Genomic DNA, 72,089 nt, shown 5'->3' with positions numbered 1-72,089 from the left:
CAAGCACCGTTTTCGAAATACAGCGTTCAAATGGTGTTCCAGGTAAAATTAAGAATATTCATTGTATCCTTACCCGTTAAGTATTTCAGTTCCCATTATTTCTAAGATCCCTGAATTGGGCATGGGGAGCATCCAAGAATCATTGTCATTGATCACTCATCATCACCAGCATCCCTTAAGTGTGCTGTTTATGTTTATGCGTGGTCTTTTACGACGCTTAAATCTGATTGTCTTAAGGATTTCTCAGGCCTGTTTGAGACTTTTTTGAGCCAGATCCAATGTCGATTCTCCACTTTTGACGTAATTAATTTTACACTTATGCACTTCTTATTATTGTATTAAGAGTTGAGGTTTTGGAAGGTTCTTCTGGGAAATAATATTAAATTCTTTGTATTATATTTATTTTCAGTCTACCATTTTACAAGATTACATCACGGAATCTTCTTTGCAGTCTAAAAGATCTAGAGCAAATAAGCGAGTCAAAAAACCTTCACAACAAGGCATCGCATCTTCATCTGGCGATAGCAGCACGGAGGTGCCAATCGTAAAGAAACTATTCAAATGCGAGCAATGTGACTACAAGTGTGCCAAAGCCTGGTACTTGAAGGTACATCAAATCGTCCACAGCAGCGACAAGCCCTTCAAATGTACCGAATGTGAGTTTGTATGCAAACGCTTGGCACACCTCAAGGAACATCTTTTAATTCACAAAAACGAAAAACTATTCAAATGCAACGAATGCAGTTATAAATGCATACAACTAAGCAATTTAAAAAGACATAAATTAGTACATAGCGGTGAAAAACCATGCAAATGCAACTTATGCGAGTATCAATGCATCAGTAAAAATGATTTAAAAATACATTTAATGAATCATAACGGTGTCAAACCGTTTAAATGTAATTTATGTGAATATGAATGTACACGTCAATCTCAGTTGAAAAGGCATAATATGATTCACATTGACTTAAAACCATTTAATTGTAAAGAATGCAGTTACCAATGTAAAGAAGCCAGCAAGCTAAAGAGACATCAAATGGTTCATAGTGGGGAAAAACTCTTTGAATGTGATCTATGCGCATATAAATGTACGCAGTCCAGTGCATTGCGTTCTCACAAAATGGTACACTTCGGTGAAAAGCCCTTCAAATGTAACTTATGTGAATACAGATGTACAGAATCAAGTAATTTAAAAAAGCACAATATGATCCATAGTGGTGAAAAGCCCTACGCGTGCGATTTATGCGACTACAAATGTACGCAATCTAGTTCTTTGAAGAGACACAGACTAGGTTTGCATATTTTAAACAAAGCTAAAAACGGTACAGAACAATGTAACTCGGAAATTCCACCTAATATTTTGGAACCGGAGCTTTTGATTCCGGAATTTGATAATACTGAGCCGGTAACTTGGAATCATGAAAGCAACATAAATATTTTGGAACCCGTGGTTCCCAAAGTCGAGAATCCTGAACCGGAACCGTGAGAATTGCCTACATTTTATAAAAAAACGGAATTCTTGATTCCGAAACGTGAAAATCTCTTATCGAAAGCTGTTTTGTTTTTGACCATGTCCGAACGTAAAAGTCCCATATGGGTCTACCCAGAGTGGAGGTTTGTATTAACATTTTTTTTGTTTTTACGAAAAATAAATGTTAGCTACTTGTTCAACCTATTATTAAGTCCATACTCTGACTCTAAACACATATTGAAAAACAATATGTGTATTTTCCAGACCCAGAATTCGAACATGGGACCCACAAGATTATACGCCGCCCTGCCATTGTGGGTGTACTTTCGGAAACTTTGTATATCCGTAAAATTTTTGTCATTAATTTATTTATATTAATTTTGAATGTAAGTAAAGTTTTCATCGATGAAAGGTTTTTAGGGAAATGATAAAAATTTTTAATTATTGTTTTATAGTACCTAATATTTAGAGTACATCAAATACTTTTACTATATAATGTTTGAGGCTTTCACGGTTGTTTTTTTATCATAGTAGATTTTTGGGTTTACACCGTGTGTCCTTCCTTCTTTACTCGACGTTTCGGGCTCGTTGCAGAGGCCATTATCAAGAGATGACATGTTTTATGATGAAAATGTAGTGTAGGTATGTGAATGTAAACATTGCTCTAAGAATGTCAAAAGGAATCCGATTAGCTAAGAGCAAACGTTGCTCAGAGTAATCTGTCAATCGTCACGACTAGTGATACCGGCTCGAATATTTTGCTGATAGTGCCGGAAACCATGACGTCTTTAACCGTAATCCATCATCCCTATTATTATTTTCAGGGTTTCTATGGATTTAATTGGCCTGCTTTTACTATATTAGCAAACAGTTTGACGTATATTATATACCTTTTAATATTATTTTTTAAAACCATAACACTTTTATTGAAAATCTGTTTTAAAGCCGACACACCGTGGTGTCCAAATTATATAATATGTCTAAGAAATGTATGATAAACTATTTTCTTTAGTATACGTCCGCACATTATTATGGTTTTTGGTTTAATATTAAAATAATAAGTACATATTTATAATGTATAAGTAGATAAATGTATATTATCATATTTTATCTGGGTATGCTATCAATGCAATCCCTGTCCACCCGAAGAGTGATTGCTCTTTTAAAGCATTTCTTTTTACTTCTTCGTGGGTTCATTTACAATCCGTATATACTGCCAAATATTAATTTTCATGTTCCTACCAATATCACTCGTAACTCTACGGTCTTCAAGATACCTCGTCGCAGGATAGATGTTATGTTTCATGATGCTGTGTATCGTGCGATTAACTTATTTGAGTGCACCATAAAGGTTGATTTAATTTTTATTAACTATTTAATGTTTGTGGACGTGTTAAATAGTTTAAATTTATAATTGTATATATTATCATGTTTCTTTAATATCGTCACTGTTCAGGCAGAAGAAACTAATTCGAAAAAATGACATATTGAGTTAGTTATACCAAAATGTTCCTTATTTCAAACTTTTTTACGATTACTTAATAAACTCACATGATAGACCATTTTAACAACTTCAAAGTCAAATTACTCAAAACTAGTATTCTCCAGTTAGTGTGTTTGCCAGAACAGAGACGATATTTAGATAAACACATGCTGTCTTTTCTACTTTCTTGTTATATTAGTTGTTATTTATGATTAAGATATTTTTATAATTTTGTATTTATTATGTATTATGGCGCATTGGCCAAGCGCTGTAATGCCGTAATACTCTTTTTCTAAATAAATAAATAACCATGTAACCAAAATTTGTAATCGGAATACCTCTGTTGAGGCTTTCAAACAATACATAGTATGAAATTTGTGTATTAATTACTCTATTTGTCAATTTGTTTTTTTCATATTTGATGCGTCTAATTGCAAAAACGGATAATTTCACATTTCAATTTTAAGGGTAATAATTGATGTTTTTGTCCATCAGACTTGCCTGATTTGTTTTCATCAATTGAGTCAACATTTACCTTCGGTAATTCGGTATTTCGGTTATAACACCATTATCAATACTACAAAAATAAACGACTCGTTTACGCTTAGATATAAAACACACAGAATAAGAAAAAAATGATCTCTCTCCCTTACCATTCAAGAATAATCCTACTTACTTGAAAATAATAATTTTAAATAATTTATTTACTTTCCTGCATGTCATTGTATATGGTGATTCCGGGAACCTGAGTCTTCCTACGTCCCATTATAAATAATACAATTGACCATTGCCCACTGAAGAAGGAAGCCGATACATTACACGACTGGTCCTACTTTTCGCCCCTCCTGTTGTCTGTGGATGACCTATCATTGTCTATAGAGTGCTCATACTGACGCGTCTGTCGTGTTCTCTTGTCGGAGTATTCTTAGTTTCAGATTTCTTTCAGATTACTTTAACGTATCTTGGAGACCTTGGAGTTCATCTCATTTAGTGGTTATGTGTTATTAATAATTTTATGTGACGATCAAAATAAGTAAACTTCTTCTGTGTATAATAATATCATAATACACTAGGACGTTTGTCAATGTGACAGTCGATTCTAAACGACAATAACTAATAACTTATTTATACTCTTCAGTCATTATAGAATACTAAACTCTGCTTGCAAGTACGTTATCAATAAATAGTATGGCAGTGGACCACTCGTTGCTTGAGCAAAAAGTTATGCTCGGGTTTTATTAATCTAAAGATGGCGGTGCTTAAATACAGTGCCTTCCGAATGCCCTGAAATATTTTTAATGTTGCCCTACGTTACTCAACACAATATTGTAAATTATATGTTTATTAACACTATGTGTACGTTTACATGGTCAAAATGTAGCTAATTTTACTTATGTTTGTGTTCCCTGATATACCTACTACATATATCTTATCTTAGTGTAACATATACCAGTGGCAAAGACTCCATACTAGGCGATTATTCAAAGCCTACCTTCTCAAGAAAAACATTTTTTAATTGCTTATTGACATATTTATATACTTAATCACTTATGTTCTATAAAAAATAATTTATTTTGACAACGAGAGATGTCGTATATGTATGAATGTATTACAGTATTACACAGTTTACAAAACAATCTGCAAAGGTAATAAAAATATACCACAGCGCGCCATCTATCTTGGACACAAATAAATTTCCGATTATGTGTGTATTCTGAATTTTTTTCGTATGGACTTTACGTCTCGTAACCTCAGTAAGTCTGTTGATTTGTATGAAATAAAATAAGCTCCTATCGCAGAGCCTAAAACATTTGCGCACAATATTGTTGTCACGACTGCGCACTTTGTCCAAAATCATTAATAATTAGATAATCAAAAAATAATTTCAACAACGTTTAATTGAATATTAATAAATAAGCAAATAAGTATAGATTGTTAATAAAAATAAATTTTATCTAATGATTTTTGTTGGGTATAAATGTTTTGAAAAATACGTAATTTAAATACATCGCTCATTTTTATGTCGTCAACGAGTTTTTGAAATTTCGTTGAATTAGCGTGTCGTTGTGATTTATTAGTGTGTACCTATTCATTAGTCGTAAATATCGTACTATTCTGGTAAGTATACCTGACAAGTGTGCTCTTTTTATCAGATCTCCATAGCCTACCTCTTTCCAAAAATCACCCTCCGCCACTGTCATATACTATGTTTATAATTATTGTAAGAATTTAAATATGCATGCGAAATAGAGAATAAGTTATCAATGAAATACTATGTGAATGAAAATCTTTCCAGCGGTATACCGGTTAACCGGTATAAAGCTTTATTTGGCAATATGTAAATAGCTCTTTCAGAGCTTCTGGTGTTTCGAATAATAGGGGTCTCGGATGATAAAGCTACCAGGGACCTAACTCGTTTTACAAAGTGGTTCTCAAATTCGATCTTAGTTTTAACTTCTAGGACCCTGATATTTAGAATGTCAACACTATTTAAAGCTTACTAGATAAATTTATATAAAAATAGATATAATAATAAATTATTAGTTTTAATTGTAAATACCTATACTTATCTCGGCTAAATACTCCTAGATTATTAAAATGGCAACACGCTCTCCATTAGGTAATCATTAAATGTTGCATTGATTAAATGCTTGTAAATTATTTATGTTTGTATTTGTGTAGATAATCGGTAGGTACTCGACACAGACTTAGTTTTTCAAAACATAATGTGATAACGATTTTCTGCTTTGTTTCAACGTTTACCGTTTTGTGGCTTCATCTAAATTATTACTACTGTGGTAAGGGCCACAGATATAATTGAAGACACAAGTGGATGAAGGTGTTATGTTACATTTTATTACAAAGTCTTTTTATTGCATGGCTGAAGGTAATATGTACCCATCTTTCATATAGATGTATCAAACATCTTAAATGTTCATTGGTCTGGCATTACGGCAAGGGATGAAGGGACTATGTTACTTTATTTTTTTTTGTTTTATTTTGTTATTTTCTTTAGTGGATGAAGGTGTCATGTACACGTTTTTATAAATAAATTACACATTTGAAGATTTTAACAAACTATTTATGACGTTAGTAAAATTCTGTGATCCTTAGTTACCACTGGAATACATCTCCAGTTAAATTATCCTCATCTGAAAAAAATACATCAAAAAAATTTGACCTCAATTTACTCAAAACTTTGATTTTGTAACATATCTCCTTCATCCACTTGTGTTTTCAATTATAAAGATTTTTGACTGGACTTTCTTATTAATAATTTTTGTAGAAAATACTATATTATAATAACTTCTAACTTAAGTGATTGCACCTGTAGAAAAGTAGTTGTAAAATACCTGTCCATGAAGCCGTATGTTGCTTGTTCTAATACCGTACCCTTAGATTATAGTAAAATATAGATAGAGCTATTGCATGTGTTTGTCCTTCAAAACATGACGAACTTTTTCAGGCACGTGCCTCGCCCCCTTCACGCTTCCACCGCGACCCTTTCCTGGGTTATTAGAAAATATGTGTGACAGTGTGCGTGTCGTAGTGTTGCCAGATATCGAATATTTATTCCAATGTTATAATTTTACAAGCGATGTTTTTATAAATTATATCATGGCAACACTGGCGTGTTGGCTATGCACTTGGTAAAACATTACTCTCTAAAATCGGCTCATGCGGAGGGTTTGACCGTACCTATCTGGCTCAAATCGACGATTGTGTGATTGTGTTCCAGAGGATACTTACACTGAGTTAATTAGATGGTTAACAACCGATACTTGTCCAAAGTTTGTTAAGATAAGCTTACTCATTTATAATACATATTATTACACATGTTTTTACAACAATAAGTCTGCATATTTGTGTATTAGTTTAAAATATCTTTTAAGTATATGTTAGGTTTTAGGGATATCTTCTTTTTTGTCTCCCTGTATATTATTAGTGCAGAAAGCATACATAAACCGGCTTGTCAAGAGAATAGAGTTTGCTCGACTCCCTTTTCATCCTAACAATCTATGAGGAATAATCAATTATTAAAGATTTCCGATCGGTAGTGTTAAATAACATTTTATTTTTGCAAAACACTACTAACGATACAGAACAACACACGAGCAACGGCGAGGGTTAGAGGTAGGCTGTTAAAATTCTACATAAATAGTGCACACTAAACTTTGTCAGTCATACATATTTGTTTTCATTGAACTAAGAAAACAAATATTTGTAGATTGTGCTGGTTACTTTTCTAAATTCAATTAAACAATGCCTAAGCCAAACCATAATAATATTAAATGGAATAGTACAAAACTTAAATCCATTACAATATTCAAATCGTAATAGTTCAGGTATACTATGGGCGATTGCACAATATATCGCACGATATGAATAAAAAGGATTTCAAGTTGTACACATTTATATTTTTTATAAAAATAGATATTTAAACTATGAATTAGTCAAAAATCTCTTAGGTGATGCTTAGAAAACTTAATAAACTAAATTTTTATAATAAATATGACCATAAAATATATGTAATAATAGGGTGCGGTCCGATTCAACAAATTCACATTTTATTACATTTTTTACAATTGTAAGTTTATCTTTGACTAAAAAAAAAATATTTTTCTTTTTAATGTTTTCAGATACACATCTATTCATTAATACAGTTGAAATTGTAAATTATAAAAAAAATGTCTCAAATTGCAAGCTTCGTATTTTTCCGCTAGGTACCTCTTTAAAAAAGGCTCAGTAATGGCATAATTTTAGATAAATGAGTATTTTTTGATTATTATCTACTATGGCTTGGATTAGGCAGGGTTTAACTGAATTTTAAAAACTATCAAACACTATCCACACATTGTAGTTGTAGTTTAATGAAAACAAATACGTTTGACTGATAAAGTTTAGTGTGCATTAATTATGTTAGATCTTTACAGCCTAACTCTACCCTTCGTCACTGCCCCATATAGTCCGGAATCATCTTAGAGAAAAATATTGTTCAATTTACCTAAATATAAGTAGTTATTTATTTGCTTTTTGGTGCCTAGAACAACAATCATTCTTTCTGTTCTTTATGTATGCATATTGTAATTATTATCAGTATTAAAAAAATATTATAATGCATTTCATTTATTCAATATTATATGTACCTTGTCGTGTCCTTGCATTCATGATCTGCGAGTCTATTCTATACACAAGGCTGCTTCGGTCCGCTACGGCAGCTTAATAGGATAGGAAAGTATTGAATTATTAACACTTATTGTGACAATTACAATAATTTAGTTATAATTGTTACAATAAGTACTATGTTTTAACAGCACCTCTCTTGGTTGTGATAACTTTTAGACCGAGACAGTTTTCACAGTTCAGACTGTTAACTTATTGTAATTGTTACAATAAGTGTTAATTATTCGATACTTTCCTACCTTATTTAGCTGCAGTAGCGGACCGAAAGCAGGCTTGTGTATAGAATAGAACCGCTGATATCAGTGGGTCTATTCTATACTTATCGATCGATAAAGTGATTAAGTGATAAATATTATCAAACTTAGAGTAGGTTTGTATCAAAGTCATGGCCCCCACAAGGTGAGGCTGAGAGGGCTCTAGCCTGGGGGCCCGGTGAGGTGAGTCGACCAGATAAGTGAGATAAACACACATCACAAATTTGCATTAATAGTAAAAAAAGTCGCCTGCTATTTTCCTTCCAATAATATTATTATTTAATGTATGGTAATATGTGGTTGTACGGTACAACTCCATAATTCAAATTGATATATTAAGATATACAAAAAAAAAACACAAAATATGGGTAGGTACACATTAATTTTAGCACGCACCTACACGATTTGGAATACGCTACTGTAGAGCGTGACACTGCCTTTATCCTCAGCGATGGGTCGGGGGGGGGGGGAGGGTGCGCCAAAGATCCTAGTCTGGGGGCCCGCTTCAGGATGTGGGGGCCACTATCAAAGTATTCGCACTTATTGTATCAATTACAATAAGTTTTTTGTAATTGTTGCAATAAGTGCTACATTTTAACAGCACCTCTCTTGCTGCTAATGCTATTGTAACAATAATTTTATTATAATACCTCAATACATAAATATCATAAACTACCTTCGATAGCAGCCTTGTGAATAGAATAAATGCGAAGGTGTAGTTCTGTTATATTTTTAATAATCGGCGGGGTACATAATTTGTCATACACTTAAATAATTTGTGAAATTTAGGTAAAAAAAAAGTGTTTTATTTAAAAATATTTTATTTAGTAAAAATCAGTACGCAGATAAATTAGTTTAAAGTATAAAATGAATAAATTTATGCCTAATAAAAAGCGTATAAGTAATGTAACTCACTACCACTAAAAACATTACAATCACTATTATGCTTCATGACGATTATTGTCACAGTGAGAGTATTGTTGCAAAAACGGTGACGCCTTATGTCTAATGTGATAAAGTTTAACGAATTGGTCATTTAGGAAATCAAAATAATATCCACTAAATACTAGAAAAAATCTAATTTATCCTATTATATCCATAACGAGTATAGGCAAATCGAGCCAATTATTTGTTACTAATCATGATTATCAAAAATCTAATGTATATATTATTATGAACAAAGAATAATTAGGCGAACTGGTAAAATGTTAATCGGTGCCGTTGTTTTTAATTCTATGATAAATATAAAAATCTAATATACATAACATTAAAAAACTAAAAATAGTTTCTAGATTATCTATACTAATATTTATATAATCAAATAGTTGAGTATATATACATAATGTTGTCTATCATATATTATTTGATAATTCATTATGTGTTTTGAACGTCAACATGTATAAATACACAACGGGTCAGCCCGTCACGACTTCGTGTTTCACTGTATTTTTTACTAAAGGTCTACTACACCACCAGTACCGCAGATTCAACGATCTTCGATTTTAAACAGCAATTATACGGAACGATTCAGCCACCAACCCGATCGTGTTAACCTAAAATATATATTAGCTTGGTGGCAACACTAAACAGTCTTTTCCCAATATGTTTTCACTTTAAATGCCTATTGTAGACGAGATTTAGACAAGTTATTGATTTTATTTACTATATTATATAGATATTATTTTTGTTTAGAATTATTATGTTTAAAATAGCGAGTAAAGGTCAAACACAAGACAGGACACGTCACTGCGGTGACACTTGGAAGCTCAAGGCTAATTCGGATATTATCGTAGGTTCTCGGTAATTATCAATACAACCGTGCCCAAAAATAGGAATGGTTCCAATTCGATCACTACTTCAGGGAACGACTCAAATGTGACTTTATACAATCGGGGGCGATTGTGACTAAGGTATTTGCCAATCTAATTTTAGCGTAATGGATGTTCGCTGAAATCGATAATGATGCTTTAAATTTTTTGGCTAATTTAAATGCTAGTCTAATTGAGCAATAAATAGCTGAGATATTCAGGGGTACTTTTTCAACAGTGTAAAAACACCCTTACAAAATTGGAAAAGTATCTAGATTCTAGACAAAGTTAGTTAACAGAAAACGCTTCATAATGCATCGTTATAATTGAAAATACAATGAGCAGTGTTTTAGAGACGATATACATGAGGTTCTGATTAGTTTTGAGCCCCCCACGATAAAAAAATCCGAATAAAAACTAGAGGCTTTAACTCTCACAGTAGGTACCATAATCTCAATAAATAACAAAAGCTAATAATATAAAAATGCTGTTAAATTTAAGATATTCTCGTTGGCAATATAACGTAAATGCAACACAATTACTCTATGGGATGACCGGGTCGGACAGTCCAATGGACCCAACAGCTTGATGGACCGATTTTAGCTATACAATATCTTTGCACTCCATCAATATTACCTATAAAACAGATGTAAGAAATATTTTATAATCGTCTGCAAGCATTAAATACTATTTGTTTTTGGTTTTGGATTTAGTGTAAATTTTTCTACTTATTATTATTATACTCTGGCCACACTAGATTTGTGGAACTAAAAATGCCAGAATGCAGATATCTCGTCCGTATACATCGATACTACGATTAATTTTAGCATTCGTTTGGTACATTTTACCCACAACTAAAAAAAAAATTACTGAATACACTTTAGTGATAAGTAGTGACATATCTTTGAGTCTTTGATAGTAACGTCCCTAGACAAAATGTCGCCCCATTTTTTTTATACAGTATTTTTCATTACCTTCTGACTAAGATATCTAAGAAATGTCTTGTATAGATCATAATCGACAAAATATATACTAGATACAAAGTAGTAATAGAGATATTGTGAGTCCACAGTTTCAGATACATTTAAAAAACACTTGTCAAATTCCAAAACTCGCGACTGGCAAAAATATTTAAATAAATTTTATTTTAAATTAGGCAATATGGTACCTACATATAATTCAAAAATCTGCTCGTGACATTGCTGGTCATCAAGGAAGTGACCTCCATGGATAACGGAAGTAAACTAGACATCGCGAACCCGACAAAAATACAGTCCAGTTACATTATGTTAACAAATACATTTTGTTTCCAACCAGTGAGCTGTTTTTTTTTTAATGGAAATATAATATTTCCGTTATTACTAATTTTATGTAGCTATGTCTATATCGTCGGTGTTTTGTAAAAAGGGCGAATCAACCATTTTGGCGAAATCAAGATTTTAATGAAAATACAATATGTACCCCACTAGCTTTGTTGTGTAAATATGGCGAATTTTTATCTCCACAGGAAAGTACTTAAAAACGATAATCGACTAAAATTAAATTAATTAAAATTACGAAATAAAAAGCAAATGTGACATATTAGGCCTTTGAAAATATTATATAATACTACCTATTATAATGACAGTATTCTTTCTAAGCTTTATTATAAACTTGTTAGCTACAGGTAAAAAACAAATAAATGTCAAAAGTTAAAAATCCTCTTCCTGTAAAATAGCATTTTGGTTAATTCGCCCTTTTTACAAAACACCGACGATATATACCTAATGATTCTCCTAGATTTGCCACCCTTCGAGTAACTGCCGCCCCCAAGCTACGCTCAATCTGCCTACACCCACGGGACGTCACTGGTCTTTGATAGAGTATCAAATTGCTACTTTGTATAATTCATTCATCCTTTAACGTGATTTATTATAATATATGAGTACTTTTAAACGTAATTTGCTTTCTTATAGTTTTTAACTAATTCTTATAATATGATACACATTTAATTATCTAGTTAATTTTATATACTATTAATTATTGTAGGTATATTTTAAAAATCATATCGCATATAATAATATATTGTATAATATGTAGTGACGATTCTTTTGTACTTGGGTTATCACGATAATATAATTATTATGCTATATTATTCTCCTTTTAAAATCGACGCTTCTAAATTAATACAGATACCATTTTCAATTTACACGTAGAAAATATGGATGTCATTGATTATGGACAAACTATGTTACGATACAGGATACAAAATCCCGAATGAAGCACTATGACTGGTTGCGCAACGGAAGCGCAAGTCTACTTCAACGAAGTATATTAAAACTCAACCGGTAGTGTCGACTGCAGTATGGAATTGAAGTACACATGCTTTGGCGGTAGAGGCGCTAGCAACTCTCCGTTTGACATATTATTAAACGTCAGAAATTCATACGTAGTATTGAAGAGGGCTGTTAATCTATTTTTTCTATCTTTTACATAACTATTACAGCTGAAAGTATTATTTTGTGTTTAAAATCTCATTTAAATATTTATTATGATTTTGTAATACAGAAACACACATGTTTGTTTGCAAAATACAACGGAAACTCCGTGTTGTAATATTGTTGTATTGGAGACGTAACTAGCTTGTTTAAAGATTGGTACGTACTTCAACAATGAATGGTTTAATAATGCAATGTTAACGGTAAGTACTGATTAAATATGAATTCATATGAAGCCAAAATGGGTAAAAATGTTATTTAGTTTCCATGAAATTGACAAGAGTTCCGTCATGACATGTTTACTTTCTATCTTACTCATGGACATGAGCATAACACATGGACATGAGGTATAAGCATGCTGAATGCTTTCTCACTCGCACTTATATTTCGCGTATCCATTCCATTTTAAGCTCTATACACACAATATTTCCTGTAAAACTAAAAATTTTACGTGCTTCAGTTGAAGCGGTTCGGTGACGTGTTTTGCAGTGATTCATTCGGGGATTAGCCTCCTGGGATATCGTAATTAAATAAACAAAAAATAATAAGATATGGAGCTTAAATGTATGAAATTAATCAAAAAAAGGCATCTGGTCTACTGATTAAGTTAGTAACAAGGGGCTTCACATTGCATATTCGTTTGTAGAAAACTTCGCACTTATATTATGATATCACACTATAATTTAAGATTTATATAATATTATATTTAATTAAAAACATGAGTTAATGTACAGATATTAACAAAATAAAGCTTTAATACTTAAATTTATAGGATAATATAATCATATATGATAGTGTATAATTATTAAATTTGACTTAAATTTGAAATTTCAATTATCTCACATTTATATTACTGTATCAAAGATAGAATTTAGCTATAAATACCTATGGAAAAACACTTCACCATAAATTTTTTATCGACGACCGAATGAAATACTTTTTCAACTATGTCCGATCCTAATAGGATCTAATAGGTCTTCACAGAGTAGAGGTTTGTATTAACAGATTTTGTTTTTACGAGAAATGGATGTCTGCCACTTGCTCAACTTATTAGGTCCATACTCGACTCATACACAAATTGAAAAATAATATCAATACTTGCCCCAGGATTCGAACCTGGGACTACGACGCTTAAGCCACGCGACCATTATGGGTGTGGGATTGAAAAAATACACTGATTATATTTTGTAAAATAACAAGAAATGTGTAAGTAGATTAAGTATGTAAACAAAGTAATAGATTTTAAACCAGAACGCGAGATGCTATTTTATTTTGAGGCTGTTAATAAAAAAAAAGAAAATATTGATCTTTTTACCAATCCGTACGTATAATCGTTCAATTCGAAAATCGAACTGACCTCAAAATTTCTAATATAATATACGTAAAACACCCATTTATCTAGACTACAAATTATTTCTGTTAGAGTATATTTCGTCAAATAAAAACGTTAACTAAAGAAGACAATATACACGCTGATGATAACCCAACCACAATAGAATAGTAAAAACACCTAGGTATTGTGAGAATCTCAATCAATACACAAGACTGCTTATATTATTATAATTGTTATAGTAGGTTAGCCGTCTAAGCAGTCAAAAATGTGTATCTCGCTCTAAAATATAGCACGCCCAAGAGAGGTGCTGTTAAAACATAGCACTTATTGTAACAATTACAACTTACTTATTGTGATTGTTACAATAAGTGCTACTACGGTGCCGGTAGCGGCCGATAGCAGTCTTGTGTATAGGATAGACACGCAGTTCTCACTAATTTATTGCCTTATTTATTTTTAAAAGAAATGAAAACATAATTAATATTAAATTCTACAGGTTTTTTTAAAAAGGTTTGTCGATAGCTATTTCGGTTGTAACACCATTATCGCGAATTATCCAAAAGTAATCACATAATTAATGAAAATTTAATTATGAAAATTACTATTAAATATAATTGAAGCACACGATCAACAGCATTATACTAATAACATTTGAATTGATTAATAATGTCAAGATATAACCAAAGCACTCGAACACTGTACTTTCGATAAATTTTGTAAATTTTGATATCCATTAAAACCCACTTAGGGTTTTCAAATTATTAATAATATTACAATTAATAATGAGTATACAAAGTCATAATATTGTTTGAACGAATAAGAAAATGTATTCTGTCTCTATCTATGCGTATAGTAATTAAGCAAAGTCAAACGGCCTATCTGAATAGTCTTGATAATGGTGTTACAACCGAAATAGCTATCGACAAACCTTTTAAAAAAAACCTGTAGAATTTAATATTAATTATATTTTCATTTCTTTTAAAATGTTGTTTTGTTTATGTTTTAAAATTCTACCAAGTAAATGCTAACTCAATTAATTATTTATTTTTGTTTGATATGTGTATCTGTTGAGGATTTGTATCAACGTCCGCTTTTTTGTTGGCTTTACTTAGCTTCTTTTTCATACGTAACAGTTTATTTAGATGACTTTGTTTGTGTCGTTTGAGATTACTGAGCTGCGTGCATTTGTACGAACATAAATCGCATTTATGCGGTTTTTCACCACTATGTGTCATAACGTGAGCTTTCAAATCTTTCGGGAAAACACAACCATATGAACAAAGATGGCACTTGTACGGTTTTTCGCCTGTATGTTTCATTTTGTGCGCTTTGAGTTTCTCCGATAGCCTCGAAGCGAAAGGACAGATGTCACATTTAAAAGGCTTTTCACCAGTATGGGTCCTTGTGTGCTTTTTGAGATCGCCTGATGCTCTACATCTGAAAGGACACACTCCACACTCGTAGGGTTTTTCATCTGTGTGTCTCATTTGATGTTTTTTCAAGAGTCCCAGCGTTGAACATTTATGAGAACAAACATTACACTCGAAAGGTTTTTCGCCAGTGTGGTTCATTTTGTGAATTTTCAGATCACACAAGCGTACACATCTATGAGAGCATAGATCGCATTCATATGGTTTCTCGCCTGTGTGAGACAGCTTATGTGTTCTCAGACCCGTGGTAGTCATGAATCTATGCAAGCAAATGTCACACTGGTGCGGTTTTAACCCTGTGTGATTTAGTTTGTGAGATTTGAGCTTACCTGAAGAGGAACACTTATAAGTGCACATGTCACAATTGTAAGGTTTCTCTCCAGTATGTGTCATCTTATGCAGTCTGAGATTTGATGAGTTTGCAGATTTGTATGTACACATATCGCATTCGTACTGCTTTTCTCCTGTATGTGTCATTTTGTGTACCTTTAGATTACGGGCCGATGCAAGCACTCGAGAACAAACGTCGCACTGATAACGTCTCTCTTTTTTCTCAACAGGAGCTTCGATATTATTCTGTCCCGGATGTTTCTTCCTGTGGAATCTTAACTTTGCAGCTGTTCTGCATTCAAATGTACATATGTCACATTTGAAAGGTCGTTCTCCTGTGTGTGTCATTTTGTGAATTTTTAAATTAGACGAATTATTAGATCTGTAGTGGCACACATCACATTTGAATGGCTTTTCGCCGGAATGGGCCATTGTATGTGTTCTTAGATTGCGAGCAGACACAAACACCCGTGCGCACAGTTCACATTCGAAGTGTTTTACCTTTTCTTCTATATCTTGACCACCATCGTCAAATGTCTCTCCATAATATTGAGATTCTTCTGGATTCTCTTCATCATTGTGAGCGCTGACTGCATGGTCATTTAGTGCATTCGTACAATCGAAGACTTCATAGCAAATGTTGCAGACTAAATTCTGTAAAAAAAAATAATGCAAAAGTATGTAAATAATTACAGATACAAATCAGAACTGGATGAGAGTGGCTTCGGAAGGACATGGATGAAGGGAAATGTTGGAGATAGCCATAACTTATATATACTATGATGCCAGAAAGAACCAAAATAGTATGTATATTTATCAGTAGCGAAGGGTGGAGGTAGGCTGTTAAGATCCGCCATAAATAGTGTGCACTAAACTTTGTCAGTCATACGTATTTGTTTGAATTGAAATAAGACTACAATTAACAGAATGGTGTTGGTTAGTTTTTAAAATTCAATTAAATCTTGCAAAAACCAAGCCAAAATAAATAATAGTCAAAGAATTTTCATCTATCTATAAAATATCTAAAATTATGCAATTAAATCATACATAACTTTGAATATTTTATAGATAGAATAAATTTTTTTATCAATTATAGTTTGATTAGGCAGTGCTTAATGAATTTAAAAAAATGAACCAACAATGTGTGTAATATGTTTTCTTAATCGAACGAAAACAAATAAGTATGAATGAAAAGGTGTGCAAAAAATTTGTCCAATCACCCAAAATATACCAAAACTATTATGGTTTGGTTTAGGCAAGGTTTAATTGATTTTTAAAAACTTACCAATACCATCTGTAAATTGTAGTCTTAGTTCAATAAAAACAAATACGTATGGCTAACAAAGTTTAATGTGCATTATTTATGGCTGATCTTAACAGCTTACCTCCACCCTTCGCTACTGATATTTATGTATGCATTGTATTGTAATCGATTATAATACGAGTACAATGTACGAAGTATTTTGTAATAATTTTTACCACTATAAAAGAATAAAAAAATAAGCTTTAATTAACTATTTCTTTTATTCAAGGAATAATTCACAAGATTTCAGAATGTACCATTCTAATTATTGAACATACATAATTTTGAAAAACACTTCTGAGAAAATATATTATAGCCAACAGAAAAAATCTTTTTAATAAACAACAACCGATTGCCAATAGTAGCTTGATTTGGAAGAACGCTGATGAGCAGGTATTAAAGAAAGGCCAATAGTAAAAGTTTGTCGTCATTAATATGTCACCTCATAGCATAATGAACAATGCACGGATTGGGGCGTAAACCCAGGAGATGCTGGTTCGATTCCTGCCGAGTATCTTACTTTTTCCAAAAAGATTTTTTCTATTGTTTATAATATATTTTCTCAGAAGTGTTTTTCAAAATTATGTATTTTCAAAAATATAAGCCTTCAAACAGATATATTAACGTTTTTTACAGGAAAGCGGAGTGAGCTATTTTCCTTAAAGTACTTGGCTCTGGACTAAGCACTCCATAAAAAGCTACAGCTATAGTTTTAGGTGGACTATCTTCTTATACCTACTGCGACATTAAGTAATATACCTACCAATATTCGATAAAAAAATACTTATTTATAATTCTAGTAATGTCATATTGATTAGTGTCACACAAAAAGATTGGATAAAACTGCACATTATGAATTAAATTTAAAAAAACAGGATCATTTCTTTGATTTGTTATAAAATAGCCATAGGGGTCTTATGTTAGAACTTGCGAGTGTAAGTCGCCCGGTCGACATGACGTCATATGACATCATTGTGACGTACTACCGGAGCATTCGAGAAAATAACGCTACTAAAATACTGGCGTTATCCATTGTCCCCATACACAAATTGGTGTTTCTGCATAATAATATCTATGGTGAGCAGTGTGCGTTGGGCGGCTTGCCTCGAGTGTGTATTGGCTTACGTCACAATTACGTCATATCGTCGGGTGACTTCATATCACCAGTTATAACATAAAGTTAATTATAACATAACTGGTGACGGAATTTTAAAAACATCGTGGATATTAAGAAGTACCTGCGAGAAAGATACTTATTGTGGCCTCATCGGGCTTCGAATCCGGAGCCCTCGGATGAAAGACCAGCACCTTACGCACTGGACTAAGAGTATCTTTATAATTTGCTTGTCTACATTATATTTTACCGGTCGCGGAGGAGGTGTTCGGATACCTGGCGGCAGTCGGAACTCCTCAAGAGGCATCAATACCGCTAGCGGGAAAACGGTACACCAAACTACACGTAATCAAGCACGTTTTAATACCGTGTGCCTTCCGTCATACGTTATTAGCCAGTGGATGTATTCTGACGGTCTTGTATAGTTTGTAAAATTTTGACGCAGCCGATAACGGAAGAACCACGGCATTTTATCTGCTCATGTAAAATGGCCCTAATGCTGCTAGCCCATGGCAAACCACGCGTCGCAGCCACTTTTCTCTGTACATAACGTAACATATAATCTACCGTATTACTATTACAATCGCAAAGTGGCTGGGACAGGGGTTTAACTATGGGCTGACAACCTGAGTAAAAATACGTAGTCGAATAGAGAATATTTAGTCGGCTCCGCTAAAGTACTGGAACAATAAGAAACGCCATATCTGCTCAAGGTTGAATTTTAAGCAGATAATTAAAAATACTATCAATAGAGCTCGTGTAATAAATAAAAAATCAGTGTGTGTACTTATGTACGCGCGTTAGAAGTTGTACTTATTTGGCGAAACAAAACAAAAACAAAACTTGTCATAAACCAGATTCTTTGACTAGCTTTTAATTATCTTGTTAAATTACACACTCAAGAAAAAGGACCGCTTATTGGAATGCCGTTGGTTTATTTCTATACACTTTAACTTATATTAATAACTGAGGTTTAATCGTTTGTTTACGTAAGGAATTGCAAATGGCCGACAATAATAAATTCGCTGCCTAGGCAACGGAACAATTCTAAACTATAATATTATACTGTATAATCGTCACGATTTTAGTATCATACTGTGGCGTAAAGGTAGTGCGTTCGGCTGATAACTGAACAATCGGTGGTTCGAATCCAATTGAGTAGGTACGTTTTTTTTCGGTGTGAAAAAATAAATTATGTGTTACATGTCACAAGCCAAAAATACACTCTGATCTGATTTCCCAAACGCGCCAACTAAAGTATAACTTCAAAAAATGTATAGTAACCTGGTCCGTTTGCAGATCATCCGTATAGGAACACTCTCCCACGTCATCAGGTTCAAATTGTATGGGAAGTGTACTTTGTGTGATATCCTCGTTGGGGTTGGTCCATTCGATTTCAACTTCAGTCTTGACACGTTTCAGGTCCATTGAAGTATTCTATAAATATAAATATTCAAGAGAAAATGAATATAAATGAATCTATATACACAATTACGCCTATACAATATAAAATATAAGGTAATTCATCACCAATATCGATCTTCAGATCATATGGGCCTCCATGGATTAAAGGTTGTGTTACCAGATTTTTGTTTTAACAAAACTCAAATCAATTAGAATTTATATGCATTAAAGTTGGAAACGGAAAGGAAACGCGTATTCAATATTGGTTTGGATACCTGAATTGGCGTGGTATATATAGAGAGAGAATCAGATTTTCAGCGAACTATCTGTAAATGTACAATTTAATTGACAGTTGGATAATTGTTTAATCAAAAAATCACAATATAATAAAAAGCATGATGATGTCGTAGTTTCTTATAATGTACAATTTTATACAATTAACGTCTTTTTATAGCAATAACTCTTTATAAGTCGATCACTGTAAACTCAGTCAAAGCACACCTGAGTGCGTGGCGACTTTAGTTTTGGGTATCTGCTCCTGAGATTCCCGGGTGTAAAAAAATGCCATTGGTTCACAAATAAATATTGGGCCTCGTGATATGCTCGATTTAGACCGACTGTGGTGTGGGGCGGTTTGTATAGAAAGGTCTATATTTGTGTTGCCTTCTGGATGAGACTTATAATTATTCTCGAGTGTAGATTAATGGTGTGGAGTGTGGTGGATTTACGTGGTAGTAAAGAACAAGGGACCAAGAGAGTGGAAGAAGCCAGGGGAGGCCTTTATCTAGCAGTGGACTGACCCCGGCTGATGATGAACTTTAAGTAGGTATTCATGGCAATTTGAGAAAAGCACGGCGTATGTCATTGGCAAGTTACCTACCTAAAACACTACCTACCAAGTGCCACCTGAATTCCTCTGTGAAAGGATTCAACCATTTTCATATAATTTACGTTTAGCACTAGATGCCCATTTTAACAAAACGTATGGCACATGTTATTGCCATAGCGATCTTTGAGATAGAATATACGCCTGACATAGGTATATTATATTGTTGCATAAACAAAAACGATGCATAAGTGCGAGTGAGAAAGTATTCGGTACCCTTATAATCTATGCGACACGCGCTAGAGTAAGATAAAAGATTTACAGATCTAGGAAATGGTTTGCTACGATGTAGCCGGCAAATCTTAGCTTATTGCATAACTAAGCGTCGATAACCGTGTTGCTAAAAATTGCTATTTTTTGTGTTAAACATAAAGTCGATGTATCTATAGTCTATGGTTGGGACTTAATTATATGATTAATGCAATACCAATGGCACATAGTAAAGTTCTGCATAACTATATAACATTATTTTGAATATTTGGCACATAGTTCATGTTAGTTCCTGTTTTATATTTAAAATTATTGAAAATAAAGGTTATTAGAATTTCCTAACTAAGATAAGGAAGTTTTTCATGGTTACGAACCATTTCTTTATGGTATATATAACCTACCTCTAAGTAGCATTAATAATTGTATGTTTTAAATGTTGAATTAAATACTTACCTGTTTGGTCTGAAATGTCAAATTAGGTCACCCGTTCAAATGACAGCGTACACACATGGCATAACTGTTACTAAATTACCATCAAACTATACACAATACTGCGTACCTATATGTATCTAAGTACCTACGTATTGAAATATAACGTTGGTACTTTAAAAATACATAGGTAATTAGAAAATATAATTGTAGGTATCTTTCTTATAGACGTTTAATCTGACAACTTCTGACAACAATATCGTCAGTTTTTATTGTAATTGGTTTGGAAAACTAAGGACCTTCCCATCAAATAGAGAATTTGGATTAAACTAGATATGTAATTGTTGGGAAAAGTCATGTAACTTAAACTGACCTCAACTGTCAAGTCCGCGTTGTCGACATGTTCACTCGCAGCTAAATTGGGGCTGTATGCACACTTAATCGGCATGTCAAACCAAACGGGACTATCCTGGTGTCTTTCTCGGTCTGATCCCTCGTCGCCTGGTTCAATTTTGATGTCCATTTCGCGTTTTATGTTGACATCTGTACAACGCCTACGGGTGTCAAAACAAAAGCCTGGTACCATAGAGAAATAAACTAAATTAATAATATATAAAGCTGCCAGTCTACAAAATATTACCATAATTGGTAACTAAGCCTTGAATTAAAACATTCGGACTCTTTACATTATTAATATTACTTTTAATACATCTATGATTATTATATTAGGTACTGAGGATGGTGCCAACCAGTGCCAACTTTAGATTAATAAGGCCTGAGCATATCTTTTTGCACAAGCAACGAGTGGTCCACTGTTCAGCTGTCAAAATCAGATCCAAGATTGCTTGCCATATTGATTCGCCCTTTCTCGTTTCAAATTGAATTATAAAGATTCTCAAAGCAAATAATATGACTACCAGTGTTATTTATAAATAGTATACATTCCTGTTATTCATCAGTAGTTGTCAAAGTCAGACTAGTCCATCACACAAAAACCGGTGGTAATATCAATTTCCAAATATGTGGTAGCATTGATCTATGCATTACATTTGTAGAAGGTGTGTTAATGCTAATGTATTTTAATCATGTAACGCATATTATAGAAATCAAACCATTCCCTGTGTCAAGATAGCTGGAAATATCGATTTGTAATAACCACTAAATCAGATGAACTCTAAGGTCTCCAAGATACGTTCAAATAATCCGAAAGAAGTCTGAAACTAAGAATAGGTAGGTACCTACTCTAACAAAAAAATGAATACGACAGACGCGTCAGTATAAACACTCTATAGAACAATGACAGGTCATCCATAGGCAACGGGAGGGGTGGAAAAGGTAGGACTAGTCGTGAATGTTTCGGCTTTCTTTTGAGTCGGCAATGTGCCAACTGAAACCACAACTTTACTAATATTCTGATTACTAGGTGTCAATAAATCCATCTGAAAGCCACGCGTCTTCGCGATTACGTTCATTCGACACCATTCACTGTTTTAATTCTATGTTTCAAAAGTTCAGTATTTTTATTGTAAGTATACGCAGCAGTATTGATGACGACGCTGTATTCATTAGCTTAAAAACCTCAGTTTTTGGTACGAGTACACCTTTACCGAACTGTGTGTGTTGTATCCGATCTTCGTAAGGGGATGGCACGATAAGAAAAAGAATTGAATGAAAAATAGTTTAAAACACTGGGTACCTACTCATTACTATGTTATCAGTAGGTATATAAGAAGTCCCGGAAGTATAACTGTCCAAGTAGTGTGCACATGTTGCGTTTTACTACTAACTGCTATTCATTTACGTCCACCTAACAGCTGACAGTCTTCCTATATATTCAAAATGCGGCAACATAAAGTGGTTTTTGCGTAGGCACCTATAGATTTACAGAATTATTTTTTTCATACCACCCTGAGAGTTTTTAATAATATTATACTATCCTCGCTGGCTTGGATTTTGCAGGGCTTAATTGATTTTTAAAAACTCACCAACACCATCTGCAAATCATTATACTTAAAGTCTTAGTTTTTTTTTTTTTTTAATAAAGTACAAGTAACAATTTTTTTCCCTACCTTTTCTTTTAACTGAGACCTTGTGAGGTCTGAGAGGCATACCTCGGTTTTCTGACTATTATTTCTAGGGTGAGGTCTTGTGAGTATATTAATGCCCTTTCCCACATTATAATCTATCTAAGTAATGAGCTGTTGAATTTACATTTACCTTCGCTTTTCGCCTGTAATTGAGTGAGGAGGGGGTGGATCATCAGGATTTGGAGAGTCAGGGGGCATCATCTTATGACGGAGCCTAGCTTCCTTGCGCTTGTACTTAAAAAATGTATTTTGTTGGCCAAATAGTGTAGATTTTTTATGAGGCCCTTCTGCCAGTCTAATCAAGAAGTTCTCTTTGTATTTAGTTATGGTTTCGGCAATGTCCATTCCATCGTGTTTTGCATTGATGGGTTTGATGCTATGGTGAGGCTTGAGTTCGTAGACGATTCGAAAACGTTTGTTCTCTATTGTTTGCAGGATCTTTAAAAATTGGATTTGGTGAAGTCAGCAGTCCAAATTGGGGATGCATACAGCATGGTTGGTTTAATAACCATGCTATATAGTGCCTTTTTGTTTTCTTCTGAGAGACAACTTCTACGGTTGAAGATGGATCTAAGAACTCCCATCGCTATAAAGGCTTTTCGCCTGGCTTCTAATAGGTGAGGTGTCCAGTTCAATATAATGGCGAAGGTATACCCCTAGATATTTCACAGTGTTACTGAATGAACAGGGGATGTCACAAACATTAATTTTTCCCTTATTGGATTTTTGGCTCCACGAGAAGAGAATCGCCTCCGTCTTTAGTTTAATGTGCATTATTTATGTCGGATCTTAACTTCTCTTTTCTTTCTAATCTTTTCCCACTGGACAACGCTTAATATTGAATAAAAATGCATCGGGCAGATTTAAACTAAGCAATAATTTATTCATAAGTAAGGTTATACAATATTATATTCTTTAAAATGTTTAGGTAGATGTATATTTTATTTATCGCAATGATAATAATATTATAACCAGGAATGGTTGTCTAATAAATAAATGTCTATGGTCACTTCTTCATCTACTGATATTTTATGAAATCTACTGATATTTCTTCATTCCACAAAATTCCCACCATCCAGGAAAAGAACGAGTCGTCTTTGAAAAATTGGGAACCTGCGGCCCGCGGTGAATCTCCTAAAAAAAACAAGCCGACTATGAAAATCTGGGAACCTGCGGCCCGCGGCGAATTTTTTTTCCTAAAACAGAAATCTACTGATATTTTGTCGAATCTACTGAATTTTTTTTACATATTCTACTGAAATTAAAAATTTTGACTTGGCAACACTGTGTCAGTCTTCGCTACTTTATTGAAGAGAGATGTCACGTTGTTCCTAGCATAATAACAAACATGGATGTAAAGCAAGAATACGATGAAAACCAATTTGATACAAAAGCCAAAATTTGGCTTGATATAGAAGCTAGCCATCCAAATCGTCCGGACCCTCGCACTTATGTAAAGCAAGAGAATGTCGACGATTCCGGTTACAATTTTGAGGTTAGTTTATGAAAGCCAATTTCCCCATGACTCAATAAAATTGTATAGACAATTTTTGTTAGCATAGTGGAATACTAACGATAATAATTATAATGTATTTGTCTATTCTTTACAAACTATTTAAGTACATACGCACTTGGATATAGAACTGTCTTTAAAAACATAACCTCTTATGCCGGCGCTCCGTTGGCACGCAAGACATACGATTTACAGTCTTCCGACTTTTTTTTTCGCGTGGAGCACCCCAGATCTGCGGAATTTTTAATCCGTAGACCAGGCTCGTTGGATTTCAAACATGTTTGATATTTTACTCTCCAAGTTGCTTGACTTCGTCCGTCGATCACTATGCAAATTCGATTTGACATTAATACGCGATCATTCGGACCGAAAAAATCTTTACTTGTTTTAAGCATTTTCATTGATCAATTTGTTAATTTACACATTAGAAAATAAGAGATTTTACCAATTATTTTTTTATTTGTATTTATAAAAATCATAAAAGAAAAGGTAAAACTTGTGTTGTTTTCACTGCTTTATTATGTTATGCAAGTCTACATATAAATAACACAAAAGTATAAGATTATCGGAAGACATTGCGATAATCGCAACTTTTGACTTTTGACAGCTAGACTTTTTTTATTCGTTCGTTGATCAGTAGCAGAGCATAGACCAATTGGACGATTTATTGTCCTCAGACTTTTGGCTCGCCAATAGAGCGCTGGCTTTATAGTGCCATCTTTAGATTAATAAAGCCTGAGCATGTCTTTTTGCACAAGCAACGAGTGGTCCACTGTTCAGCTGTCAAAATCAGATCCCAGATTGCTTGACATTTTGATTCGCCCTTTCTCGTTTCACATTGAATTATAAAAAAAATCTCCAATCAAATATATTGACTATCAGTGTTATTTATAAATAATATTATTTACATTTTTATTAGGTATTCATCACATGTCAAAGTCAGACTAGTCCTTCACATAAAAACCGGTGCTAATATCGATTTCCAAAAAATATGTAGCATTGATCTATGCATTACATTTGTAGTAGTTAATGCTAGTGTATTATATACCATGTAACTCATCTATCTAAATCAAACCATTCCACGTGTGAACACGATATACGCGTCTGTATGAGCACTCTATAGAACAATGTCAAACAATGACAGGTCATACATAGACAACAACGGGAAGGGCGGAAAAGGTAGGACCAGTCGTTATGAATGTATCGGCTTTCTACTTGAGTCGGCAATGCCTATTATCATTCAATTTGACTACCACGATTTTTTTTATACGAATCCACTATGCGTAGGTAAACAATATGCGAATCGCAGCTCTGCGATGAATGTCATGTTTTAGAGGACATTATAAATGTAGCACTACAATGCCCTAAATATGAACTTCACAGAGTACAGCTGCGAATTGCGGATATCTATGAGAATGTCGACGAATTGAAAGGTGTCCTGGCGGCGGGTAAGACGGAAGAGCTAGTCAAAATTGTAAAGTTATTTAACAGAATAGGAGTGAGGAACTGATCGACGGATCCCCTTCTAAAAGAGAAAAGGTGATATGACAGATAGTCGCAGTCAAAGTCTCGGTAAAATCACAAAAGAAAAATACATGTACATCATTATTACACACTAAGTTTAGGTTTGGTAAGGTTAGGTCATCTACGGCACCATTGCCAAAGTATGTCTGTCCTTTCAGTACCCTGCAGCCGGCTTCACTGACATAAAACCTGAGAATGACCTTAAGCTATTTGACATCAAACGCGAGATTGTTGAAGACACCATACACCCATCCTATGATGAAGAACCTCAGCCAGGTTGTTCGTATTCACAATACAAACAAGAACAGGTCCGTTCAATTGAATATGTGATATTTCTTCTTCATCCTATCCTGCCATGTCAGCTATACACATGCCTTAAAACTATTTCTCTCTTTTATTGATTCAGTTTACCGATTGTGGATTATTAATTACCTTTGTTAATTATTATTAGTGGTACTTATATTGTTGACATTTCTTATTAATTACCTGCATTAAATTCCTAATACGTCACCCGGTTCCATTGCTCGCCAGTAATGACGATTTATACGCATATTGAATGTATTATTAGTGATTAGTTATCTAATGATATCGTTGGTACGGTTTTTTACAAAACTTGAGGGGTATAGAAGCAAAGGTACCATTTTACCAAAACAGCGTTTTATACGTTATAAGTTTAATGCAGAACTTTTTTTTTTTTAATTTTTTCCAATGTAGAAATAAGGTTAAACAGATAATCTGTATCAGTAATTTCACTACACTTATTAAGATATTTCAATTGTAAAAGTCAATATTGCTACATTTGCTCCAAAATTTATAAGATTACTGGTTTTGTGTCTCACTTATTGAGTGTTTGCTCCCCAATTGTACCGAGCGGCCATTTTGTCACGTGACTTTTCTGTATGGGAATAATATGGAATATAGAAGAATTCAGCCTTTGTTCTAATTTGAATTTTTAAAGTGATTTGTGTATGATAGAATGCAAGGTTTGCGCCTCAAATATTATTTTACCATGTGCATAATAAGCAGCTCTATATTTCTGCATTCATAGTTTATTTTGCCAATTTTTCAAAGATTGTTGCATTTGCTTCTATACCCCTCACTTCAACTATTCATAATTTGTTATATTTTTTATTTTTATACTTCATCCTTGACTTAAAATGGTGGGTTATAAGTTTTTTACCTACTTTATTGTATTATTTTTTTATTATATTAGTGCCTAAAGATGCCGAAAGGCGAAACCCAGATCGCTAAAAACGACTCAAATGGAATAGCATAAAACTTAAATCCAATAGAATTATAATATTCTTATAGTGAACTTGGTATCAAATTAAAGCATTCTAATTCTATCAATTTTGTGTAAAAAGTTTGTAGGTTACAGGGTGATTTTATGAAATACATGCACATATATCAATGAATTTTATCATCCCCGGATGATTCGAATTACTAGTTCCAATATAGTGGATAAATTAATGATATCCATAGTTGATTACTGCGGTTGGTACTGACATAGATACACAGATAGCAAGGCCACAGCGATGACATTGGATGGTTTTCTTCCTTGATTCTAACATCAATACACAGTGAACCAGGGAACACAGAATTAATGATCACTAAAATACCTAACGGGTGTGGAGTAACAGGCAACCGATCTCGAGTGTGGAAAAATATGGGATATAATTTAAACACGTGTCAAGCATACGTCATTCTCAACTTGTCCTTCGTTCTGACAACTGCTTTCGGTTTATGTACTGACGCTCAACCAAATCGTTGTATTTCAAAGTTTCAACACACACTTTTGCACGTCTATAATGTATAGTTGATTTTCGTGGGACACTTACACACTCAAAACCCTTCTTCAAAATGTAGTATATTGAGGTGTAGCCTATTGGAATTATATTTATAATCTGCTCTGTGGGTGTGCTATTTAAAACTCATTGCGGACCTTTACTTATTAATTACGACATTTAAATAACATGCTAATTATATCTAATGGGCAACGCAATAGTTGCGTTAGATGCACGTTATAAGTGAATACATAGATAGATCTGTCTGTAATTAAATAAATAATATATTATCTTAGTTGTCTCAATTAGGTTATTTAAATTATTTATATATATTTCATAATAATGTAGGCATTAAAATATTCGCCTTGTCTGAAGTGTTCGCCACTGTGAGATTGTATCACCTTGAAGAACACCTTTACTAATTGAAAATCTTTATGACGGTTTGTAAAAAAAATATGATAATAATAAAATATTAATATTCTTGTTTTTCACAGGACAGTGTTAAGGATGAAACTGGTGTAAAAGGTTTTAAAACAGAGATTGGACAGGATACTACAACATATCATGTAAAACGCGAAAATACTTTTGGCGAATGCTCCTTATCTCAAGAAAGTCCCCAGGTATGAATCCCAAACTTAGGTAAAAAAATTATATATCTTATCCTGAATACAATTTATTAATCTAAACCAACGTTCCTTAACATATGGATCGCGACCCAAAATTAGGTCGATTGGTATATTTAGTGGGTCGCGAAATATAAATGTTTAGTATATATTCTATGCAAATCATTTTTAACTATCCGGGGTTTGCATTCCGACATCTTCAGGCTTTATGTTGAATATAATATTATGCGCGTGCGTGTTACCTGTGCTCCTGTATGGCTGTGAGATATGGCATTTTACTAAACTCCAAGAGTCTCGGCTTTTGAGCTGTGAGAATCGATGTCTCCGCCGAATCTTAGGGGTACATTGGTAAGACCGCGTTACAAACACCCGAGTTTGTGAGCAGACACGGCAGCCTTCGGTGATTGAAATTATCACGAAGAGACGCTTTACGTGGCTGGGACACGTATTTCGGATGCCGCCAAAGAGTGCGACACTTCGAACCTTTGTGGCACAGCCTCAAGGGTTCCGTCGCCATGGCCTTCCCTCCATCATCCTGCAGCGGTACTACAAAAGCGACCTACGTGCTGCAGGTCTGACATGGCGAGAAGCGCAATAGTTGGCGATGGACCGAGGGAAGTGGAACAAACTTGTGCTTGCCCTATGCCCCAATGTTGGGACGCCACAGGATGGAAGAAAAAGATTATATTATAAGAATGAAATAAATATACAATATGTATTTGCTGTTTTTATATTACTGTAAATAATGCAATAAGTAATCAAAATTTCTTTGTAGAATCCTGCTCAGCGATGGTTCACAGAGCCCCGCTTCAAGTGTGAGAGTCCACTGCCTATCATGAATTTGAATACAAGTTGCAAAGAAGATGTCCAAAAATACTTAGAATGCGCATCCAAAGAACTGTACAAAATTATGACCCAGAATTCAGAGATAACCATAGATGAACGTAACATCAAACGCGAATTGCAGAAACCCTATTTGCGAAAGGTGGTCCGAATTAAGCTGACAAGAGTAATACATTTTCCAAGAAATTTTATATGCATTGATTGCTATGCAGTATTGGAATCTGAAATCATATTAAAAAGTCACAAAATTATATGTTTGAAGTCTAAAAGTTTTAAGACACACGAAGTGATTTATAAAGGTGATTTGAATATCAACAAGAAACAACCCGACGGTGATAAATGGTTTCATTGTGATGTTTGCTCATATAAGTGCGAGTCATCCAGTCGTTTTAAAATACATACAATGACACATACTGGTGAAAAACCATTTCACTGTGATGTTTGTACATATAAGTGCTCGTCCTCCAGTATTCTGACAAAGCATAAAATGACACATACTGGTGAAAAATCATTTTGTTGCGATGTTTGCCCATATAAGTGCTCGTCATCCGGTAATCTCACAAAGCATAAAATGACGCATACCGGCGAGAAACCATTTCATTGCGGTGTTTGCATATATAAAACTGCATCATCCAGTAGTCTGACAAAGCATAGAATGACACATACTGGTGAAAAACCATTCCATTGCGATGTGTGCTCGTTTAAATGCGCGCAATCCTACAGTCTGACAATGCATAAAATGACACATTCTGGAGAAAAGCCGTTTCATTGCAATGTTTGCTCATATAAATGCTCGTCGTCCAGTCATCTCAAAACGCATAACAAGACACACACAGGTGAAAAACCATATATTTGCGATGTCTGCCTGAAAACATTCTCACAGTTGAGTCATTACAAATCGCATAGAATGCTACACACAGGTGAAAAGCCACACACTTGCGATGTGTGCTTAAAAAAATTCTCGCGGTCAGGTACTCTCAAAACGCATAAAAAAACACACCTACTAATATAAAATGTTATGTGTTCTCATCAAAATTCTCGCATTTTGACATTTTAAAAATGCGTAAAAGAAAATAGTTATACCGGTGAAAAACCATATGATATTAAGTATATATATTAAGAAAATTATCAGGAAACGATAATATTCCATCGGAGCTTCTCAAGCATGGAGGAGAAACCTTTCTTAGTGCCATGCTTGAGCTACTGCAACAAATATGGGAGGAAGAAAAGATCCCTGAAGAATGGAAAGAATCACTGGTCTGTCCTATTTTCAAGAAAGGGGACAAACTCAACTGTGCAAACTACCGTGGCATCTCTCTTCTTCCTACTGCATACAAAGTTCTGTCGAACATTATTCTCGAAAGAATTCTGCCATATGCCGAAAACATTCTTGGTGGCTACCAATGCGGCTTTAGACGAAACCGCAGTACTACCGATCAAATCTTTACACTGCGCCAAATCTTTGAAAAGAAATGGGAATACGCCCAGGATGTACACTGTCTCTTTGTAGATTTTAAAACCGCATATGACTCTATTGATAGAGAAGCTCTCTGGAATATATTGAAATAATTTGAAATACCGTCAAAACTTATAAATATAATAAAAGTATGCATGGACGGATCCAGAAGTAGAATTCATATGCAGGGTAGTATATCAGAATCTTTTAAGGTGACAGCAGGACTAAAACAAGGTGACTCCCTATCACCAATGCTGTTCAACTTAGCTTTAGAGAAAGCTGTTAGAGAAACTCTGAAAGCAGAAGGTGGAGTTACCCTGAATGGGTCCCATAAAATATTGGGCTACGCAGATGATTTGGTGGTGCTCGGAGAATCTGAAGAAAAAGTCAGAGATATTTTCACTCCTCTGGAAGACACAGCGAAAAGGTTGAACCTACGAGTAAATGTGGGAAAGACCAAGTATTTGAAAATGACAAGAGGCATTGAACCTTCTGGAAACATTGGAATAAGAAACTCCTCGTTCGAGAGAATCTCTCTCTTCAAGTACTTGGGCTCCAACATTACCTCTAAAAATGAAATGTCCCTAGAGCTCGCTGACCGACTGAGAAGTGGAAATGCAGCGTACTTCGCGCTGAGTCGTCTGTTCAGGTCCAAAATGCTGTCCATCAAAACGAAATTCCGGGTGTATAACGTTGTCATCAAACCGATCGTCATGTATGGATGTGAAACGTGGGGTTTAACGGAAAAACAAGAAAAGGCGCTCCAAGTGTTTGAAAACAGAATCCTCCGGAGAATACTTGGACCCGTCAATGAGAACCACTGGTGGCGCATCCGCACAAACGCTAAGCTCTTCGACCGATACCAACCTAGAATCACTAATATTCAGAGGTCAAGAAGGCTCAGATGGGCGAGCCACGTTGTACGATCTGAAAGACCTAGAACTATCTATAGGATTTACAGAGGCACACCAGCTGGCACTCGACCTTTTGGCCGCCCTCGACGGAGATAGGCGGACAACATTCAAAGGGATGCGGAAATGCTGGGGATAGTCAACTGGGAAGAAAGAGCGCTGGACAGAGATGCCTGGAGAAACGTTGTGCAGTCGGCCATGGACCTGAACGGCCTCTAGCGCCAGTTTAATAATAATAATATTAAAAAAAACCATAAGTAAGGAGTGTGTGCCTAAGAAAATACTCTCAAAAGAAAACGTACTCTTCAATGTAATCAATAACATGATAAAACCGGAAAGGAAACACAATAAGAGGAAAAATGTATAAGAACTACACCACATGTGCAAAGGTATCATAATATGATACGATATTATCGTAAGTGTAAGGTAACCTGCTAATTATTGTATGTTGCGCTCGGTATCATTATCTAGGAGAATTTTTATATTAATCGGTACGCTGAAAATTGCGCGGGATTTCAGGTATCTGTAGCAATCAATAGTTAACCTTATACCTGGTCAGCATCAATTTTGACAACGTAAATTCAACCAGTCATTTTTAACTATCCATTATTTCATCTAGCATCAACGTATTTGTCACAAGCAATGACATAGCAATTTCATGCTTTCTCATCAAAAAACCTCGTAGTCGTAAGACACTGCTGTTGGCTGGTTTCTCAATCATAACCTAGTTCAACAATGACTGGTTTGATTATTTATTTAACATGATAAATAGTGACTATTGTAATGTAAAAATGTCATTTTATATAAATAGTGAGGAACGAGACATTCGTCTCTCGAGCACATACTACCGAGCTCGTCCCGAACATCATCACCACCGCATCGCGGCTCGGTCTGAGCACCTAGTTCACCGCGAAACTCTGTACTGTTATCTTACTCCAACCGTTGTAACTCTCTGTACTCGGCATCAAGACAGTAAATATGTAAATTCGTCTTCCCCACTACTGCCATTATCATCTCATCACCACCCCTTATCGATAATCAGTTATCTATCAAGAATTAGACAAGTTCATCAAATCTTTCACGTCGCACACTATCACACATCTCAGCATGGTTACCAAGATGCCTTTGCAATAGGTATTTAAGAATTGTGCACTCGGGCAATATTCCCTCAAGCATATACCTATATAATAATAGTCATATAAAGCTATGTATCCATTATGTTCGCGAACCAGTTGCACCCCGCGATCATTCGTAGTGGATACGTACCCGTGTTCCGAACTTGTATGGTTCGCGAACCACAGAAGGCATCCCGAACTCTGTCGGTTTTTTTTGCGAGCAAAAAAGCGAGCGTTGTGCGTGGACACAGTGAACCAGAATTCGCGGTACCTATACGTCGTTTTCATGTAGCAGACTAACACTTCATAATGGAGTAGATAGAAGAATATGTTTAACTCTCATTAAACTATATTGAAACAATCTGGTATTATGGAATCCTCAAATCTTAAACAAATATTGCAGACTTGTAAAAATATCAACGGTGGCTAAAAATCTTTAGATTAAAGCCAGCTTATTTTGAGCTGATGTACCTAACACGTCTTCTTTTGACCTTCGCGGAACGCTACTTTCAAGAACGTAGTGGATAACTAACTAGCAGTATTGTTTGTGTTGTCCTATATTTAATGTAATTTTAATTTCGATGATAGTTTTACACGTTAGTCCAGGGTATATAATTAAAAACTAAGAATCATTTTTGTCATGCTTATTAATGACACTCTTTTGTAAATTATAACTATTAAAGTGTAGTTTTTCATGAATTATATTGTTTTAAACAAATTTTGTTTACAGTTTTTTTTTATTTGTGCTTCTCCATTAATAAAGTATCGTATTTTTTTGTTGTCACTGATAAGAATTGGAAGGTGGCGCCTCAGGTAACTAACTATACTGGACATAACGTATCGTAAGTTCACTGACAATGATAGGTAATCATTGCCGACTCAAGTAGAAAGCCGATACATTCACAACAACTGGTCCTACTTTTTCCGCCCCTCCCGTTTTTGTCTATGGATGACCTGTCGCTGTTCTATAGAGTGCTCATACTGACGCGTCTGTCGTATTCACACAGGGAATGGTTTGATTTGGATAGATGAGTTACATGATAAATAATACACTTGCATGGATACACCTACAAATGTAATGCATAGATCAATGCAACATATTTTTTGGAAATTGATATTACCACCGGTTTTTGTGTAAAGGACTAGTCTGTCTTGACTGGCTTTGACAGCTGATGAATAACAGGAATGTATATTATTTATAAATAACACTGATAGTTAATATATAATATATGATTTGAGAATTTAATATAATTCAATTTGAAACGAGAAAGGGCGAATCAATATGTCAAGCAATCTGGGATCTGATTTTGATAGTTGAAAAGTGAACCACTCATTGCTTATGCAAAAAGTTATGCTCAGGCTTTATTAATCTAAAGATAGCGGTGTAGGTAATACAATATGTGGACATTCATATGATTCTTTTAAACGGAGCCGTTTTCGTCTGAAGGTAGAGTTTTAGTTATTTTGGTCACCGCACGGTAACGCCATTACATTATAAATTTCATAAATCGTTGCCCATTTAAATTTTATCTCACTCTATATATAGAGGTAGATGGGTTGTTTTGGGCTTAACATCTTTCATACATTTGTAGTGATGTGGTTGATGTGGAGGAGTGAAGAACTGAAGTATGAAGGCTGGTAGTTGCTGGCAGAGATGGCGAGCTTATTGGACTTTAGGGAGAATACCCTTCTATCTTGACTTAGTTACAATAACCTACTTAATTATTTAATCGAAAGTGACGTCCCGTGGAGGTAGGCAGATTGAGCGTCACTTGGGGGCGGCAGTTACTCGAAGAGCGGCAAATCGAGGAAAATATATATAGAAATAGCTAGGTACCTACCTAAACATAGTAATAACGAAAATATCTTTACATTAAAAACTTCAGCTCACTGGTTGGAAACAAAATGTATTATGTAAGGATTCGAACCTGGGACCCTCGGCGTTATAGTCCGTGGCTTGAGCCGCGCGGCCATCCTGGGCATCATAAATACGAGCGTTTTAACTGTTGAAAATCACTCGACATCACTCAACGCTCACGCCCGCGATTTTCTCGCGCGCAGAATCTTTTAGAACATTTTGACAGCCAAATCGTAAACAACGTAAAAGACGCGCTCCGAAAAAAAAAAATTCGTAAGTCATTGCCGACTGAAGAGGAAAGCCGATACATTTCACGAATGGTGATACATTTCACGAATGGTCCTACCTTTCCGCCCCTCCCGTTCTCTATGGATGCCTGTCATTGTCTCTTATTATGAATAATTAATAGTATGGAAGTGGACCACTCGTTTCTTGTGCAAAAAGTTATGATCAGGCTGTATTAATCTAAAGATGGCGGTGTGTATGTAGTTGTAATATTTAGTACTTAGGTATTTAAAGAAAAATCGCCGATTTCAACCATCATTCCGGTGTATTATTGTTCACTTCCAAGTCCAAAATGACAGACGATGACGAAACACCACCATACAGAGCGAGGAGAGGAAGCATCTTCTCGCACTCTACTTGACGAGAGATCGTCACTGCAGGATTGGTTTGTCGAATAGACCAAATTAATGTCAAATGCTCAGGAGACGAGAAACAAATTTCGGGAATGGGACAACTGGACTCCGGACAATTGGACGCCGCACTGTCGTAGACACGTATACAGAACGTAGGCGAGGTATTTTAATCAGTATCCATCTATCTACTACGTCTTAGTAGTTTTAATTAATTTACTCTTAACATAATGTATTCTTTATTGCGGATTGAAAATTACCATGCCTAAGGCTTTATATAAAATAAAAAACTCTCTTTTCGTTGGAACTTAAACATAATATGCACGTATAAAATAAATCATTATTTACGTCTGCATATTTACATTCTCACCAACTATTAAATCAGAATATAATCATTTAAATATAAATATTAATATTAAATATTTTTTCACCTTTCCCTTACCATGGTAAAAAAATTACGCCCGATCCCATGCCGTCCACTCAGTGTCCCGATGGAAATTTGGCATTTTAAGGCATTTTAAAAGCTAATTGATTGCTTCAAAAGGTAAAGTATGTTTTTAAATACTATTTAGTCATCGTTTAACATGTTATTCTGTGTATATCACATGCAATTATCTTATAATCGTGTATAATAATCGAACATCGATAAATGTACGTCATAACCAAACCACGGCATGTCTCGATCTGTTTTAAATGGAACAACCAACACACGCTGTCATTTCACGGAGAGTGGGGGTGGCTAATTCATCCGAAGCGAACGAGGGATGTTTTTAGGTAGCATAACATCTGCATGGACTTGCGTTATCACGTTTACCACATAAAATAATAGTTATAATTTTGCAATATCGATTCCCTGTATACATAATTTTAAAAATTGTGATCTTATTGTATCATGTTATTAGGTTTTATTAAAAATCGGATTTTAAAACACATTAAAAATATACTTACATAAGAATAATTAAACAACAAAAATACTCCGATCGTATAGTTTCCACTAAATATATTTTAATATTATGTTTATTATGTTGAAATAATACACATTAAAAAAATTAAATCACTACGTTACTTGAACCTATATGCACGTATTAAGTCTATACCTCTTAGACTATAGATATATCACACCTAATTTTAGATAATTTCATAACAAGAGGTTTTATAGTCAATAATAAAATACATAAACATATATTTAATGTAATATTGTATCCCCAGAAAAATCTACTTTTATACATATGGATAATATGATAGGTACCGCAATTTAATACTTATATATTATAAACTTCTATTAAATTTTCATTATCCGAAATATTATTGTCGTTCACTTCAAACTCAATATCAGAGTCATCACAAAACTCCTCTGCAGCCACCCTGATTTCTTCCTCTGTTAAATATCTTCTCGGCATGATTAAATATTTTCAAAAATATTTGTCAATTTGATAATCGACGTGTAGATGATGGGAGTACGCACAAATCTAACCGTTCGACTGCCTGCTGTGCACCCAAATAATAGTATGTTTTTTTAGGTCGCTCGAAGTTTTCAAATACACATGGCCCACAAACCGATGTAATTCTTACATACCTGGCAATAAGGGTTTGTATTCAAAATGCGGGTAAATTTATTTTTATTACGGGCGCAATAAAACTGAGCCTTTCCGGTCAGTATTTTGGAATAAACGGCATATAAAGCGAAGTTGACTTGTTAAAATGAACACTTATAACATTACATTAAGGGTTGCTTTGGCGTTTATCGTCAGATGCATTTGAAACATTTATAATTCAAGGTTCGATATATTGTAAGAGGCTACGGCTGAATGCATCCTTCACAGAATTATGTTGAACAAAGACATAAATTTCTATCTCTGACTAACAAATGACATTTTAAAATAGTGTCTCATGTTTACATTACTATTATGCGCGTTTCTCTAACATATATCTTTCTAGATAGCCCTGTCACTGTCTTATCAAAATATTGATTAGACTTTCGAAAAATGATTAATTTTACATATAAGACATTCAATTCAACTACCGACATATTTTTCTTTTTATGCCTAAATATTTGATCTACAAATAGCTAAAAGTAGACGTTTATATACATAATAATAAGTGGGGTATCTATGATTTAAGGTCATTTCTAAACTCCGAGACCATCGTGGCAACGGGAGTGTTAAAGAACCTATAAGTACCTAACGTCTATTTATTTTCGAATTCCGTGGCGTCCAGTTGCCGACGCCAAATCGTCCTAGACCCAAAATTTCATTATCCTATATTTAAACAAATGGATCTATTTAAATTGTTGTTTTACAGCATATGAATGCTGTGTTCATTACAAAGTAGGTAATTTAAAGAAGAGGATGGTTCTGGTCCATTTAAATAGAAAAAATCATTCTGCATTAAAAGGTCGATTTCGACAAAAACGGATATTCGACAAACCAATCCTATTGCGATGAGATGGCACTACCTATATATTATTATGAAAAGGCGTACTATATTTTTTTGCTGAAATGGTACCATAATTTTCTTAAAATAATTCTTATAATTCAGTGACAAGATGGCAGCTCTGAGTACCTAATTGTCGGTGAGAAAACGATGGCAACACTGGCTGTCACTTATTTCATAGGTAGTCTCATCAGGCCTGACATTATTATTTTGTTTTTTAAAACGAAACATGGATATAAAACAGGAACTAATTGAAATCAAAACAGACTCGAGAAACCAGTGCTGGTGCGATGTTCCAATAAAACGTTCGAATAGTCCAGACGGCAATATTTATAATATAAAAAAAGAGAAACCCGATGATTGCAATAACATTTTTGAGGTAAGCCTTCAAAGCCACTACAATTTTATTAGGTATATTACATTGTCCTGGCTGAGGATTGTGAGAAATTATAAATTAAACCATAGAGAAGACTCTCCGACCTCACTAAATTTGTCCTCAGCCTCAGGGAAGAGTGAAGGCTATACACGAAAAAACGAGTATTTGACGTCGCTAACATTAGGTACCTACCTACATAATATTAAGTATGTCATAATATTTGTATACCTACGTGACTCGCAATTCAATCATGTAACTGCTTTGAAACGATATAAATAGGTAACCATTTTGTTAAATTTCATTTATTTTGTTAACTGTCAATTCATGGTGGAACTGCCTGCAATGTATTGTTGGTTTTATTAAATAAAAACAACAACAATTTTGTTACAAGAAATGAAAATATAATTAATATTAAATTCTACAGGTTAGGTACAGAATAGAATTTAATATTAATTATATTTTCATTTCTTGTAAAATGGAATTCTACCAAGTAAATGCTAACTCAAATAACCATTTTGTTAATGAAGTTACACTTGAATTTATCATATGAACATGTCTACAAAGGTTACGTGCAGTTCACCGTGAGCTGTTGTACCGGAAACATTCTGACGTTTAGTAGGTATTAAGATCGCGTTGTTATTAAATGTATACCTACTAACAAAGTATGTAAGTACATGTTAAAATTATTTGTTATAGAACATATAAAAACACTAACTAAAATATACCGGTCCAAATGGTATGGAATGAACACTACATATTATTAGTATTGTGTTTTATTTTATAACATAATGTCTTTAGGTTACATAAATTTATATTGCATAATGATGTAGGCTTTAAAAAAAAATTCCCAGTAAGTCTTCGCCACTGTGAGATTGAATCACTTTGAAAAACACCTTTACTAATAATGGGAAACCTCAAACTTTTAAGACGAACTTGTAATAATTTATGATAATTTTGTAGCAAACGTACCACTACCTATTTTAATATGTATGTGTAGCTGCAGAATAATAAGCGATCGAATATCTATTGTTTATAAAAATATCAAATTACTTTGCAGTAATATATTCCCAATCCATTTCCAGTAAACAACTCAACTAGACCAGCAAGTCGATTAGGCGAAATTAGAGACGGTGTATTATTACATCATATCACAGCACATTATACCATTACGGTGTATTAGCTGAATAAACATTTCTCATAGTATTTTCTTACAACTGTAATAACAAATAATATTTCATTTCGCTACTCAATTTAAAACGCTGACTCTATATTTAGTTTAATATGATTATGTAATAGAATTTAATGTTAATGTACTACCTTTTATTGTATAAATAACGAAGAACAATTTATCTCAATGTCACTCGAATCAGAGTACTTAGCTAGTAACTATCATGTATAATATACTATTGTACCGATACGCTGCTAATAAATCTCACCCTGCTACATCGTAGACTTCGTCATTATCATCATCCTCTACCAACACATCGAACACCACACACGAGTGACCCCAACATATGCTTTGTTATCAAAATAAAACAACGTAGCGGAAACGATCGTCGACAATTTACTCAATCATAATCTAGATCAATAGGGTTTATTGTGAGTTGTTCATTCCGACAATGTCTCCTGTATTGTATGAACCGCATTTATATAAATGGCAAGGACAATCAATAAATCCTCACTCACATCGAGTCCGTCACTCGGCGCACTACTCATCTCGAGTCGATTCTCTCCACCTTATTAATATCTTGGTAGGTACGTCACCAATCAGTTCATTAATATAGTCAATCTCATCACTACCTACTCCGTACCTGCGATTTTAACATCACTCTGTTATCTTTATCATTGTATTTATTTATTCTTGTAACGATAAATAAACTCTCTCTTTATAACATCCAGGACAACGACCTATAATCTCTCCACCACTCATCATAATCTCTAAAATATTATTTATCTGTTTCTTTTTTGTTACAGGACAGTGTTATTGATGAAACTGATATCAAATGTTTTAAAACAGAGATTGGAGACGACACTACAATATCTCATGTAAAACACGAAAATCTGTTTGGCGAATGCTCTTTTTCTCAAGAAAGGGCCAAGGTGAAAATTCCAAACATAATAATAATTATATTTTATATATTATGTACCAATATCCATTATTATTAGTTGCCCTGAACTACTTCCTATTAAAAAAATTTGGTGTGGTGTGAGATGTGGCTACATACTAGTGGAAAATAAAATTCTTATACCTAGTGTAAATTTCAAATTTTATATTATATTATTTATAAAAAATAAATACTTCCGGTTTTAGCCAATTAACCAGATGGACTTGTCAAAGAATTGGTTCAGTTCAGGTAGGTATCACATTTGAAAACTCAGTTAACCACACTTAACAATAGAAACGAATGCCGATTGTTTAAGGTGCTAGTTTCAAAATAGAGGACCTGTATGAACAAAAGGGTCGGAGCTAATAAGACTAAGCTGACTGGCTGTAAGACTGTGAAATAGATAATAATTACGGAGTTACCATAGGTTTAATTATAATCCGTATACATAACGCTTGCGGCGTCCAGTCAATGGGCAGCGTCATCTGTAAGTTTTTTTTTTATTAAGTCATGCCGATATAATTTATGTTTTAATATTACATACAAGTGAAATAATATATTAGGATCTGTTAATATTATTATTAAATAACTAGCTGACCCGGCAAACGTTGTTCTGCCATAAAAATTATTTCTAGTGAATATTTTGGTTGTTAAATAAAAAATAACGAATGTATCGTAAGTGTGTGGGGATGGAATATATGACAGAAAGAGGAATAGAGCGCTGTAGACGATGACCGCCGATAAAAACAAAAAAACATCAACCATTCATTTTCTCAATTCAAAATGAGTAATGATGTTCATAATGAATGAATTACCTGTGACAGGATCTCGTTGTTTAAGTTTATGCAATATCCGTCTTGTCCCTTCCAGAAAATTAGCGGATATTGGAGAGCGTCGTATGAACGGTGTGTGTCAGCGATGAACTCCAGATTATTGTTTCTTCTTCGAATCACGATTTCTCGCGTCGATGTGCGGCCGGTGTCGCCAACCATGATTCCAGCAATTTCGTCAACAACAGGCGCATTGAATCGACGCATATGCTCTCCAGCTGGTGTTTTATCAGGATTGATGACAATAGCGTGATTGTCACTTTGAAACTCGTGCATGTATGCTTTGAATAATTTCAATAATTCATTTTGCTCATTCAATAGGGCGTCCAGTTCGCCGACGATGCGCCTGGCATTAGGTGAATTGAGGCTATTGTAGCCGCAATGTGCATCCACATGATTGATGTCCTCACCGCCCATGAAGTAGATTTGTAAAAATTTATGTGGTTCGTTTGGCATTGGCAGCAATGAGCCTACTTTGTGGTATACTTGGCCTTTGATTTTGAACGTAGAATGGAATTGTTGACCATTTGCCGCAGTATTGTGAACTATTTCTGTTGCTCTGAACGAAGTCATTTGGAAGCATGAATTGAATATGCGAATGGACTTCAGGAACAGGTGTGAATCTGGAACCGTGCCGATGAGCAAGCCGTTCAATGGTTCTGGTGGTATCTCAATTTCTGGTAGTTGCACTTTTCCTGATGCGCAACACATCCCGGCTGACTCATGTTTGAATTTGAGCGCAGGACAATGGGGACATTCTTTGTCCATAGCACCAATCAGCACTTTCGGATGAGCAGAATATTCAATATCTGGCTCGTACTCGAATAGGAGACGAAGGAACGAAGCGGATGTAAATGTTCGATGTACTTGTTGGCGTTGTCGGTCATTTGCTCTGCGTGTGTTAACTACGAACCGGCGCGCTTGGCTCCGTTCCAATTGTCGTTGTTGATTTCGTTTAGCTCATGCCTCTTGTGATTGAGATGCACGCAATTGCGACATGCGTACACGTACGTTTTTGTTATATTGTTGAATTTGTTCGTCTGTTCTTTCTGCTCTACTATTTCGCATGTTTGTTGCTTTATTCGTTCGACGGTCCAAATGGCCCCCCTTGCGTCTTGCTGGCATTGTGCACTGTAATACACGCACATAAAAATAGATAAAATAAAATAAATCGTACAAAATTTTGCACGCACTGCGTTGTGATATGCCGAATGAAATGTCAAAATGACGCGACGCTTCTCTTGAATTCTTCTCGGACGTAGCGCCATCTGTCATTCAACAACATAAATAATTTCGTTCTGTTTGAAATACGAACGACGGTTAAATTTGTTCATACAAAAATAATAAAAAATGGGAGGGTGAGGGTAGGAGGGTGAAAATTTGGGGTTATAAGTAATTTTTATGCCAAATAATAAAAAAAATACAAAAAAAAAAATTGTCAAAAAAATAAAAGAAAATTTTTCTGGATAGAGATACCCTAATCACCTAGCGGTATGAAATATACTTGTTGACCTATTCTCATACTTAACAAATATACATGAAAAAATTCATAAAAATCCGTCGAGCCATTTCGGAGGAGTTCGACCACAAACATCGTGACACGAGATTTTTATATATATAGAGATTACAAGATAAAAAAAACTTTTTAAATACAACGTTTTTAAATTTTCTGTTAAATCATATAAACTTGACTTGGCTAGCTTAAACGATCAAAAAAAAATGTACTTAGAAATAATGCTGAAATGTCATTTTGACATTCATATTGATTTCCATAGTAACGCACGTATATATTGATAATTTAGTTGCTAGGGCCCCAGACCCCTAGCAACCAATAATACTGGATTAGATTACGGAGTTATTCCGAAATAACTTTTCATACAAAACAGAATTAACTAAAAATGAATGCAATTCTACTTAAAGATGGCTAAAAGTATTTAAAAAATGCATTGGCATCGTGTTTTGATGTATTCTAAAAGTTTCAAATATCTAGCTAGTCAGGAAGTTAGTTAAAAATTGATTGCAAGATTTTTACCGAATAAACGACCACTGGGCAAATAAGAATACGACCTAATAAAAACATTGTAAAAAAATCATCTTTGTTTTAGGTTCTCACACAAAGTACGAGACTTCATAAAGAAAATGGGATTCCACCAGCTGACAAAATCTCGTCCAGTCAATTAGATGAAAATTGTATTAAACATATAAAAACTAGCATTGATGAAAGTCAACGAGACGTACTCAATTACTCCGAGATTGTTGTTGAAAATCAAAATATAACACAGGAGATATGGCTGAACAAATCCAAAGTGATTCGAATTAAATTAAACAAAATTTTATATTTCTCACAGAATTTTGTTTGTAGTAAGTGTTATCAAATTTTTGAATGCCATAATAAGCTTTGTAGTCATAAAATTACCCACAAAAAAATAAACCAATCAGATTCTGTTCTCTCTAAAGATGGTAATAAAAGAAAAATCGTTAAAAAGTTTAAATGCGAAATTTGTGAATATAAATGCAGTACATCTACTAAACTCAAATTGCACAAGAGACGCCATTCTGGTGAAAAACCATATAATTGCGACGTTTGTTCGTATACATGTACGACTCTAGGTTCAATGAAACTGCACAAAATGACACATACTGGCGTAAAGCCATTTGAGTGTAGTCAATGTCCATATAAATGTATAACATCTAATCTTCTGAAAATACATCAAAGAAAGCATGGAGATACCCCTTTTAAATGTGATGTATGTAAATACAGTTGTATAACTTCGCATGCATTGAAAGAACACACTATGATCCATACCGGAGAAAAACCCAATAAATGTGATGTATGTTCATACAAATGTACAACTGCGGGTAGTCTTATTAAACATAAAATGATTCACACTGGTGAGAAACCATTTGGTTGTGATGTGTGTTCTTACAGATGTATTAAGCAAGCGCAAATGAAAAATCACAAAATGACACATACAGGAGATAAACCATTTGAATGCGATGTTTGCTTTTTGAAATATATTACGTATACATCATTAAAAATACATAAAATGACGCACGAAGGTATTAAACCGTATGCATGTAAAATTTGCTCATACAAATGTACCAAACCTCATGATTTAAAAACACATATGTTTACGCACAGTGGTGAGAAAAATTACAAATGTGATATTTGTTTAAACGAGTTTAGTCGTCAATGTAGTCTAGCAAGACATAACAAAATTCATACAGGAGAAAAACCTCATAAATGTGTTGATTGTTCATATAAATCCATTACATCTGGTGAACTTAAGAGACATATTAAATCTACACACTCAAAATAATAAGTGATATTTTAGTTTTTCTATTAGCAGAAACAGTGTCAAATTATTGATTAAAAAATCTATTTGAATTAACCCTTAGAATGCTACGCAACGATATATCGTTGTTTTTGATAATGGCCAGAAATGCTAACAACGATCGTCGTTTTGCTTTTGATGCCTGAAATGTTAAGTTAATTTGGGAACATACTACTGTACCAGTGGTACGAAACATTGTTTATCTATTTTGTTTTATTGATGTGTAATATAACCCGATTCATATATGTTTTGTGAGTGGGTAGGTTTAGAACTTATAACTATTGTATTTTTTTTTCATGGCATCACCTTTTTTACAATAAAAACAATTCCAAATACAAATTTCAGTTTACCATATAAAAAATTATTTACAGTCAAATTCTTGGTGGAAGGACAATGTTTTATTTTATTTTATGCATTTGAAATAATGGGAAAGACTTTTACTCAACTCAGTGTTTAAAGTAAAGTGGATTTGTGCTATATAAAATTAGTTTCATTTATAAAAAAATAATGAAATGAAATCATTTGCAATACATATTTTAAATGGTCCAATAAACAAACACCGTGAAGTCCTTTTTCACAAATCACGCAATTACTTGCCTCGTTATCTATTCAAAACGATAAATTAATTACGATACGTGTTTTCATAATATTCCGATTTCGCAGAATCAATTAGAGTGGTAAGGTGTCTAAAAATAATACAATACTTTAATTTATCAACAATTATTGGTAGCAATCCTTGATCGGACTTTACACAACATCGTAGCAGCCAAAGGGTTAAGTTATTATATCTACTGTAAATTACTATTAATGAAATAAACCTACATTATGAAAAGTGAGACATATTTTATGGCCATGTTTATTGTGGATTTTTCTACTATAGATATAACATCATAAATTATCTGGTGTTAGAATTTAGAACGAAGCTTATCATAGTAAAAAAAATATTGAATGGTATGTGAAGTGTTTGGTTAGCAGATGGAGTAAGAAACAGGCAGAGTTGGTTGGTTGACTCCCAAATGAATAACTTAGAATTTGGTGCGTGAATGAAATAAACCCTGGTTTTATTATCTCCTTCCAAATAAATATTGATTTAATTATTACAGGTAAGTTTACAGATTATAATTTAGATAGTGAAGTCACGAGTATGCGTTCTGATGGATTTGTAACCCGACCTCAATGTCTGTATTTTCTTTTTAACATCGTCGACCCTTGCCTGCGGCTCCACCTTGATTAAAATCTCCAAAAGTTCCGCATACGCCAAGGACTTGGCATCACGATTCTTGTATAGTGGGCTGGTCGTCTTCCACAACGATGGGTTGTCTTTAAAACAATTAATAAAATCTTCCAAGAAACTTTTCGAATGCACTCGTAGATCTACCATTGTTGTTATCGATGTGAGATGTCCGAACACTTTGAATGACAGTAAAATAATGATGGCGCTGTCGTCCGTCGGCATAGATATAAATAATGTGACGGTAAAGCGTGGTGAACGTACGAATTTCAGCGGCTCGGCGAGTAAAATATCAAACATGTTTGAAATCCAACGAGCCTGGTCTGCGGATTAAAAAGTCCGCAGACCTGGGGTGCTCCACGCGAAAAAAAAGTCCGAAGACTGTAAATCGTCTGACTTGCGTGCCAATGGAGCGCCGGCATAAGCACGAGTGTCTTTGTGTCGAAGGTTACTTTATAATTATTTAAATTTTATGAAATGCATTGGCGAACTCTAATATGCTATACTGATTTTTGTAATCTATTTTTCATTGTAAAAGATTTTTATATATGTAGTTATAATAGCGTGTTACCCATATAATAGCATTTTTTCAAAGATTGTCTATGCTCAAAAAGTGTCACTTAGATGCTTTCAAATATTGATAAAAAAAATCTGACGTTTACCCAGGGAGTAGCGTCGTAACATAGAGCCAAAATACTGCTATCAGCTACTTGAATATTTTTGATAATCATGCTTATGAGGTTTATAGTGCAATGCATGATTCGTTTCGTAAATTATAAATAATTGATTTTGATTTGAACAATTATGCAGTTTTAATAATTGCGCAAGATTAATTTCATACAAACAACTTTTGTGCATATCATGGTAAATTATTTATTAATTTGCGATATTTGAATTATTATACTATTTTGCTAAATTAGCTTTCTATTCAAATTTGATTGACTCACATAAATCGCTTGTTTTGCAATTTTAACAATATTACGTTGCAAGATACATTGTAGTTATAAGTTAATGGTTTCCTGCCAAGTCATGCTGGATGGTAGGGTATTCACCCTACAAGTTTCCCCCTCACTCAGCGGACAAGTTATACTGGTGGATCTATTATAGTAACATTACACACAGAATAGTGTACAATGGAATACAAAAACCAGCTTTTGGCAGCCAAATAAACTGATCCGCTATTACATTAAGTCCGTGTGTAAATATTAGCTTGAAGACTCTTACCAAACATTTATTGAAAGCGTTATTATGTTTTTCAAAGAAAGGCCTACCTCCTAGACAATATCGTGCAATAGAGAGTCCTGTGTTGCAATATACAGCACTGCAACGTAAAATCAAATTGACTCTCTGAGTGTTTTTCAGTCGACACCCGGTCGACCTTCACTATTTCTGGTGAAACGTCCTGCACCGTATCATAATCAGTGAAGATCTTCATCAGCTATCTTCATTCTTATAGGTTTATTATTGTCATCCATAATTAATTTTTACTTATGTAAATTGTTTCAATAAACGGATTACACTAGCATTTTATTAATTATAGATTATATAATCAAATAAAAAGAACTTTTTATATACTTACAACGTTTTCAAATTTTCTGTTGAATCATATATAAACTTGACTTGACTAGCTTAAACGATCAAAAAAATGTACTTGATAGAAATGTCATTTTGACATGTCATATTGATTTCTTAGTAACGAATGTATATATTAATAATTTAGTTGCTAGGACCCCAGACCCCTAGCAACCAATAATGGTGTCGAAATAACTTTTCATACAAAACAGAATTAACTGAAAATGAATTCAATTCTACTTAAAGATGGCTAAAAGTATTAAAAAATGCATTGGCATCGTGTTCTGATATATGCCAAAAGTTTCAAATGTCTAGCTAGTCGAGAAGTTAGTTAAAAATCGATTGCAAGATTTGTACCGGACAAATAAGAATACGAGAAAAATACAAGAAAAACGTTGTAAAAAATACTAGCCAGAATAATAAATGTAAGAATATGTGTTTTTAATTTCCATATAAGTTCTCATTCAGTGCTCGAAATTGATAATTTTACAAAACGGTCTACTTTATATTGTTTTATAACTATTAAAGTACTTATTAACACACCATCACTTTATGTCGGTCGCTCAGTAGTGTGGTTGTTAAAGATTACAGCTTAAAAAATGAATGTATTATTTAAATGTTTTCAGGATCGAAGTGGATACACAGTATGGCAACAATAATTATTAAAAGAGATAATTTCGTGCACTAGCATAGTTGTAATTATATTATTCCTTGTTTATTAATAAATTACACTTGCGTACAACAAAAAGTAGTTCATGGAAAATGTTGAATCGTAATTGGAGAGAGTGAGAGTTATAATTAAACAATACCAAATTATTACTAAAAATAGTCAATTGCTCACCAAAGGGCTTCCGTTGAAGCCTATGGTTTGTGTTATCGAACACAATAAATTAACAATCCCTTAGGCTAAGGCCACATAGGCAGGTGCCTTGCTAGGTGGCTACGTGCTAGGTGACATAACCTAGCGAATGAGCCACACTGCACGCTTCGCGCCTCGATACGTGATTATGACTCACCTCGTGAGTCTCCCGGCGAACAAACGTGTTGGTTATTTTTATTGTGTCACCTAGTGATTTTGTCATTATTTATGGATTTTGCAAGATGGCGGATGTTTCTTCAGTTTGACAAACGTCAAACACCGTATATTTTGAGGTTATGAATAATGACACATGGGATGGATTGACGTTATGCACCAAAGTTCGAATTTGCGACTTTCGAAATTTTAAACTTAAATTCTCTGTAGAGAAGTAGCTTTCTCGTTAGTTTAATGAGTGACATCATTGTTGACTTGAGCGCTCCCAAATGTTAAATGAATTTGCACCTCAGCAACATATAAGCACGTAGCGTAAAATATGGCAGTAGAGTTTTAAGTAGACAAGCATAGCATCTAGCTCAGGATTAGCGAAGCACCTGCCTATATGGCCGAAGCCTTAGCGAAAGATACTGCGTAGCAACCGAATAAACGCTTTGTTGGCGCCAAAATTAATGTGAGGAATCGCCAAGTAAATGTGACGTTTCTGGACCGTTAAATGACGTGGCTTTGGGTCTCGTGACAACTTCCGACTGCTCACGACGGAGGACTGATGATGACTGAGCGCAACTCATAACCGATCTGGACTGAATTGGTTTACGCGCTAATTATGTCCTAACATTATACTTAATACTATAAAACTTATATCTATGAACATACATAATTTTGAAAAACAGTTTCTGAGAAAATATAATAAGTATAACCAATAGAAAAATCTTTTTTTGAAAAAAGTAAGCCATGCCGGCAGGAAATAGAACCCTGCATCTCACGGGTTTACGCCCCATCCTTGATTTAGAAGAACACTGATGAGTGAGTATTAAGTGTGGCCAATAGTTAAAATTTGTCGCAATTTGTATGTCACCGCGTAGCATACCTAGAGGTAACGCGCGGATGGCGTTTTTGCGGTTAGACTAACTAAGGATCCATAAAATGTCACATACCGCTGAAAAAACCATTTAAATGTTACGTGTACAACATCTTAATTCTCACAGCTCGGCAATTTACTTAGCAACTTATAAAATAATAATTGCAAAAGAAAAATAGTTAAAGTTTGTCGCAATTAGTACGTGGCCTTGTAGCATAGAGGTAAATGCAACGGACGGGGCGTAAACCCAGGAGATGCAGGGTTCGATTCCCTGCCGGGGTGGCTTACTTTTTTCAAAAAAAGATTTTTTCTATTTGTTATAATATATTTTCTCAGAAAGTGTTTTTCAAAATTATGGAACATTCTTAAAAATCTTGTGAATTATGCATTGAATAAAAAAAATAGTTAATTATATCTATGACTCTCTCCTCTAAACTATAATGTATGGCGTTACATATATATGCCATATCATTTAATATTAAGTTCTATAATTATTAAATCTAATTTCTTATTCTACTACAGGTAAATTATAGTATTATGTATGATCATTCATCTTGTTCGTTCGCACAGCACAATCAATCACACATACCTACTATGAAAATTATGACAACATTTTATTGCATTATTAGAGCGACGTTTGCATTCATAGACATACATTCAATGACATTAATAATGGACAGCGCACTCAGTACAGTAGCTAGCAAGTAAATTCGCGCATAGCGACATGTATAGGTAGACGTCACGTGACAAAATTTCGCAATTTCGATTATGCGATATCACGCATCGGGAATTTATAGCAATATCACTTTTATTGTAATGGCGTTAGAACAGTGTTTCTAGTGTCAATGTTCATTTGAGCGAACAATATTGATACTAAAATATAAATTACGCTATTTGGCAGACCCGACAAAAAGCATCGGGAATTTATAGCAATATCACCTTTATTGTAATGGCGTTAACAGATTATGCCATTCGGCCGACCCGATAAAAAAATGAGTGTCATTTTTTTCCAGATGCTATCCATATTATTGTCATTGCATACACTACACATTATAACACATATCTCTTGATAATGGCCTCTGCAACTGGCCCGAAGCGTCGAGAAATAAAGGAAGAAGTACACGTGGTATAAACCCAAGAATCTATTACGATACTTACTTCTATTGTTTTAACGAAACCCTACAGAAGCACACATGATTAAACAAAAAATAAGCTTAGTTTTTACTAATTCAAATGAAGTACCCTAAGTACCCACATCTTCTTCGCTCCATTCCATAAAGAATGATATAACATTACGAAATCTAGTATATAGTTACACATTATAAAAGCCATTGATTTTTTAATTAGGTACGAACGAATTTACGTTGACATGAACCATTTTTAACAATAAAGACAGGTATTGGGCGCCATTTTACATATCTCGGAGTTCTAGGGCTAGCTCGGGTGGTTTGTTTTAGAACTTCCGATAGTACAAACTTAAAATTAAACTGGTTCGATTTAGTAGTCGAGAGTCGGGACAGGTCCAAGAACATTTAAACTTTAAAAGAGTATATAGTTAATAGACATATATGTTTATTTTAAGGAGCTTTACCTCAAGACCTAAACAAACGAATCATGAGCGCGAATGAGAGAGCATTCGGCACGCTTATATTCTCCGCAATATGCGTCAAGAGAATGATAGAATTTCTCATCATCATCATCAGGGGCGCGACAACCCGGTGTGGGTACTGGCCTTTTCCAATAGCTCTCTCCACCTGTCCCCATCCAGTGTGGCCGCTTTCCAATTCGATACCCCCAGAATACGGCAGTCACTGGCAGCTCCATCCAACCAGCGAATCTTTGGCCTCCCTCTTCTTCTACATCCTATTGGATTGCTGGACATCACTCTCTTTGCCGGTTCATTGTCATTTATACGGTGCACATGGCCTAGCCATCGCAGTCTTCCAATCTTAATTGATTGAACTGCGCTGCAATCTTCGTACAGCCCGCAGAGCTCAGCATTATATCTTCACCTCCAATTGGTGCCATCCCTGTTCGATCCATATATACGGTGGAGAATTTTTCTTTCTACGGCGAATTAAATATATTTTGTACACATCGCCGATAAAAATATTGATTTGAATGACTCCATTCATTCAAAAACTGTGAGCACGTATTGCTGAATTTTATTGATTATAATTATGTTAAATATAATATATTGGTAATTATTTTTAGTTAATTTAGTAGACAATATGGTTAACTAAGTAGTGTCTAAATTTGGTAGCCGTACTGAGAAGCAACATGGTGGTATAACGTTTCATAGTTAAGTTAATAATAATAATATTGAGGTTTTACAGTGCGTTATACCAGCGCCATCTTTAGATTAATAGAGCCTGAGCATATCTTTTTGCACAAGCAACGAGTGGTCCTCTGTTCAGCAGTCAAAATCAGATCCCAGATTGGTTGACATATTAATTCGCCCTTTCTTGTTTCAAATTGAATTATAAAATATAATGTTATTCGTCAGCTGTCAAAACCAGACTAGTCCTTCACAAAAAAACCGGTGGTCATATCGATTTCCAAAAAATATGTAGCATTTATCTATGCATTACATTTTGTAGAATGTGTGTTAATGCTAGTGCATTATTCATCATGTTACTTGTCTATCCAAATCAAACCTTTCTCTGTGTGAACACGACAAACGCGTCAGTATGAGCACTCTATAGAACAATGACAGGTCATCCATAGATAACAAGAGGGGGGTAAAAAGTAGGATCAGTCGTTATGAATGTATCGGCTTTCTACTTGAGTCGGCAATGGTTATACGCAAGAAACTCGGCGCTATATACTTAGCTGAACAATACACACTATTTTATATTAATACTCTTGAGGCTTTACCCTAATATATAGGTTGTAATGTCATTTTAGCTGATCAATAATCATTTGTATACACAAAAACCATATTATATTTCGCTACTATAAAGAATTTACAAGACATTAAGGACTTAGAGCGGAATGGACAATCTAAGATTTCGATCCTAAGGATAAGTCGCCGAAAAGCATGACTTAACTATAGACAATCCTGAGTATATAGTTAAGGAATTCTTAACCATAGACTACTTTTGTTATGAACACGCCCCCTTCTGTATTACCATTTACCACTGACAGCTGCTGTCAAAATAAATTCGCATGTCTATAAAACAGTCCATACACTCAAATTCATTTAACAATGTATCTCAATATGGATATTGATAGTGTTAATTCGTTTGGCATGTACTTGCAGAATATTATTTTACTTTTATACGCCAGCCCGCAGAAATACAAAATGCCAGGTGATAGAATGACACTTGACGCTAGTGTTACAATGTTAAAGAAATATCTTGCGGTGCCTGTGGAATCACGTATAATGACTTATAACGGACATATAAGAGTATTATAATTAAATATTAATATGTATTTATAGTTATTGCTTTTATAAAATGCAGTTGTCATATTTTTGTCATCGTTTAACAATTATAAAATAATTTACCTAAACTATAGGAAAGAGAATTTTTAAATATGGTATTATTTTCAATAGAAATGATCTTAACTAAGGACAATGTTTCTGCTTTGTGTTTTCTGGTAAGGAAATTTTAGTTATGACAAATGTTTCTGCATTCCACTCTTTGTTATGGGTCTTCGTAATATTAGGTACTACAATTATTAAAGAATTTATTTTCAACACTGTCTCATTTACTCATCTGTCAGCAAAATTGTATATAATAATGACTTCAACCACGTCGCCAGATTTATATAATTATCTACAGAAACCCCCAAAAAACTAGTTCTCACTGGAAAAAAATCTAGTAGAGCCTCTTAAAATATCGGTAGATTCAGAATATAGGTACTTACACGAGAAAAAGTATAATCTTCTCCGTTGTATACGCGTAGAAGTAGATGGCTGCTATTTAATTAGCAAGCTTAGGCCATCCGCTCACGTGAATATTAAAAAACGACGAGACTGAAACTTCAGTATCTAGCTAACGTATTTAGATGGCGGCTCGCTGACGGCAAGACTGGAATCTTTCATAAAACAGTGGTACCAATATCAGTGGATTCGATGAAAAATCATATTTTCTTTCCAAAATTGGTAGAACTTAACTGAACTAAACAAGCAGTCAAGACGTCAAACGTTAAATATGGGCAAACCGATTTTTAATTTAAAACATGTGGCATTTGTTGAGAAATTAATACTCCTGCAGCCCTATGTTGTAACTTGTGACATGAAGTCACCCGACGACATGACGTAATTGTGACGTATGCTCAATACACGCATGAGGCGAGCCGCCCAATGCACACGGCTCACCATAGATATTATTATGCTGAAACACCTAGTTGTGTATCGGGACAATGAATAACGCCAGTATTAGACCAGCGTTAATTTCTCGAAGACTATTGACTCACTCCGGTAGTACGTCACAATGATGTCATATGACGTCATGTCGCCGGGCGACTTAAACTCACAAGTTACAGCATAAGGCCCCTGCCTATATAATTACAGGTTGCCAGAATATTCCCGTAAGGATAATACGGAAAAAGCTTAGAATGAAGTAGGAAAGACAATGGCTGGACAAGTTTCAGTAGCGCCGTGTGCGAAGCATCAGTCACTAGCCAGTTTATGAGATCCATCACCAACCAGTTCGTCAGATTTCAATTTCTGCGTGAGTGGATGGCCTTATTCAGACGCATTATACTTTTAAACTCTATTAAGATACCCTTCCAGCCAAAGAGGCATATTCGATTTATTCGATATTACACGGAGAAATAATGATTTAATTAATACTAAAGATGTACAGTTATCATTGTAGTTTCTACCGGTAAAAGAGCTCAGACATGACTCAGCCAGTCTAAAATAGTATTAAAATGCTACTCATGGTGTTATCCAGCTACTCTATGGTATCTGCAGTTACAACATTTGACTTAATGGATTTAACACCACTATGTGTCAATACGTGCCTCTGCAGTCTATCGGCTCTTTTGCATTTGTAATCGCATAAGCTGCACATAAATGGTTTTTTGTCACTGTGAATCGCTTCATGTTTTATCAAGTCTCCATTTTGTACGCATTTGTAATCACACAATCCACATTTGAACGGTTTTTTACCGCTATGAATAATTTGATGCCTCTTGTAGTTGCCGATCTGTATAGTTTTGTAATCGCATAAACTGCACTCAAGAGATTTTTCGATACTGTGACGCAAAATATGTTTCTTTAATGAGCTGTTTAATTTACATGTATAGTCACATTTATCACACTTAAATGATTTTACATCATTATGTGCCAGTGAGGTGTGACTCTTTAAATTGGCCGCTCTTTTGCATTTATAATCGCATAAACTACATTTGAATGGGTTTTCATCACTATGGATCATCTTGTGTCTAAGCAAGTCACCTTTTTGTTTGCATTTGTATTGACAAATGTCACACACAAATGGATTTTCGCCATTGTGACACATTTTATGTATTTTTAAGTAATTCGCTAGTTTACATTTGTAATCACATTGATTGCACTTAAACGGTTTTTCGTCATAATGAATCACTTGATGTCTTTTTAAGCGACTGCTTGTGTTACATATATAACTACACAAATTGCAACTGAAGCATTTTACATCGCTATGTATTAGAGCAATATGACTTTTTAAATCATCATATGTTTTGCATGTGTAATCGCAAGAATTGCACTTAAATCCCTTGTCATAGTTTGTAATGTCAGATTTCTTATCGTGGCTACTAGAAGACACGCTGTGCGTCAATTTGTGATCTTTTAAAAGGTTTTCAGCTGAGAAACAAGTAAAGCATACGTCACATACAAAATTCTTTTCATAAAATGATGCCCTAATCAATTTTAGACGGACTTCTTTTTCAGTTGCAGGAGTTAGTTTTTTCTGCATGTCATGTTCCTGAATTTGAACTGTGTTATTCACGGGCTGAATTTGAAACGTATCAGACGGTTTGTTCTGACAATGACGAACTTGCATATTTTTCAAATTCTCGTGTGATGTTTTTAATTTACTATTAGGTGCGACATTACAATCAATGTCGCATTGTACTGGAAGTATTGACAGGGCAGCGTGTTCACCGTAACCGATGTTGCTGTCGGTAAAGGTTATCTGAAAAGAAAAAAATAATATAATATATAACATCATATAATTTTTATGATCAACATCATCATCAGCCTGAATCTATTGTAACGTTATTATTCCCGGTCTTGTGAATAATATACGTTTTCGAACACTGGCAACTTCGTTGAAGATTGTGTTACATCGTCGGATTGGCAGGATTGCGCGGAAAAGATTTTTAAGTTGGCACCTTTCCTGCGCGTTGCTGGAGAAATGGGCATCGCAATGAAGTCAGTCTAGTTTGGATCGCGGGCGAGGAAAGACGTCGGACGGGCTGGCCGCCCGGCCACTAGCCAAGATGTCCACCACCTACGGTATTTATTGTATCATTTGTTTGAAGAACTAGATTCCTTATTCTTAAAATTTGTAATAACCACCCCCCGGTTACTCTGGTTGTGTTGATAGGTATTCTGGCATCTGGTTCGAAACTAATTTTGTAACTTTCATAATGTACCTCCGGCTGTGTCCGCGTGTATCCTTGTTGTTTTACTGGTTTCAATAAACTTGCTTTAGTGTCCATTTTGGAACATTCTTAAATGATCTTATTATTTTTCTTGTCCTGAATTGTCCCGTATATAGAAATATGCCAGGGGAGGAGTCAGGCAAGATGGCGCCCTCTTATACTATAATTAATTTATTATTTTCTTAATCCGAAGTGCTGGAACCTGGAAGATCTATAACCAAAAGACTACGTGGTAGTCCACGACCTACTATTATGTAGGTATTGTAATCCTACAGGGATGGAATCCTCATGTTGTACCGCCTTTATTGTTTTGTATTGAGCTAGGTCCGGATGTTTAAACGAATTATCGATATCTATTTAGAAATCTAGCGAGGTAGTTACGTTTCACTATCCACTGCTGGACGAAGGCCTTTTCAAGCTGCTTCCACTTTTCTCAGACCTGTGCGTTGCGTTGCCACGTACTTCTGCAAAAAATTATCATTTCATCGATCCGGCGGCCTCTAGGTCTACCTTGCGGAAGTTTTGTACTTCTTGGATACCACTGGATGACTAGATTTGTCCAACGATTGTCTCTTCTTCGAGCTATGTGTCCAGCCCATCTCCATTTAAGGCTTTTAATAAACTGTATTACATCGCAAACCCTTGCATACTTCCTTATCCACTCATTCCTCTTTTTGTCCTTTCACATTATGCCCAGCATGCATCTTTCCATATCACGTTGAGCTACCTCTTCTGGATCTGGATTTTTATTATAAAACTATTAAACCTCTCCTTCACATTTATTTCAACCAATATCTCAAGTATGCGTAGAAATGAAAATCAAGACTATCTTTCTTAACAAAATAATTACAAGATAAAAAGAACTTTTTATATACCACGTTTTTAAATTTCCTGTTGAATCATATAAACTTGACAATTCTATGTATTAATAAAAACTTTTCATTGTACTTAAGCGTCAATTACATTGAGCTACTTTACGAGCTATTTGTTGGTGAATTTACAATCTGCCTGTAAAGTCGCCCAGTGTTATCATCGAACAAACTAACAAGCAGATTGTAAACACTCTACCGAGAAAAGATGAAGCCAGTCAATTCTACATGCTACATGCCGGCGTGTGGGCCTACTGCATCTGCGCAGTAGAGCGCAGTAGCGACCTCCCGGTAAAAATACGAACTACGTTCTATCAAAATAGTCGCTGGCTTGTGGCTTCTCAGCGAATGGAAAGTTTTGTGTGTCGTCATCATAATCGCAGTAGCTGAATCGCCCGCTATTAAATTCGCCAACAATTTACAAACAAAAAAACAAACAACAACAGCTCGTAAAGTAGCTCAATAATTGACGCTTTAGATAGAAATACTGAATAAATATTATAGAATACAGAAATGACATTTCATATTGATTTCCATAGTACCGCACGTATATATTAATATATTACTTGCTAGGACCCACTTAGCAACCAATAATAGTGAGTAGTAAATATTACTCTTAAGAATTTTTTTCCAAAACATACAAAACAGAATTAACTGAAAATTAATTCAATTCTACTTAAAAATGGCTAAAAGTATTAAAAGAATGCATTGTTGTCGTGTTCTGATATAATATAAAAGTTTAAATGTCCAGCTAGTCGGGAAGTTAGTTAAAAGTCTTGGACAAACAAGAAAACAAATTTATTGCACAAGAAAATATCTGTACCGGACAAACAAGAATGCGAGCTAATAAAAACGTGGTAAAATAGTGTATGCATATTGTTTTGTGTTAAGCGAGAAAAAAACAATCCTGGATATCTACTCAATTACAAAGAATTATAAACTCTGAAAAATACTAGGACCAGTTAAAGAAAGCCTAAGGTGGGCGCATCTGTTTCAATGCTGATCTCTGCGTACAATTTAAGCCCAATATAGATAGTCAATGTTTTGATGGCGCGAAGACTCAGATAGACCTTTTCCAGGTGGCGCGTGTCTCACCGCGCTTTACCCCCGTTTCAGACGGGACACCGGTGTCGCGCTCGTATATAATAAGGAGGCTATTGTATTTGAATAAAAGGGCCTTTGTATTTTGTTTATGAACGCCCCGAGTTAATGAGTCAATGGATAGTTTCGCGATATAAATTTGAACATAAAACTGGCTGCGGTCATAAAAACATGTGTATCGGCGGCTTAAGAATGTAGTGGCCGAGGGAAAAGTGTACCGGCCACGCTTTGACTCATTAACTCGGGGCGTTCATAAACAAAATATAAAGGCCCTTTTATTCGAATACAATAGCCTCCTCATTATATAAAAGCGCGACACCGGTGTCCCGTCTGAAACGGGCCTTACGCTCGAGTACCAAATGTGTGCTGTGTTCATATAACACGTTACATTTGGCAGTCTGTGATGTAATCCACTTTTAATGGGCATAAAAAAACGAGCAGAGTTCAGCCGTGACACAAAGCTCATGATATTTAATATCAGCAAGCAAACTATATTCTCGGCATTGTACAACTTAGATTACGTAATTTATCACGTTGTCGAGAATCTAGCGAGTGCTTGCGCTTGTCGCGCGATAGATGATTCGCCGCGAGTACATATGGACGGCTCAATGAGGGCACCTGTACCTGGAAGTTTTTACGCACTAGTCAAATCACGCCATTTGGACAATGCCATAAACCGGTCACGTTATTAAACGTAATGGATCTAGAGAACTCTCCGTAACGAAGGAACCCATATTAAGAGACGGGGACGCAGAGAGGTTGAGTGTGACTGATTGGAGAGAGAGAGCTTAGATTAGGGTAATGCTAGCTTAACTAAATAGGTAAGTATTTAATTATACATATGAAGTACGTCGCGTGCATTTTACTTTGTCAACAAAACTGGAAATAATAAATAATAGAACATAATGTCGCATTCAGAGGTGGAATCCGAAGTACATGTCCCAGTCAAGAGAAGCGTAACATTATTGTTCATCCTTCACAAAGATCTAACGTGTCTTCAAAGAAACTCGGGTTTCTACAACGTGGTGTTGCAATACTCAAGACTCATCAATCGTAAACTTTGAGCGATATAGGAGCTCATGTAGCACACACTTCATGAACAACCGGCATTTGGATGTAACAGAATACAACATTATACTATCTCAAAACGTATTGCCGGTCACGTACTGCAGGTCTCACGTGACAGGAGGCACGAAACGTGGCGATGGACCGAGGGAAGAAAATAAATTTTAGTATGGTTACATACCTGATCATCTCTAAGTGGCCATTTTGTGTCGTCACCAATTTCTGGTGACGGTCTCTCGCATTTGATGACGCCATCTTTCTCTAAATCAGTTTCCGATTTAATATTGGTCAGGTTCTCAATAGGGTTCTGAAAAAAATATATTTTTATATTATCAGTCACAGGCCGGTGAGGAGATTTTAGCATGTATCTATCATAAGTCCAGAAGAAATTTCTTCGATGTCTTTATTTTAAGATATTTAGCTACCTATTTTCCTTTCGATAATTCGTCAAACGATTATTTTCCGACTGCCTTTCTACATGGCATGCTTACGTTTCACTCTCTTGAATCTCGTCGGTCTCTTCTGCTCTTGAAACACTTTTGCCTGTTTTTGCAAGGGACGGTTTCCGATCCTGTGGGTCTATTCTATGCTTATCGACCGCTAAAGTGATAAAGTGAAAAATATTATCAAACTTAGGGTAGGTTTGTATCAAAATATTAGCACTTATTGTAACAATTACACGAAGCCGGTTTTTATTGTTGCAATAAGTGCTATATTTTAACAGCACCTATCTTGCTGCTGTTAAAATATCGCACTTATTGCAACAATAAAAACCGGCTTCGTGTAATTGTTACAATAAGTGCTAATATTTTGATACAAACCTACCCTAAGTTTGATACTATTTATCAATTTAGTGTTCGATAAGTATAGAATAGACCCACTGGTGTCCTAATGAATTTTATGTATTTTTTTTTATTTACATGCGCCTGTCAATTACCTACGTGGTCGCAATTTATTCTGGATCGGAACCGTTTCCTCGTGTCAAGCCTATCAGACACCATTAGCGACGGGTGCAAGATTAGTAAATGCGCTCCTCAAAGACAGACATTTTCAGTAATGTACTTTGCATTTTGATTTTAAAACTTTATTTTTCTGTATAAAATTGTAAGATTTTTTGTTTTCAAAATTTTATTTTAAGTATGTTTTGATTTTTTTGGTTATTATTATTATTATTTTCTATATTCTCTTCTTCTCTCGTGTGAGGGTAATATTTGTTATAAAGTAAATCTCACGTTGTGTACCTACGTCTTGAATTTGGATGTCTTATGTCCACAATGTTTAGTTTTTTCTTAAATAAATAAATATCATGACATTGATAACCTTCATGTTTCCTCGCTACCTAGTTCATATTATATCTTACATAATAATAATAATATCGTGTGGTTGCTGCTAAAAGTTGGTAATTCGATAATTTAGGTATTAAGAGTTAACAACCGATTGTGTGTATATATTATATTAATATGTATGCCAGAAAAAAAATCAAAGTTATCCGATATAGTTATAGAACATGCACATAAAGCACAGAGAAATTAGCATTAATATGTCTGATTTTATAGGGCATGTCAAACTTTCAAATTGCAATGAGGTAGGTACTCTATAACACAATTTCGAGACTTACCAACCTTTGGCATGAAACATTGAAGTTATCGGACCTGCCAAGCCACACCCGCTGTTAAAAAGGCGTATCAAGGCACACTAGTTTTCACTGTGAGACATCAATTAGTTGTTATGACAAAGAATATCTCTGGAGCAATTCTCCAAGGCTGAAGTAGGTAGCCATGCAGTCAACTGTACTTTGTCTCAATTTACATGACTTAAATTAAGGGTACTCATAGAGGAGAGATGTCACAGAGATTTCAGGCATTCAAGAGATGTGGCTGTATAGATGCAAACTCAAACTTTCTTGGATTGACGAGGTAACAAATGTTGACGTTTTCAAACGAATTGGAAATGACCAAGAAGTTAGAAGTACCATGTCGTACCAAAACCAATAAACTACAGTGCCTCAGCCACATTGAGAGGATAAAAGTACAGCATTCCCCATTTTGTCACTAAAGGAAAGATCAATGGCAAACGTAGCAAAGAATGACGCCATATTTCGTAGGTAACTCCGCCGAACTGTTCCGGGTAGCAGACGTTTATCGTCAAAGCAAAGATCGCTTTAACGGTAGCCAACCTCTGTTAGGACCCCTGACAGGTGAGCAACATGGCATCATACACCAGGCCGACCAGTAAGTATAGCTCTTCTTGGCCACGGACAAACCATTACATAAATACATTATGTGATAGTTGTCCAGCGGTTAAATTGAGTTTCGTGTAATTAGTATTGAAGGAAAACTAACCTCAAAATCAGCATCGTCGACATTCTCTTGTTTTATGTAAATTTGGGTTTCCGAACTGCTTGGATGGCTTATCGGAACATTAATCCAAACAACACGCTGTGATTGACCTTCTAACTCGGATTCGTCTTGATTTATTTCGCGTTTAATATCCATTGTTAGTCGTTTGATACAGCGAGCGACCAAGCGTCAAAAGGAAAACCATCACCTATTTTGACAACCATAAACCATAGACAACAAGTAATTGAAACGGCATTGCATTTTTTTTTTGAAATACCTACAGTTTATCTAATGAAACTAAATTTTTGTTTGATTGTTGGAATTTCCTTCTTCCAGAATTAGATCAATGATCTTTTTGTAGCTTTCCATTCCACATTATGTAAGTATGTACAATAATTATAAATAGCCAGTTTACACGTCATGCATTGAATTACTACTGCTGCCGAACTAATGATCACGAACACTGATGATGAACACAAAAGATAAGTCAGTACAGTGCGAAATCTTTATCTTGGCGGCTTGGAGAACTACATCCCCTCTTCTCGTTTTACAGTACTTTCAATACTACTTCGAAATCTAAAACCATAGGCAAGACACAACACGAGCGTCACCGCCACAGGTCTCACGTTAGAGATTTCGTCGTTATAAGATTGGTTTGTCGAAAATCCGTTTTTGTCGGAATCGACCTTTTAATGCAGAATGATTTTTTGTATCTCAATGGACAAGAATCATCGTTTTCTTTAAATTGCTTTGTAATGAAAACTGCATTCATATGCTGTAAAAACAACAATTTAAATACATCCATGTATTTAAATATAGGGTAATGTAATTTGTTTTTCATCTCCTGAACATTTTATATTATTATTTGGTCTATTCGACAACTAACCTAAAGCCAATGACATATCTAAAGCGATGATTTCGCAGTCTAGGTACAAAATGTCCTGCTGTAAGTATGTACATATTTCCATACATAAATAAAATTACGCCTATAAAAATTATTCCTTTTGCTAGCTTAGGTATGTACGTACGTTACTATTTTTGTTATAAATTAGCTTGTTGTGACGTCTCGTGGGGGTATGCAGGACGTCATCCGTTCCATAGGGGCATGGCCCCCACAAGGGTGGGGCTGACAGGGCTCTAGACCGGGGGCTCTGACTCAGGAGGGGCCCGGCGTGGTGACTCGACCAGCAGCGCTCGAAATGGAAAAGTTTGCGAACCGGAGCGCTCGACAGTTTCTTAAGATATTCACATAGTTATCAAATTTTATGCGTACTTTATAAAAAAGGGTATTACATTTTCTGATATATGGCATATCTAGCTCAGACGGTCAAATTATTTTTGCCAAGAGACGGAGCGATAATTTTACCGATTTCACGAACAGAAACGGCGCTCCGGTGCGCTCCGGTCCATTTCGAGCCCTGTCGACCAGATAAGTGAGATAACACAATATCACAAATTTGCTCTCATTGTAAAAATGTCGCCTTCAATAATGTTATTATTTAAAATTATGTATGTGCTTGTACGATACAATTTTGTATACTCGACAAATCCACAATTCAAATGAATGTACTATTAAAAGATACAAAAAAACACCAAATATACACTTTAATTTTACCGCGTACACCATTTGGAAAACGCTACTTTAGAGCATTACAGTGCCTTTATCCTTAGCGATAGGTAGGGGGGGCGCCTAAAGCCTGGGGGCCCGCTTCAAGATGTGGGGGCCATGCATAGGGGGGACATTATAAAAGGTTTGCGTATCAAGGAACATAATACAAATATTAAGAATATTTTGCGGATGAATGCGGCGCAATAAAACATTATTCATTATATGATAGTATGTTATGTATGCGTTATTCTAATATTATAATTATATTATGGCAATACTTTACTCTATGGTAATGTCCATAAAAATTATTGTTTATGGCGATACAACCATAGTATATGCCGGACAAACGCACACGCGTAAAAATGGACGTGAAACTTGAACCAGATGAAATCGCCTCTGATGCAGAAGATGCAGAAGAGCAACATTGGTTTGATGTACCTATAGTCAATTCAGACAACCAGAATTCCCACACATATATTATTAAACAAGAGATCTGTGACGATGTCGAAAGCACTTTTAAGGTTAGTTTTTTAAACATTTTATGCTACCTATGTCAATAAGTTTTAATTATTTTCTGCTGATTTGTATGACTAAAGCCGAAGGGCCTTTAGACCTACCTGTCCAAGGGCAGATAAAAACATTTGCCGACGCTAAATATATTTTTATTCACTTAGTAAAAATCAAACAATCCTTGCAACCAACCAGCGTCATCTTTAAATTAATAAAGCCTGAGCATATCTTTTTGCATAAGCAACGAGTGGTCCACTGTTTAGCTGTCAAAATCAGATCCAAGATTCCTTGACATATTGATTCGCCCTTTCACGTTTCAAATAATTGAATTATAAAAAAATCTCAAATCAAATATAATAACTAACAGTGTTATTTATAAATAATATACATTGTTACCTGTTACTAATCAGCTGTCAATGTCAGACTAGTCCTTCACACAAAAACCGGTGTTAATATCGATTTCCAAAATATATGTAGCATTGATCTATGCAATACATTTGTAGGTGTGTTAATGCTAGCAATAACATTAATATGGACAAAGCATCTGGAAAATAAAATGACACTCACTTTTTTGTCGGGTCTGCCGAATGGCATAATCTGTTCTAACGCCATTACAATAAAGGTGATATTGCTATAAATTCCCGATGCTTTTTGTCGGTCTGCTAAATGGCATAATTCATATTTTAATATCAATATCGCTCGCTCAAATGAACATTAATACTGAAAACACTGTTCTAACGTCATTAGAATAAAGGTGATATTGCTATTAATTCCCGATGCGTGATATCGCATAATGGAAATTGCGAAATTTTGTCACATGATGTCTACCTATGCATGTGCGACGGTCGCTATGCACGAATTTACTTGCTAGTTACTGTACTGAGTGCGTTGTCCATTAATAATGTCATTGAATGCTAGTGTATTATTTATCATGTAACTCATCTATCCAAATCAAACCATTCCCTGTGTGAACGCGACAGACGCGTCAGTATGAGCCCTCTATAGAACAATGACAGGTCATCCATAGACAACAACGGGAAGGGCGGAAAAAGTCGGACCAGTCGTTGTGAATGTATCGGCTTTCTACTTGAGTCGGCAATGAACCAACTCATATATTTCATTCGTGATAATCGTTTACAGTAGGTAGCTATCGAATAAATTCCTTTGATAGGGTTTTTTCTGCCAGTTAGGTTATTTTTTTACCCCGTCATATTTTTGTCAATGATAGTTGGCAGCGTAGCTTGTATTTAATATTATAGGTATCACGTGTGGTCATCGTCTCTTGTTGACTACGTTCAAATTTCTCCGTATCACAGTTCACCGTGATCATCGGAAATATATAGCAGTCATAGATTAAGGCTATACTTCAGTTGAGGCATGGTCTAAAACAGGGGGGGGGGCAAACTTTTTGGATGGAGGGCCAAATTCAAAATGAGCGGCGAGCCGCAAGTAAATTACCATTTTTAGATCTATTTATTATCACGAAAAATAAACATTACAAAAAAATTAATGAGAAGAATGAAACTGTTGTACATTTTTTAACATTTTTTTTTAATTCAGGTGTTAATTTTGTAGTTGATATTCTCAGAACTGCTTGTAAATGGGTATCGGAGACATTTGATCGTAAAGAAGTTTTATTGAGGTTCATGATAGAAAATGTTTGTTCACATATTATATAGGTTGATCCAAAAATAACGAACATTTTTCTTGCATAATCTTTAAGTTGGTCGAATTTGTCTGAATTAAGGGCATTGTAAAATTTGGAGATTTCTTCACGACGATGCAATTCTCTTAAATCAGTGTCACACTGCAGATCAATAATCTCAAGTTGTAGCTCTGTCGGTACACTATTAATATCTGTTGAAAATGGATCGCATACTATTGCTAAACTTGTCTCAATTTTTCGGAAGTCACCAAATCTTTGTGAAAAAACGTCATTCAGAGCTTTAATGATTTTACCATAATATTCTTCAAATATATATTCTGGTATATTCAGCAACTTCAAAGTTGGAAAGTGGTCCACGTTGTTATTCGATATTTGTCGAAGGAATAACTGGAGTTTTAATTGAAATCCATTCAAACTTTTACCATATCATGGGCATATATTTTTTTCCTTGAAACGCGGAGTTAAAAGTATTTAAATGTGTCACGAGTTAAACGTAGAAAATAGTGGTTACATAGTGTGAGACGAGACGCAAGCAAGACGTACTGAGATAATAGATACATTTACGAAAAAACAAATTCTTCAAATTTTTATCACTATTTTTTTTAAAAATTATAAAAAAAATATTCGTTATCAGAAGTACAATTAATGATGGCGGGCCACAAAAAAATACCCGGCGGGCCGCAGTTTGCCCCCCCCCCCCTGGTCTAAAAGGATCGTGGCTAGGCGATGCGCGGATTGTGCAAATGACATATTATAATTTGTCATAAAAATCCAACATGCGTCCATTTAATGTTATGTTTATTGTTAACTACTAATAATAATAGTATATTCATTGACATGTTTTCTTTTTTAAGTACATACGTAAAGTTTTTTAGTCATATTTACACTATTTAAAAATATTTTCATCTGACGCCATGACAAAACAAATCGACGTGCGCACACTTCTACTGACGGTCTCCGATTGGTGAGTCCAGGCGACGAGTGAGAACTTTCGTCACACCTACTGTTGAAAATTCTTGTCTAACTAAGTCACTCAAAATATATATTATTAAAACTATCGGAATACAAGGAAAGTGTAAATATTAATATAATTTCTGAATAATTCCAAAGTAACTTCGTAAGTAGGTGCTTGTAAGTATCAAGTCGTAGCTATCAAATATCTGATGACAATAAGTGTTATTTTCAGATTATTAGATATCAATTAAATCAAATGAATGTTCTCATTGAATCTAATCAAATTTGAACATTACATACTATCTGTAATGTAATTTTTTTATCTCAATTCTCTTTCCGTTATAACAGCTCACAGTTAACTGTGCTACAGTGAAAAGTAATACGTACAAGTTACATGTATCCAAATTTCTCAGAAGGCATTCTAAGGATAACAAAATGGAAGGTGTCCTCGAACAGGGGTCTATATAAAATAACCAATATTTTACAGGGGAAAGGAAACACTTAAATAAATAAATAAGAATTTCAGTGATGTATGGTTATATTTTTACCACGCTTTTATTAGCTCGTATTCTTGTTTGTCCGGTACTTAGACTATAGATACATCTAAACGCCACCCGTTGCATTGCTAAATGAAGCCGCGTGCCTTGCGTTTGGTTTGTGGGTGAGCGAACGCATTCGTCTACAAATGTTCGAGACCATAGACCATTTCGCTAGTGCTCGCCCAATGTGCTCGCACTAGACGCTCAGAAATAAAATATAATTTTCTATTTTTTTACGTTATATAGTATTTTTAAGCGGTCAAAATGCAACCATTAGATAAAGATATCCATAATTTAAGTTATTTTAAAGAAACACTAGGTCACTGATATTAAAATATATAATAAAATACAAATAAATTATCACGAACATGTATCAACTTACCTATGAAACGTAATACCATCTTCTTGCTTATCAGTACGGCTATCACATTTTAAGACGACACACAGAACCATCTTTTCTACTTAATTAACTAAAAATATTTACCACTGACTTTATGTTTAACACAAAAATATCAATTTTAGCAACACGAGCTCGCAAGTTATCGACGCTATGTGAAGCGTTTCGCCCCGATTTGATGGCGATACTTTTGGAAACTAGATCACACTAAATGTAGACCTTTTATCTTACTCTAGCGCGTGTCGCAGAGATTGTAAGGGTGCCGAATACTTTCTCACTCGCACTCATGCATCGTTTTTGTTCAGGCCTTGGTCCGGTACTTACAGATTTTTTCTTGTGTGTAGGTACAGTACAAATTTTTTCTTGTTTGTCCAAGATTTGTATTGGACAATTGAAGATTTTTAACTAACTTCCCGACTAGCTAGACATTTGAAACTTTTGGAATATATGAGAACACGACGACAATGCATTCTTTTAATACTTTTGGACATCTTTAAGCAGAATTGAATTAATTTTTAGTAAATTCTATTTTATATGTTTCGGAAAAAAATCGTTAAAGTAATATTTACTACTCACTATTATTGGTTGCTAAGGGGTCCTAACAACTAAATTATTAATATATACGTTCGTTACTATGGAAATCAATATGAAATGTCAAAATAACATTTCAGTATTCTATAATATTTATTCAGTATTTCTATCAAGTACAAAAAAAGTATTTATTAATACATAAAATTGTCAAGTTTATATGATTCAACAGAAAATTATTTTAAAACGTGGTAAGTATATAAAAAGTTCTTTTTTTCTTGTAATTATTAATCATTGCCATTAGTTGCCTTAGAAATCATAGATGGTTACTATAAATCACTGAAATTCTTGTTGTTTATGTTTTTTCATTTCTCCTGTAAAATTTAGTTTTTGCATATAGACCCCTTTTCGAGGGACACCTTCCTATCAAAGCTACCAACCGTTTGAAAGGGGACAGAATTAAACTGAACTCTTCTTAAAAATGAGCGTCGTAAAAAGAGATTGATGTGTTAATAAATTTGTTTTTTTGTAAATCGTTTTTCAGAAACCTTCAACAAACTTAACCACTGTAAAATCTGAGACGGATTTTCAACGAGATGACTTCAAGGAAAAGTGTTTTGACAATACACTACGCCCGATAAACTATGCAGAACCTCAACCCAGTTGCTCTTATTCGAAATGCAGCCAAATTAACCAGGTCAGCGCCATCTTTAGATTAATATCTCATATAGAGAGATCTATTACTAGATCTGCTAGAGTCGGCAATGACCAGGTTCATAGTATTATGTTCAAATATATATATTTAAATTCCCATTTTGACCTAAGCATTAACGTGTCGACGTATAGGTACTGTTTTTCAATGTTAATTTATTTGGGCCCAGAGTATGGACCTAATAGGGTGAGTGTAGCTAACACCCATTTTTCGTAAAAACAAAAATCCGTTAGTACAACTCCATTCTGTAGAGTTCCATTTGTGATCTTAATAGGATCGAACATGATTTGCTTTGTGTCGATTTTCAAACCGATCTGTGATGAATATACTATTATGCAGCCTGTTGATTGAATCCCCTCGATTAGTTTTTTTTTAATAATTAAGTAATATATATATTTAAAAATACAGATAATTTGAAAACATCTCGCACGATAATACGACACCCGACGGGACTTAAAACTGTATCTGCTGGATTCGCGCCAGTATGCTTGTCTAATTAAGCAACGGGCATCTTAGTTAATTACGACGATTTTAACTGGTAGTTACATAAATTCTTATCGAATTTCGTAATAATGTTGGCTATCGGTTTTAGTATAATAAATTAACACATTTACTGGCGCGTTTGCATTAGATGGCCATTAGATACAATTGGCATGATATTTTAAAAGTAATTAACTGGTCAGCAGTGAATGTATTAAGGGAGGTATCAATAATCAATTCATTAATTACCACACCTAAGGTTACCTCACCCGTATCACGTCACACAACCATCTTGTCACGTTTTTTTTTATGCAATCACATTCTTCAGTCACGTGATCTCATGTCTCATTATTTTTTTAAAGAGGGATACAAATAACGCTTAACTGGAAAAATGTTTTTTTAAGTTGTCAGTATGGTTATAGCTCACATGACTTTTGACAGTTGAAATTAATATACTGACCGGACACATTAATTAATATAAATGTCTGCTTTCTTTAGATTCGTATATTCTCTACATATTTTACAGTTATTTTATTAATATTCGTGTTGTTTTCAGTGTATTCCTGAAACCTCTGTTTTGGCTAACATGACGAGTTTCGAATCGTTGAGCAGTATATTAGCAAGACAAGAATCGTGTGAAGAAATGCAAATTGACGAAGAAGGCATTAAAAAAGAATTTAGGACGATCTGTAGCATTGCTGAACGTGATCACATTAAAACAAAAGTCTCAGATCCCAAATTATTGGTAGCTGTTATAAACTTGGAAAAAACCTACTTTCATGAAGAAAATTTTGTGTGCGGTATTTGTTTTCAGATTTTTGCATCCATTGACTTAATAAAGCTTCACAAAGATATTCATAAAAGAGAAAATTTAAAAGATTGTCATTCTGATACACAAAATAATTTTGACTACACATCGAATTACAGTAATGCAAAGACACTTTCAATGAATTTCAATTTGAATGAAAAACTGTTTAAGTGTGCACTATGTGGGTATTCATGTATGAAATCATGCCACATGAAATCACACACATTGAGTCATTCTGATAAAAAGCAACTCAAATGTGTTGATTGTAATTATTCTTCAATGCGGTCTTTTGATTTTAAATTACATACAATGATCCATTCTGGTGAAAGGCCATTTCAGTGTGAAGTTTGTAACTACTCGTGTAAACGGTCTTCCGATTTAAAATTACATAAAATGACCCATTCTGGTGAAAAACCATTTAACTGTGATGTATGTAACTACTCGTGCATACGGTCTTCTGATTTAAAATTACACGAAATGATTCATACTAGTGAAAAGCCTTATAAATGCAATCAATGTGACTATACGTGTTTACAGTCAAGTAATATGAAAAAACACCAAAACATTCATTCTGGTAAAAAACCATACAAATGTTCTGAATGTGATTTTTCTTGTGTACAATCTGGTAACATGAAATCACACAAAATTACCCATTCAGGTGTAAAACCTTTGAAATGTGATAAATGTAGTTTCTCGTGTGCTCGATCGGATAGCATGAAAATACACAATATGACACATTCTGGTGAAAAGCGATTCAAGTGTGTTGAATGTAATTTCTCATGTATTACATCTAGTGGCATGAAATCGCACAAAATGACACATTCTGGTGAAAAACCATATAAATGCGATGAATGTAATTATTCGTGCGTACAGTCAGGTAACCTGAAATCCCACAAAATGTCTCATTCTAAAGAAAAGCCACTTAAATGTGATCAATGTGCTTTTTCGTGTATAACATCTAGTAACATGAAAATGCACAAAATGTCTCACACTGGTGAAAAACCTTTTAAATGTAATGAATGTAGTTTTAGTTGTATTCAGGCTTATGGTCTGAAAAGACATAAACTTACTCATAAATCAAAAAGCAAAAATGAAAGAACATGAGAATTGCGCAGGGCTATATTATTTAATATTAATAACTTTTAACTATATTGTCTAGATGATGGTTTTACATACACTTATCCCCGTTTCAGATGCGACACCGGTGTCGCGCTCGTATTTAATAAGGAGGCCTTTGTATTCGAATGAAGAGGCCTTTGTATTAGGTTTATGAACGCACAGAGCTAATGAGTCGACGCAGAAATTTCGCGATATAAATTAGAACATAAGACTGGCTGCGGTCATAAAAACATGTGTATCGGCGGCTTGAGAATGTAGCGGCCGACGCATAAACATAATACAAAGGTCTTTTTATTCGAATACAAAGGCCTCCTTGTTATATACGTGCGCGACACCGGTGTCCCGTCTGAAACGGGCCTTAGCCTTTCCCCAGATATATTGTAATGTAACTCATACAAACAAATTAAAATAAGCATATTTTATATGAAAGGCTTTGATTTAACTTCTCCCTTCCCTCACAAAACTACATTGACGTAAAGTCATATTTAAATTATAATAATAAGTTTAATAACTAATGAAAGCAAAATATTTTTACAGACACGATCTGTAACGTGATGTTCTAGGTCAGTATTGGGGTAGTTTTGCCATCAGTCATTTTATAGTTTTGGGTCTTAATAAAAATTCAAATTTTTTAAGTTGGCACAAGCCAGAAAGACACCACCATCTTGGAAAAACAGCACAAAACCAAAAGTAGGTATCGCGTTAAAAATTGTTATTATTTTTGTAGAAAACATAATTCTCTACAACTTTTGCCTGACATATTATGCTGTTATATACATAATTCATATATTAATTGTTATATTCATATACATAATTACAAATTGAAAGAATACCTGTTTCAATTATATTTTATTCACAAATTTTAAAGACAAAGTACCTAATTAATTAAAGATAATATTATAAAAGATATTTAAATACACAAAAAATCTATGAAGCTCTATTTAACACTAAGCCAATGAGATTTACCAAGCTATTCTTTTTCTTTCTTTGTCCATATCCGCCCCTTAACTGGAGCATATGGACACCACGCGGCGCCTCCAAGAATCTCTGTCGCTCGCCAGTCATCTTGCTTCGTTCCAGGTCAAACCAGCATCCCGTAGCTCCGCCGTATACACTCTGTAGATTGTATTTAGCGGCCTTCCAGGTCGCCGGAATCCGGTCGGCTTGAAGAACAGGCAAGCCTGGTTAAAGTTCTCTTCTGGCATCCGCAGCACGTGGCCGAGCCAGGTCCAACGTCGCATCTTCACTCTCAGCGTGATGAGAGGCTGCTTGGTGCGTTCTCTTATCTCCTCGTTGCTCCTAAAGTCATACCACCGCACACCCAGTATTCGTAAACAGATGTTTGCGACGAATACGGGGTGTGCGGGTGGTATGACTACCAAGCTATACAGAAGATATAAATATACTAAAACGTAGTTTGGTAAATATTTTATATTATACCTAGGTACCAATATATTTTTCACCCGACCATGTCCGATTCTAATAAGATCGTAATAATTATGGACCCTCCACAGAGTAGAGGTGTGTATTAACAGATTTTTGATTTTACGA

At 34.6% G+C, this 72,089-nt stretch overlaps 3 protein-coding genes and 3 long non-coding RNA genes across 6 annotated transcripts in view; 4 read left to right on the top strand and 2 right to left on the bottom strand.

Annotated features, from left to right (window-relative positions):
• LOC147076678 (uncharacterized) overlaps positions 1–709 on the top strand; it is a 6,045-nt gene extending 5,336 nt beyond the window's left edge. The window contains exon 4 of the long non-coding RNA XR_015069833.1: positions 410–709. This is a non-coding gene — a long non-coding RNA (uncharacterized LOC147076678). The remainder of the gene's footprint in view (positions 1–409) is intronic.
• A 14,280-nt stretch (positions 710–14,989) lies between these two features.
• LOC147076677 (uncharacterized) lies at positions 14,990–21,696 on the bottom strand. The gene is made up of 3 exons (XM_085941316.1): positions 21,490–21,696; positions 19,472–19,624; positions 14,990–16,424 (listed from the first exon to the last, which is right to left on the bottom strand). Exons 1-3 carry the CDS (start codon positions 21,637–21,639, stop codon positions 15,048–15,050), a joined length of 1,680 nt encoding a protein of 559 aa, XP_085797442.1. The 5' UTR covers positions 21,640–21,696; the 3' UTR covers positions 14,990–15,047.
• Positions 21,697–26,404: 4,708 nt separating this feature from the next.
• Positions 26,405–32,191, top strand: LOC147076676 (uncharacterized). The gene is made up of 3 exons (XM_085941315.1): positions 26,405–26,548; positions 28,519–28,644; positions 29,423–32,191. The coding sequence occupies exon 3, from the start codon at positions 29,483–29,485 to the stop codon at positions 30,500–30,502; it is 1,020 nt and encodes a 339-aa protein (XP_085797441.1). The 5' UTR covers positions 26,405–26,548; positions 28,519–28,644; positions 29,423–29,482; the 3' UTR covers positions 30,503–32,191.
• Positions 32,192–38,066: 5,875 nt separating this feature from the next.
• LOC147076675 (uncharacterized) lies at positions 38,067–44,874 on the top strand. Its single transcript, XR_015069845.1, has 3 exons — positions 38,067–38,277; positions 40,249–40,374; positions 43,315–44,874. It is a non-coding gene; the product is annotated as an uncharacterized LOC147076675 (long non-coding RNA).
• Positions 44,875–54,061: 9,187 nt separating this feature from the next.
• On the bottom strand, positions 54,062–61,372 carry LOC147076674 (uncharacterized). Its single transcript, XM_085940913.1, has 3 exons — positions 61,220–61,372; positions 59,059–59,184; positions 54,062–55,370 (listed from the first exon to the last, which is right to left on the bottom strand). The coding sequence occupies exons 1-3, from the start codon at positions 61,370–61,372 to the stop codon at positions 54,147–54,149; spliced, it is 1,503 nt and encodes a 500-aa protein (XP_085797039.1). The 3' UTR covers positions 54,062–54,146.
• Positions 61,373–63,116: 1,744 nt separating this feature from the next.
• Positions 63,117–70,964, top strand: LOC147076673 (uncharacterized). The gene is made up of 3 exons (XR_015069678.1): positions 63,117–63,346; positions 67,964–68,116; positions 69,168–70,964. It is a non-coding gene; the product is annotated as an uncharacterized LOC147076673 (long non-coding RNA).
• The last annotated feature ends 1,125 nt before the right edge of the window (positions 70,965–72,089 follow it).

The sequence above is a fragment of the Rhyacophila brunnea genome, unplaced genomic scaffold (assembly GCF_057557595.1).
Source record: "Rhyacophila brunnea isolate RB1 unplaced genomic scaffold, BYU_Rbru_1.0 scaffold_13, whole genome shotgun sequence".
NCBI lineage: Eukaryota > Metazoa > Arthropoda > Insecta > Trichoptera > Rhyacophilidae > Rhyacophila > Rhyacophila brunnea.
Note: the sequence above shows the minus strand (reverse complement) of the source record. Positions and strands in the feature narration are given on the sequence as shown.

Excerpts from the sequence above, each read along its gene's own strand:
- LOC147076677 (XM_085941316.1), bottom strand. The coding sequence starts at position 21,639 with ATGGACATCAAAATTGAACCAGGCGACGAGGGATCAGACCGAGAAAGA. Across the intron at positions 19,625-21,489 it reads ACGCGGACTTGACAGTTGAG|AATACTTCAATGGACCTGAA; the intron begins GTCAGTTTAAGT and ends TTATATTTATAG. Across the intron at positions 16,425-19,471 it reads ATGATCTGCAAACGGACCAG|AATTTAGTCTGCAACATTTG; the intron begins GTTACTATACAT and ends TTTTTTTTACAG.
- LOC147076676 (XM_085941315.1), top strand. The coding sequence starts at position 29,483 with ATGAATTTGAATACAAGTTGCAAAGAAGATGTCCAAAAATACTTAGAA.
- LOC147076674 (XM_085940913.1), bottom strand. The coding sequence starts at position 61,372 with ATGGATATTAAACGCGAAATAAATCAAGACGAATCCGAGTTAGAAGGT. Across the intron at positions 59,185-61,219 it reads TCGACGATGCTGATTTTGAG|AACCCTATTGAGAACCTGAC; the intron begins GTTAGTTTTCCT and ends TATTTTTTTCAG. Across the intron at positions 55,371-59,058 it reads GGCCACTTAGAGATGATCAG|ATAACCTTTACCGACAGCAA; the intron begins GTATGTAACCAT and ends TTTTCTTTTCAG.